The sequence below is a fragment of the Pelodiscus sinensis genome, chromosome 1 (assembly GCF_052426305.1).
Source record: "Pelodiscus sinensis isolate ZL-2025 chromosome 1, ASM5242630v1, whole genome shotgun sequence".
NCBI lineage: Eukaryota > Metazoa > Chordata > Testudines > Trionychidae > Pelodiscus > Pelodiscus sinensis.
In genome coordinates, this window is record NC_143052.1 from 77,162,511 (window position 1) to 77,234,599 (window position 72,089).

A 72,089-nucleotide genomic window follows, 5' to 3' on the forward strand; every position below is an offset into this window, starting at 1 on the left:
CCATTAAAGAAAGCTGAGGAGTAGTTACTTGCATGGAAGAGTCAAACAGACTGTGACCTTGACCCCCTATGGCCTGTGACAGAGAGAATATTTCTTTAAAAAAATGCTACTTAACTTTAATACATACTATACTTGCTCCGTGTCAGAGTTAACTAGACCAAAGAGAATAGGAAGGATCAAAAACCTACCCTTACTTGCTTTGGGTGAAATCCTGGCCTTACTAGAATCAATGAGAGTTTTGTCATTGACTTCAATGGGATTAGGATTACACCAGGGGTGGGCAATAAGCAGCCCACAAGCCAGATAGTTCACCATGGTTAGCTCTTGGAAGGTCTCCAGATGCTTTATTTTCCTACGCCTGGCCTGTGCCACTTCCTGCAACTCCCTTTGACAGGGAACTGCAAACCGCAGCCAATGGGAGCTGTGAGCACCTACACCTGTGGGGATATGCAGGTATATATAGCATCTGGTAGCCTGCCAGGGACTAATCCCATTGAACCAAGTCTGGCCTCCAGGCCGCTTATTGCTTACCCTTGGATTATGCCCTTTGAGCACGATTTTAACTTTACAGTTAGCCCTAAATAAGAGGTGACATGTACCTGCCCAGGCCCAAGTGTACCCCAGAGAACGATTACATTTTAGAGAGCCACAGTTAGTCGCCATGATTTGCTTTGGTGAGCAGGAATTTACATCAATTTATCCAAACCGGGGATTTGGGGTTAGCAGCTGAACACCAGATTTTACCTCTTCCTGTTCCTCTGGAACTCTGTCCCGCTCACTTGGAAGACTTGGGTACACTGGCTCTATTCAAGGAATAAGGTATGACTCAGCATGAGCATGGCTGGGAGAATCCATCCCAGAGTAAAGAAGGCTGGTTTAGAGAATAAGGATGCCCTTGTAGCTAAAATGATAGAATAGACTGCAGAAGATCTGGATCTGGCACAGATGTCTCAATGCCTCTGTTTATTCATAGGTTCCAAGGTCAGAAGGGACAATTCTGAGCATCTGGTCTGACTTCCTCATAACACAGGCCATTGGACATCTTCAAAATACATCCTAGAGTGTATCTTTTAGAAAAATATCCAATCTGGATTTTAAAAAAAATGTAATTGATGAAGAATCCTCCATGAACCTTGGTAAATAGATCTAATTGTCAGTTGTGCTCACTGTTAAAAGTCTATGCTCTCTTTCCAATATGAATTCATTTTACTTGAATTTCCAGCCACTGGCTCATGTTCTACCTTTTTATGCTTGATTGAAGAGACCATTATTAAATGTGTTCCCCACACAGTTACTCACAGACTATGATCAAATCACCTCTTAACCTTCTCTTTGTTAAGCTAAATAACTGCTCTTTGAGTCTATCACCATAAAATATGGTTTCTAATCTTTTAATCACTCTCAACTATCTACTCTGAACTACCTCTGATTTATCAACATCCTTCTTGAGTTGTGGGCCCCAGAACCAGGGATAGTATTCTGGCATCAGTAGCAAATAGAAAGGTAAAATAATCCCTCTCTTTCTAATTGAGATTACTCTGTTTATACATCCCTGCAGCTCATAGTCAAATGGGGAGCTCATGTTCAGCTGATTTATCTACCCTAAATGTTTTTCAGAGTGACAGCTTCCCAGGATAAATTCCACAATCCTGTTAAGTATGGTCTGCATTCTTTTTCCCCAGATTTACACATTTACATTGTGGTATATTAAAAATGTACATTCTTTGCCTGCAGCATGTGCATAAACAATTCAGATAATGCTGAACCAGTGACCTGGCCACTTCATTATTTTACTACTTCCCCAAATTTTGAGTCATCTGCAAACTTTATCAGTGATGATTTTACATTTTCTTCCATCTTGTTGATATAAATGATAAATAGCCAAGAACCAAGTGCAGAAAGACCTCTCTTGAAATACAACCCAGTGATAATGGTTAACATTTAGAGTCTGACTATTAGGCAGTTATCTGTTTAATAGTTGCCATTATAATGTTCTAATTGTTTTAATTAAAATATCATGTGGTATGAAGTCAAATGTCACAGCAGTCCAAGTATATTACTTTCACACTATTACCTTTATCAATCAAACTTGTAATCTCATTAAAAAAAATCCTCTCAAGCTAGTTTGGCAGGATTTATTTTCTATAGTCCTTCTTTAATTCTCTATTAATCAATTCTTGTATCAGTTGGTCCATTATTTTTTGTGGGACTGGTATCAGGCTGAGTGGCCTATAATTGCCTGGGTCACCCTGTTTACCCTTTTTCAAAACTGGCCCACCATTACTTTCTTCCCACCTGGCATACAGAGATGATATTTCCTTCAACTGATTAGATAGCCAGCTCATTATGGCAGAGAATGTATTTGTTTGTACAGCACCTAGCACAACAGAGCTTCACTCTTCTGTGGCACCTGAATGAAAGCATTCTTGGCTGAGCACTCTGAAATAAACCTGTCATCATCTCTGCAAGGACCAGATTGGTTGACTTACTTGTTGACTGACGAAGGGAAGGGGCAAAAGGGACAACTGCCTTGAAGCCTGGCGATTCAGAAGAGTCCACCATCACTGCTATAGCAGCAGTACCTGGAACCCCAGGCCCTTTAAATCATCGCCACATGACATGTTCCAGGTAGCGCCGAGGATGAAGGGGGCACAATGAGGTTCAGGTGGTGCTGAGGGCTGGCTGCCCCTGTCCCTATCACCTCTGGGAACACAGAACCAAGTTACTCCCACCTTGCCCTGAAAAAGTGGGAGCTCCCCTGGGAGCACATCATTCCTCCCTTCCATGTAAGTGAATACTAGCAAGCTCAAGAACACAATCAGTGCCATTATAAGGGTGCGTCTACACAGCAAAGTTATTTCCCGATAACAGCCGTTATTCCAAAATAACAATGCAAGTGTCTACACAGCAATTCCATTATTTCAAAATTATTTCGAAATAATGGGTGGCTCAGTCTGACTTCTGTAAACCTCATTCTACAAAGAATAATGCCTATTCCAAAATAGTTATTTTGAAATAAGGTGTGTGTAGATGCACCACTTCTGCTATTTCGAAATAGCCCTTCACCAGGGTTGTTCTAAGTTATTCCTCCTGTGGCTCTAAATTGAGATAGCACATCTCTATTAGGGAAGCCTGTCTCAGACTAATTTTGAGACTTCCCTGCAGTGTAGGTGTGCTATTTCGAAATAAGCTATTACAAAATAACTTATTGCGAAATAACTGCGCAGTGTAGATGTAGCTCAAGCAAAGATGATACTATCCCTTTATCTTGGCAAGCTGATGCAATAGAAGATTAACATCAATGTTATATAGTTGTGTCTGATTACAAATTGATTCAAAATAAATTTGGAAATACTGTGCTGATTGGGTGTGATCCCAAAACCTGAACCAACTTATGCTCAGGAAATGGGTCAAATTTTCAAGCTTTCTGCATTTCATTTGGGTTCTCTCTCTCTCTTTCCTGGAATGAAATTTATGGGGGGCCTGAACGTTAGCCCAATTAGCAACTTCAAACCACTATCCCGACAGCTATTTTTAGAGCCTTAGTATGAGCCCTGCTAGCCTGAATCTAACAGATGGGGGTAGAAGGCTTAATTCCTGGAGCTGTGTAGACACACACTTCAGGGCCAGGAGCAACATGGGTAGCTATCCCTTTAAGAGGCTCAGCTGGGTGGGTTCCAGTATTCCTTATAAAGCAGGGATGGGGAACCTAAGGCCTGGGGGGACAGATGTGGCCCTCAACTTGCATGGATCCAGCCCCTGAGTCTTGAGGCTTCCCCCTGGAGCTGGAGCACACAATCTAGTAGCCTCCAAGGCTACTGTGACTAGACCTATAAAAGAGACAGACATACAGAATCTAAATCTTCTGGGTCCTGCAATGGTCAATGGAACAGCTTTAGTTTGTTACTTTGCATTTTTTTTGTTTTGATTAATAAACTATTCTCTGAAGGAAGGACTGAAAGAAGCTTCTGTATGGTCAGGTGCTAGCTCATTCAGAGCTAGGAAGTGACTGAAATCAAAGGATGTTGCATGGAGCCTCAAACACGTGGCTGATAGATATTTGAAGTAAAAAAAGGAGAATTGGGATCAAATTAGATGGTGGGTGAACAGCTCACATGCAATTCATGTCCACATGATCTAGACACATTCAGACCATTGAAAAGTATAGGACATTGTAGATTCTATTCAGAAGAATTTGTCACTCACAACATCTAATATCTCCTCAGAAGAGTCCAGGCTTCTCCTGGGCTTGTATGACAAGATAATGTTGGTTTCATGAAGTAAAAAACTGAGATGTGTAACTAGAGTGCCAGATACAGAAGAACAAGGTTGGGGACCCTTAGGTCCAGGGGCCAGATGTGGTCCCCAACTTGCCTGGATCTGATCCCCAGAACTCAAGGTTCCTTCCACCCAGCATTGGGGAGCTTGTGCTGATGCTCCAGCCCCTGTTGTCCCCCGCCTAACTAATTTTTCAGCAGCCCCCAACCTGAAAAAGGTTCCCCACCCCCTGCTGTAGAACCTCAGAGTTATGAATACCTTGGGAATGGCGACTGTTTGCAACTCTGAAAAAAACATGTTGGGTGTTCTTTCAAAAGTTCACAACTGAGCCTTGCCTTAATATAGTTTTGAAACTTTGCTATGCAGGAGAACACTGCTTTTTAATAATTTAAATTTAACACAGTACTGCATTTGCTTTTCCCCACTCCCTGCTGCTGCCTGATTGTGTACTTCCAGGTCTAAGTTAGGTGTGTGGTTGACTGGTCAGAATGTGATTCTGGTGGTCATAGCTCTGAAGTTCTATCATATAGGGAGGCAGGGCGAACTATTTCTTCGGGCTTGTACCTGTCTTTTGACAGTTATGGTTAGAATCGTACATGGATAGAAATGTTCACCTTTTTCCATTGCGCCCAGGAGCCATCACTCCGTTCCAGCAGCTCCTCTTGGAAGCACGGCTGCACTGCCCTCAGCCACACCACAAGCAAGGCAGTACAATCCCAGACAGGAGATGCCAGGGGTGAGGTTGGGGGTGGTGCAGCTGTGCTTCTTGCAGGAGCTGCTGGTGCAGGGCACTGGCTCCTGGGTATGACAGGACCATACTCCTCTCCATTGTTTGCAGTGTTTTTTGGGAGTTGATCCATGTAGGGCTCTACGTATAGTCTAGAACTGAGCAGCAAACATTATGTGGTGTCTAAAATTCTACATTGTAGGGCAATTCAATTTTGTTTTTACAAAATTTTGCAACTCGACAACAAAAAGTGAATTTGTGATCCAAGTTGTCTTTGCATCTAATACTTCTGAATGAAAACAATCAGAATCAAAATGACACTGGACTTTTTAACTACGTAATGATCCAAGACTATTTTGCCCTAGAAAACGTAATTAATGGACTGGAGAGAAGCAAGTGACCATCAGGATTATTATTTTCTCGAAAAGGATTGTTTAATTTCCAAAAGACTAATTCTTCAGAAATTAGTCAGTGAAGGGGATAAACGTTATAAGCCAAATTTTCAAATGCACAAGGAAAATGTGAGTCAGGCCAAATGTGTATACACTGATTACACAAGCAAAAGCGTGCATTTACATGCAGAAAGACTACTTTTTCACACCCATATGTGGAATTCAGCAGACACAGCATATACATTCTGCATTTTGTGAAGCTCTTCAATTGCATATGCCTTTGGAAAATGGATTTGGAGTCAGTGTTGAGTGTCTTTGCGAAAATAAAAAAATCCAAGTAAATTTGAAGGTATAAAATATATATGAGTTCTAGTCAGGTTTTCTAGACCTTATTTTTATTCTGGTATATTAGCATCCCTTGTATACAATTCTGACTTTCATACTCATTTACTAAAGAGATGTAATATAAGATTTCTGTACAAAATCATCAGCTCATCAAAATATTTAGTGCCTACTTAAACTTAAGCATGTGCTTGCTATTACCTTAATTGGAATAGTTTGCAGGAACAGACATTTAAGTCTGTATAGCATTACAGACCAGATCCAATTTCCACTGAAATCAATAGCCAGTCTCACTGTTTCCAATGGGACAGGGATGAGACATATTAGGGTGATTTTTCAGAGATGCTGTGTACTCAGCAACTCAAATTGAAGACAAGTCAGCATATGAGGACTTAGTATCTAAATTCATGTGCTACATGAAAGTCAACTGTTAGAGTAACACAATACTCTCTTATTCCACATGGCTATATTCTACTCTTGACAAAACTCCCTAACAAGTCAAGGTAAACTTTCCTTGAGTAAGAGCTTCAAGATTTATTTCACTGTAGTGTATTCCTGGACAACTTTCCAATACTCCGTGGTGTGGTCCCATTGCCCAGGCCAGAATCCAACTCTCATGGAGGCAGTATTTTAAAGTAGAAAAAAAAGTATGTATTATAGAAAAAAGGATTTTTTTTCATTGATTCCACAGGAAAACTTGATTTTACAATAAAGACCCTGATAATGTAATCAGATTAGTCCTGTATTTCCCGACGGAGCCCAGGGACTATACTGGGTAGTCTGTTATTTTGTTATGTGCTAAAATGTCAAATAATGTGGTAGACTCTCAAATTTACCACCAAGGTACAGGCAGTCCCTGGGTTACGTACAAGATAGGGACTGTAGGTTTGTTCTTAAGTTGAACTTGTATGTAAGTCAGAACTGGTACATATTGTAGGGGAAATTCTAGCCAAACATTTCTCCAGAGCTCAGTTTTATTCTCCCACACCTCACTTGCCTCAGTCCTTTATTCTCAAGTTGAGGTGTCTGCTGAGAAAAGCCGCTCCGCGTCTCCCTGGTCTGCTGGAGGGGGCACTAGCTTCGCATCTCCCTGGTCTGCTGGGGGGAAGCAGCTAGTGCAGGGTTGCCTCACCCAGTTTGTAAGTAAGTCAGATCCATGTAACCCAGGGACTGCCTGTACTCAGAAAAATAAGCAACATGAGTGAAGGAAAAGAAAATATATATTGAATCATTATACAACTGCTATAACTTGAAGAGATCATATATTTTTGCGTAGATTAATTCAACCACAATTCAGGAAGAAAGGAATGGTCCAGTACAGTGGTTCTCAAATGTGTTTGATTGTGTCCACCTTCTTTGTGTTGGTAGTCATTTACGTGCTCCCCCATAAGCACATAAAAGTATAGAACTGCCCAGTTCTGAAGGCAGAGCAAAGAGCAGTGGCTGACAGCCAGCCACCCAGCTCTGAAGCAATTGTTGCACCAGCAGAAGTATGGGTGGCAACATGAAAAATCACAGTTGATCTAGTACCCTATTGCCACACTTACAATAGCCCTGCCATCTCCCAGTGAGGGATTGCTCTGAGATAGCACTCTGTGGCTGACAGCCAGAGCTCTGATAGGGGGGCATACAGCTCATGCCTTCCTTGATATATTCCTAGGGGAATCCTTCCCCACAATTTGAGAATTGCTGGCCTAATGCAACTTTAAAAGTAAAGCAATTAGCAGTCAATTAGAATTCTGCTCTTAACAGTATATTCAGTTTTTAAATTATTTCATGTGAAAAGTATTTGCACTGGCAACATCATTTAATTGAATAGAACAATAAAATATGTAAAGATTTGCTTAATTTAATGAATGGAAAAATTGAGATTTAATGTGATCAGCATATTTTTCTTAAGTATTGGATGAGAATGGGAGAGAAGAAAAACTAATTCTTGCTCTTTGCTTTCAAGGGAGTGCTAATATTCAGGTGTCCATTCATTCCTCCAAATTATCTATTTATGCAAAGAATGCCTACATCCTACAACAGCTGCTACTCAAAATATTTCATCCTTCCTAAATCAGTAAGTAAAATCACTGACATCATTCAGACTACTCTCTAAATGAGTGAATTAGTTAGAATGCTTTCTTTCCATTGTAGCTGGTCAATTTTTAAAAAATGGAATGATTTCCTTACAAACATTGATCTGTTTTGACAAAACACCCCAACACTAATTTTCCATCAGGGTCTCTGGCTGCCTTCCTAGAAGACTTTTAACTTTCCTAGTGAGCAGCCCGTTCCTGACCTCCTCACAAATTCCAAGAAGGGAAAGGTAGGAAGCTGGCAGAGCTGGAAGCAAGGGAGAGAGTCTAGAATAGCCTGTCTATGCTTCTCTGAACTGTAGCATAGGTAGGAAGATTTGGAGTCACAGCAGCCAGACTTCAGGCTCTTGTCAATGTTACTTGTAACTTTGACAAGATCTTCCCTTCAGGCAACTAGGAAGCCAAAAAAGAATCTGTTTCAGTGTACCTGAAACTGACATTTATCTTGAAGACCCTTCTTGAAAAATGTCATGTTCTTGACATTTTTTACTGGTTCAGCAACGAAATTATTTTTAAAAATGTGATTATTTTAAAGGGGGTGGGGGGAAGTCAGGGGTTTCCATTTTCCAGCTGTCTACTTTCCATATTAAGATGATGGTCCAATATAGACAAGATGACATACATTGAAGATAGATAATGTAGACTAAGTAAAGCTAATGAAATATTACTAAGTGTAGAATATGACTAGGCATTTTGCCATACCATATAACATTTGAATATCAATCATCCATGGAAGTGGATAGACAGACAGATAGGATTAATACAGAAGACAATTCCCCATTTCACTTATTTTATGCACTCAGATCAGAGAATCAAATTTGGCCCTTAGTTTTGAAGTGATAACATTTCTTGGGTTTTGCAAAATACAGACAATCATGCAATAATAGTGCAATTAATTAAACTGTAATTATTAACCATGTAAATGAATGGCAAATATTGTACACTTCTACATAATCAAGTGATAATTATGTATTTATTTGTCTTCTAAATGAAAGAGTCGTCAAGAACCTGAAACAAGTAATTACATTTTGACATATTTGATTTGAAAATCAAATCTGTAAAATTACACTTTAATCATGCAGAAACATGAAATTATATCCAATATACATTGGGAAAAGATTACAGTGGTTATTTTATATATGGAAGAATGAATTCTTCAGTGAAGCTCTTGACAGTTCCGGGACCAAATTCTCATCTGATATAAATTCTAGGTCTCTTCACTGACTTCCACTACATCATTTTATAACAACTGAGGGTCTTTCCCTGGGGTCATACATGGATCCAAAATTATTCCACCTCAAAGAGAAGTGGGCCAGCACCACTGCTATGCCCACTCACCTGCTTATTCTTCCCATTCTCAATAGATAACTATCTATCTGACATCAAACTAACACTTCTCCCTTCCTCTACCTGAACCAAATGCCCTGACTTTCCTTTTATTCAAATCTAACTCATATACTTTTATTTTCTGAATCAGATAATTTCCTCTGAGTCTAAACTGTTGCACTATTATGCAGCACTTTTTTATGTTTCTCTTATTCAGTAAGCAATGTTCATCCAATGGAATCCTGTGAGTCATTAAATCAGAGTTCAAGGGTGCCAGAGAAATATGACTTATGGAGAGGCAGTACATTCATAATGAACATATTTTGCAGTTCCCACGTGTCACATAATGAATGTGCAGGTGGATGAACCTCATATAAGCCACACCATCAGGAACTCATCCACCTGTCCATACACTGATGTGATCTATGCCATCAAGTGACAGCAATGCCACACCCACACCCATACACCATGTATATTGGCATAACCAGACCGTCTCTATTCCAAAGCATAAATGGACACAAATCAGGCACCAGGAATGGTAAAGCACATAAACCTGTGGGGAAACAACCTCCCTGGACATTCAGTAATGGATTTGAAAGTAGCCATCTACAAAATTATTTCAAAAACCGCTTACAAGAGGAGACAGCTGAACTGGAGTTCATTTGCAAATTCAACAATTTCAACTTAGGACTGAATAAGGATTTCAACTGGTTAATGAATTACAAAGGATCCCCTCTCTGAATATTCACATCTCCAGACTAAATGCTGTGAATGACCCACTTTCCCCTATGATTAGCTTCATTAACACAAGCAACTTCTTTTTATATACACACTCCTGTTTCTGTAACTTCCACTCCAATTCACTGGATGAAACAAGTTTTACCTCCAAAAGCTCATGTCCTAACAAATGTATTAAACTCTAAGGTGCCACAGGATTCCAAGTCTCCTAAAGACATTGCACGGGAGAGAATTTCAATGGGAATAGACAGGCTAGAAACTGTATTTATAAAAAAGGCTGACATATTAGACAATCTCTGACTGCACAAGAACTCAGGAAATGCATTAGCCTACTTTCAACATTCAAAGCTCTGAACTGAGAAGTGCATGCAATGTCTAATATCAGTACATGACATCCAGAGTACAAAAGATGCCAAATTGTGTTAATAAATTACGATAAAATAAAGACACTTTGTTTGCAATAGGTCTGAGTTTCCATCAAGAACTCATGTATGTGAGCTCCACATGTTACTCTTGAAGCAACCCAAGCATTCTATATAATGTTGAGTGATAAAATACATTAAGGCAGCCAAGACACATATCTGAAAACGCAAACTCTCTTCATGAAGTCCAGAGTTCAGAAGTCTTTAAAACAAACACTTTGTGGTGTTTAGGAAATATTGCTCTCCAAGTCATATTTACAAGGTTATTACCACAGTGTTGTAGTCATTTTGAGAACCAGATGACTGGCAGTCACTCAAGGGAGGTTGGGGGGGACCATCACGAACACCAAAATATAAGGAGAGTAAAAAATTGCATAAATCTAAAATAATTTCAATGACATCTAAATATCGTCTTTTCACCTCAAAAATTTAAAACTTGAAGTTCATAACCTGACTGAACTTTGTGTTGCTTAGCTTGCCCTATACATGGATCCCATTGAATGCATTTAGTCAGATTTCAGAGTAAATTTTCAACCATTTCAAAATGACTCAGGGATCCTTAAAGGAATTCCGTACTTTATTCTCACCAATTTCAGTGGAAGTTGGGTGCTAAATAATTGGTAATATCTGGGCCTTCAGAGCTTAATGGCTTGTTTACCACAAGACATTATTCCAAAACAGCAATTCCTAATTAATTATTCCTGATTAACTCCATCTGTGGATGTTTTCATTCTGGAATAAGAAACTTCAAACACGGTGTTAATTAGGAGCAATTGACTTTACATTTTCACCTACCTAATTCCAGATTAACTTTCAACCTTTCATCTTACTGAAAGTCAGTGGAATTTAGACTGCTAGAGTCTTTTTATGCTGCAATTAAACAAATTCAGCTAGCCAATGTCAGCTGACCTGGGATCATGGAGCATGAGCTAAGGAAGTGCTTAATTGTGGTGTAGATTATGGCTCAAGCCTGAGCCCAAACCAGAATGTCTACATTACAATTAAACAGCCCTTTAGCTGACATGGGCCAGACATTGTTTTTCAATTGCCATGTAAACATGCCCCTATGTGCTTACGTCACTTTTGAAAATGGCACTTAAGTTATTTAGAAAGTTTTACTCTTTGTGATCTATGGTAATGGAATTTAAATATATATCACAATAAGTATTTGCTTTTTTACCTGCTCCACAATATCATAAAAACTACATTTTAACAGAGTTTGTGCCTTGACCTACATCTTGTTACACCAGCTGAATACAGATAGCGTAATGGAGCAGAGAATCAAGCTCTTTGTCTAATTGGTCTTTCCCCTATATCCACATTTCAAAAAGGCTGGTCAGATGTAGAAATGGACCCAAAGATTAAGGGATTCCACATCAGGAATTTTCACATCTGGTTTGTGCCACTCGCATCAGAGCACTAGTCTCAATGAAGCTCTGTCTTACACAACACTGTGCACTCTGGTCCCGATCCAGCTAAGTGCTTTAGTATTGGTGTAACTCTAAGCATATGTGATTACTGATTTGCTATAGCATGTGTGTTAGTTTGAGCAAATATAGTCCTCCGTATTCATAGCCAGATACATGATAAAGTACTCTGTTGGATTGTGGCCAGAGTGGGCAATGTCTTCAGGACTGAGATGCTGTGGGCATGTCTATACAACCACTCAGCCTGAGTAGACTGCACTAGCATGTTAGCTTGGGCCCCACTACTAAACAATGAATGTTGTCATTTGGGCTGCAGCTCGGGTTATCAAGCCCAGGGGGTCAGACAGGCTTCAAAGTCTGGGCTATAGCCCAAGCCACAACATCCCACGCTTCTGGTTTGGCAAGCTAGCTCAAGCCCTACCTAGTGTAAGTCTTGTGTGCGCAGGCTGGGAGTCTCACTTCCAGCCACAGTGTACACATCCTTGATGATAGCTAAAGTTTTGAAATGATAAATATTCGCCCAAAGGTGGTTGTTTTTACATTGCTCTCTCATGGGCACGGTGGTCTCCAGCTAGGTTGACAACAGTACCATGTCTCCTAAAGCTGTTTCAGAGTCCTGACTATGAGTAGAGCTGATTCCAGTGTCAGAGTCTGTATCATTTATGTCTAAATTAGTCACTTTATGAACAAAGTCTGGCACCATGACACTCTTGCTGGTCCCCTCACTGTCCTTCATTTGTTCTTCACAAGCTGGATATCTGGATTCAGTTTTGTCTTTGATATGCAGAGAATTAAATTCTTCTGCCAGGAGATCATATTCTTTTTCCTTCTTCTGCAGCAGCAAGTCCCTGTAGGTAACCTCTTTCTGAATGCAGCTCAAGTGAGAATGAATTCTCAAGCCATCTTTCATACTATTTTCCAAATCTTGTTGGATACTTTCTAAATTTGAGGGTTCCATTTGGCCATTTAAAGCCTCTGGCATGAATTTGCCATCCTCATTTGTTTCAGTGCATAGACCTTTTACCTCTTTTTCTATTTCAGCAGAGAGCTTTTCAATTAGTAGTTTGTGATGTTTCAGTCCTTCTTCGAACTGTAGTATTCCATCACTTTTGCTCAAATATTCATACATCTGATGTTGACCATGTGGCACATTTGTTTGTTGCTCATCATCATTTGAAGTGGCCATTAAATAAGAATCCTGCACATAATTTTCTCCGTCATTTTCTATTTGAGCTAGATGGAATTTGGCTTCACATTTTTCAATTTCCATATCCAATTCCTTCATTCGGTTGACTTGCTGATGAATGGTATGATCTTGGGAAATGATCAGATGAATCAATGTTTCCATATTGTCTCTCTCTTGCAGAGCATTGTCCTGTTTAAGTTTGGCCAGTTTCCGGAAAGTCTTTCTAACAATCCTCTTTTGCTTATCCACTGGCAGCATCTTCATATAATTTGCTGGGCTGAGCTCCCATTGTCTTCCTATGTTTTGTATTATTTTTGCTTCAGCTGTTCTCCACAATGGAAATGAAAGGAAAGCATCTGACTTCACCAGAACAAAGTGCAAATTGGGCTGCTCTTCTCCCCAGGCTTTCCAAAGTCTCAGCATTTTTGTCAGCGGAGGAAGGACTCGTTCAGAGCCTCTCCATTTTTCTATGATACAATAATCACTAGGCTGTCCAAAAAGAAACCTTTTTTCTCCAAATGTAGCTTGATGTTCCTCTAGTAGAGCTTGGATCACTTCAGCACAGGTGGTATGCTTTGTCAGTCCACACACAATCTTCTCCTCCTGGCATACCCAAACCACTATCTCCCTTTCATCAGAAGCCATGTTCTTGGTTGGAAACCTAGAATAAGGAGACACCAGATATGAGTTATGTGTCAGTGGCATGCAGCATGAATCACAATGATGATCCATTTATACTTGATTTAAAACTTCCAAATGGTGGGCACATCTCCTATAATCTTAACCAAAATAAAATAAAATAAAATAAGATAAAGAGTCCTAAAATGTACATGGAGAGAACATGTTCCTGCCGGCCTCTTTCTCACTCAACCAAAAGGAAAAACAAATACAAACTTGAATGTCTGAATTGTAGCCCAAATTACAAATCTAAATCTCTTCTTTAGATTCATGTAAGTTAGTTTTAAAAGCTTGGTCAACCCTTCTCTCTGGACTCCTGCGTTCAATTCACTTAAAAAACAGAAGCGTAGATTCATATAAAGTGCTATTCCAATTGTATTATGCTCCCAGCTGAATCAAGGAATACTGGAAATCTCACAAGAAAGTCTTTTTTCACAACATAGCAATATAATGTAGATCAGGCAGGTTCAGAACCTTGGGATAAACATCCACATCCTTTTGAATGAATCCCTGACCCACCACAAATCAGGTAAACCTTACAGGAGACAAAACAGTCCAGCGTATTACTCACTAAGAAATACTGTGGTGCTGAGACAAATTTAGTACTGTTCAATCCCTTTGCCCCACACGTAGTTTTGAGAGCTCTCATGAATTTTATTGAAAGTCTCATGATCTACAGTATTTTCTTAAAGCCTCAGATTCTGTATGCAAATGATTACAGGAAAATCTCATTAAAACAATTCTAGCTCTTGTAGTTGTGGAGAAAAGAATGAAAATGAACATTAAAGGATCCAAAATGTAAAAGCAAATAAAATGAACCTCAAACTTATTTAAAAACAAAAAGGCAATCCCCATCCCTCCAAAAAAACAAAAAATTCACTCAAGATTTTATACCCATGTTGTGATTTTTGAGGACATGACATTTCAAGATACTCGAAGGTGGTAATAATGCCCACCACTTGCAGATTGCATCCATTAATTTGGTCCTCTCATAGAGACAGCTACAGCTGCATTCCTCCCTGCTGCCAGTGCAGGTGATGTAGTCAGGAGTGGCGGCCAGTACACCCCTATACTGAGCAGATGTCCAGGATTAGGTCCTTTAAACTGCTTAAATTTATGTGTCAGGAATGGCCCCAGAGTCTCAGAAAAGAGCCCCAATTCAGCCTGGCCAGACTTAAGGATCTGGCCTATTTTTTAGCTCTATACACCTGCTGAGCGCAATGCATTCCGTTGTTATTCTCTGTAGATTCAGGTGAATGAGCTTTAATCCACTTTCATGTAGAAAGCTTGAAAATTGCAGGGATCATGGAAACATGTTTGACATATAAAGTATTTGATTCTACAATAGTAAGCACCTGAGACCGATTCACAATATTTTTCTAGGCTCTTGTGCCATAGTGGGATTAGAGCCTAATCTGGATTCATTAGTATTACATCCTACTTATTAAAACATTTCTGCTAGTTTCATTTTTTTTAAATTATTATCCTGTTTGGGAGATTAAATGTAATCCAAAAATCTAAACTGTGATTGACTCAGCTCTGTATGGATGCAAGATTCCTCAAGAGACTGGGGTTAGTAACAGACTAATAAAACATATAATAAATAGTTTAATACTGTTATACAGTACAAGAGAACTGTATTCAAATATAGTGTTATTCTTCTTTTAGCACTTTGCTTTGTAAAATTCGTGCTTTGATAAACCAGGACTTGTCTAAACTACCTCACCAGATTGACAGGCATTGATTGATCAAGCGGGAATCAATTTATCATGCCTAATATAGAAACAATAAATAGACGGCCAAGCTCTCTCCCATTGACTGTCGTACTCCACCAGAAAGAGATGCATGGGTGGAATTGACAGGAGAGCATCAGTTGTCAATTTACCACAGTGAAGACATCATGGGAAGTAGGTCTAAGTATGTCGACATCACCTATAATATTTATGTAGTTGAAGTTGCTTAACTTTAAGGATGTGAAGGACTAGTAGACAGGATAGTCAACTAGTTGTTCCCCCCAACCCTTGCTGCCTCTGTCTGATAGAGGCAGCAAGGGGCAGGGAAGGAAGGAATACTTCAAAGCAGCAATGTGCTTGAAGCCTGGGGCTAGACCCCAAACTCGACATTGTGCTGCTGCTTTGAAAAACTGCATGCAGTCCGGGGTCAGCTGAGGTGTCCCCAGGCTGCACGCAGTGTTTCAACGCAGCAGCGCCTCATAGAGCCTGGAGTCAGTGGGAGAGTCCCCAGTTGACCCCGGGCTCCATGTGGCGCATTGCTTCAAAGGCAGAGGCGTCCTATTGACTTATCAAGTAGTCGATGCAAAATGCATCGACTATTCAATTAGTCAATTACCTGATACTTAACATTCTTACTTAAGTTAGATGGATGGCTCCCGATAGTAATAGACTGAATTTAAGCCTTTGTGGTAACATCAGAGGTTCTTATTTCAACAAGTCCCATTTAAAAGATTAGTAATTTACTGTAATTAATTTAATCCAATCAGAGTTTCCAACAGATAACTAGAGTATGTAATCAACATTAAAAATCTCAGACAGGAAAGATCAAGAAATCACTGGAGCATATATCTATACTACAAACCAAAAAACACAACACTATGAGAAAACATTAGCTCAGTTGACATTACTGTTCAATGTGTCACAGGCCACAAAGTCAATATCTGTCACCTTTTAGTGCATTTACACAGCACAGGATGTCATAAAAATGTTTTTACTTGTTGATAGATTGGTACTTAAATGAAACTAACAGAAATAGACCATTGCAACAGAGTTCAGCTACAACAGTCAATACACTATATTTGTTTTAAGCTATGGTATGTGCAAAGAAAAATCCAGAGTAGAATAGTAAGTTCCTGTAGCAGCTAAGTGTCTAGTAAAGATTATACAAATGAATATAATCGTTATCAAATGTACCTGATAGTTTCTCAAATAACTACACCAGCTGCTGATAAAAAAATAAGGGAAAGAGAAATCAAATGTAATTTATCAGTTTATGATTTTCCAAGTGAAGAAAAAGCTGCTAAAAAAACAAAACTGAAGTTAAGTGCAAACACATATAGGTGTAAGAAAGGAACAGATCCTCAGCTAATGCAATTGCTTTACAGGATCTGCCCCTCTGTTCCTTTATAATAAATAAGTCAGGTGTTAGTAATGCACAGTAGATTATCACCCTCAGAATTTAGTTGCACTTTAAAAAAAATCAGTGAGAAATAGAGGGCTGAAAGAGACCTCAAGAGGTCATGTAGTTCATCCCATTGCTGTGAGGCAGGACCAAGTAAACCTACAATATGTTTTACAGATATTGGTCTTAAAAACCACTGATAGTGATTAAAATTCTCTGTTGGAAGCCTAAAACAATTCTTAACTATCCTTAGAGCTAGAAAGTTTTTCCTCATATCTAACCCGAATCTCTTTTGTCACAGATTTTACTGATTAATTCTTGCCCTACCTCCAGTTGATCTGAGTCCTCTTTATAACATTCAATAACAAAGGGGTAGAGGAAGAGGAAGCTTCCTAACAGTAGAGGGGCTACCAGTACCCACACAGTGGACTCCCCCACCCCTAGTGCATCATCCCTTCTCCCTCTGAAGTCCCCACTCTTGCATTGCCCTTTCCTCCGGATCCCCCAGCTCCCACACTTCCCCATTCCCTGAGGTCCCGCTCCCATACAACCTTTTCCCAGTTCCCTTACCCCCAGTCACTTATCTTTAGGGCTGATGAAAAGCAAAAGGGCACAGCCCTCCTTCTTCCAAAAGGGGTATGGAATGGCCTTCTGTTCCAGTGCCCCTGAAAGAATACATGTGGAGACTTATCAGCTTCCCACTCAGCTTTCTTCTCACAAGACAACACGTCCTTTTTTTCCAACATCTCCTGAGACATCAGGTTTTCTAAGCATTTTATCCTTTTGATTGTTCTCCTCTGCACTCCCTCCAATTGTCCACAGCTTTAATAAAGTGTAGTCACCTAACTCTAGCTAAAACCTTCCCACTGCTGAGCAAAGACCTACAATGATCCTCTGACTACATCCCTGCAGAAGATTAGCCTTTTGTGTAACTGTGTCACATTGTTGGCTCATATTCATTTTGTGATCCACTGTAACTTCTCTTTCTCAACAACTGTTTGTAATTCTCCAAGCTTCTTTCCCCATTCTTTTTAGACTTTTATACACACTCTTTTTGACATGTACTTTCTTCATTCTTAATTTTTTGTTGCAGTAAAAGGTTATCTTGGTCCTTTACAGTACACTGGAAGTATATTCAGGATTACATAAATTAAGCAAATGCTCTCATCCTCCACTTTTCCCCACCCTCCAACTACTTTAAAGCCTAACAAGTTGTGGCAAGTGTGAATTTATGAGCTTAGAAAACCTTCAAGTGACCTTAAAATATCTGTAGATACTCTGCTACTGCACCAGTAGACACTCTGGGTGTGTCTACACTGCACCCTCAGCTTGAAACACGCTATGTAATTTGAGCTATGCAAATTGAGTACCTTATTTTGAGTTAATTTCAAAATAGCTTCTTTTGTAATTAGGTGCTGTCGACACAGCACCAATTTTGGAAATAAACGGCTATTCCGAAATGTCCCTTAATTCTCATGGAACGAGGTTTACAGGGACGTTGGAAAAGAGAGCTCGTTAAATTTAAGAAATAACAGGCTTGTTTCAAAGATGCAGAAAAGTTATTTTGGGATATTGGATGTATCCCGAAATAGTGCTGCAGTGTAGATGTACTCAAACACTATAGTTTACCACCAGTTTTTACACAGAACTCTTACTGGTTTCAGCAGAAGTTCAATACGTTGACTGATGGAAAGATACTACCAACTGTAGAAAATATGGACAGAGCCCTAGTGGGCAATGTAGACCATTGTGACTAGCTATTCTGAATGAGAAAATAAAACACTGAGAATGTAAAATAAGGTCATCTTAGATTATATGTTGTTTCCAGTAAGTATGGCATCCACCAACATTTTATTTGTGAACTCTCTGGGACCAGTAACTCTTTTTGTTCCATTTATTATATGCCTAACAGAGTGGGTCCCTACATCTATCTGAGGTCCCTATATACTACTGCAAGACAAATCTTACTATATATTTTAGAAATCTGTGTCTGTCTGTCTGTTCAAGAATTGCTCTTAAATAGTAAGTGCTACGGCCATTAAATTTGTTATGCAGCTTCCACTTATCATAACTTAAAGCAAGGTCAGGGTTTGGTTATGCCAGGACAATGGGATATGCTTGGAATTTGATTGTTTCCCATAAAATGGAAAGGGAGGGGTCTGGCAGGAGAGAGTTATAGTGCAGAATGACCACAGTGGGGGAGGAATGGGTCAGAGATTGGGACTGGGATAGCTATAACTCCACTGGGCCAGAGGGGCAGAGGTGAACACAGGGATAGCAATCTACTATATTTTTCATAAAGACTTTTCTGTTTGTGTGTTTGTCTGTCCCCCAACCAGGGGACATGCATCTCTGCCCCAGCTATGCCTGCTGCAGTTGCATTGGCCATGGACAGGTACTTCTCACCTGGTCTCAAGGGCTGTGGTGAAAGAAGGTTGGGGTTGTCCTCTCCCCATGAACAGTCTGCATTCTGAAATCCTCAGCCCCATCCTGGAACAGTGATTTAAATTACGAAAAACTAAATGTATTTGAGTTAAGGACCTGAGCAATGTCGGGTAAATCTTTGAGAATTTATATAAAACATTAACAGGAATAATAATAGCACCAACTTTTATATAGAAATGGGGGAAGGGGTGAGAAAGAAGAAAAATGCATAGGCTTGGATACAGTTCTTTCATCAAAACTACATTGTGTAAATTGCTCAAAGGTTTAATTATGCTATGATGGGTTTATAACTGGCAGACTTATCTGGCATTACCCAGGTCCCTCAGGGCAGGGGGTTGGTGGTGTGGGAGGTGTAGGAGTCAAAGCAGGGCTTTGTGGTTGTGGGGGGCAGTATAGGTGGTTAGGGAAGAAGGTGCAAGACTGAGGGTTGGGGAGTGAGGAGGGGCTCAGTCAGGGAAGGAGGTCCCATCTGACATAGGCCTTTTCTTCCCCCACTTCCTCTCCCTGGCCACCATGAGCATTTTCAATACTTCCAGCTTTCCCCAGCCACCAGGGGCATTTTCTCTCCTCTCTCCCCTCCCTCCCCCCATCTCCTCCCCCCACAGCTGCCAGGAGTGTTTTCTCTCCCTCCAGCTCCTCCCCCACCCTTTGCATGTTATGGAAAACTGCCCTTTTCCCATGGCTTCCAATTGTCTTGGCACAATCAAACCTTGATGTGTTGTTCTAAGTTAGGAGAAGAGGAAGCTGCATATCAAATTTGGTGGCTCTAGCTCTTAACATTTAGGAGGAATTCTTGAACAAATGGACTTGCAGACAGACACATAGATGCACTTGATAGATATAGAGATAGAGAGACAGATGTGTATTGGTATCATTTGGTTTTCCATAGTTTCACTGTATTATTTTGGCTTTCATATTTTAATCAAAGATAAATACACACATACACACACACCACTTTGTGGCAATTTTCATTTCTGTCAAGTGTGCTGTTATAGTCTACATACAAGTCTTTCAGGAACATTTGTATATAAAACTTTTAAATTGTAATTAATTATAAATAATACAGTTAAATGCTGACCAATAATGCTATGAATCTGGCTTCTGCAGATTAGTTACTCCATGACGTAATTATTACAGAACTCAATCAATTTCAGGATTACAAAAATGTATTTAATATCAACTGTAGCTTCTCATTACATCATGCTTTGCTTCCCAAGTGTGTTTCTTCTGTTCTAAATTTTTCCAGGTACTTTGTGCCACTCAGGAAGCTCAAGGGGGGCAGATTCTGGCTACAGCTGGTCATAACTGTAGCCTCATTTCCTCATGCTGCTCATTCTCCCCAGGGCCCTGCCCTCATGCCACCCTAACCCCCCTGTAAGGCTTCCCACTTAATCCTCCCCATCTCTTGTCACTAGTATTTACGGTTGGTAAGAAGTGGGAAGGCATATCCACATTGTTCCAACACCTCTGACCCTGCAATGTGTGGTTTACTATTATTGTTAGACTTGTTTTTCTACAATCATACTACTGTATTCAATAATTCCTTTGTATATATTGTGTCCTGAGGCTGGCTTATTTGAACTTCTGTATCTTCCTGGGTAAGTCTTATTTGATTCTCAAAGAGCAAACACCAGAAATTCCTGCAGAGACTGCCCACATAGTAAACCTAACACAGAATGAATCTCATAAAAGGTCAAATTTGTTGTTATTTTCCCCTCAAATCATCCTCATTCAATCTGGATACTTCAATTCAACTCACGGGCATTTGCTCTGAAGTGCTTTGAACCAAAACTTGTGACCAAAATGTAGCCTGTCTGAATTGTGAGGTGGGGGATGTCCTTTGGGCATAAGGGGGAAAAGGACTTGCACCCCATATCCTGGCTGGGAAACAATAACTGGAATTACTCTTTTACTACAAGCTATAGGAAACCCTCCTGTCCAACTCCATAGAAAAAAGATTATTAAATCTACACATCCTCAGAACCACTGGCTTTCCCCCTCTATGGAGTACAAGGGATGTAGACTCTGCAGAATGGGATCCCAAAATCCTGCCCCTTTGTCCCTCCTGTATCAAACTGCAGCCAGGGCCACCAAGAGGGGGTGGGGCATTATTTGTAAATTGGACCAGCAAACATGGGGGAGGGGGGGCAAAGGGGCAACTGCCCTGGATCCTGGTGATTCAAAGGGGTCCAGGGCTACTGCAGTAACATAAGGCAGCTGGAGATCCAAGCCTTTTAAATTGCCATGCAGAGTGTTCCAGGAAGCTATGTAGGCAGCCTTGGAGGGGGGGGGGGTGACTTGGCATGCTCAGGGTGGCACCAAGGGCTGGCTGCCCCAGACCCGCCCCTTCCATGCAAGGTGCCACCCCTCAGATTCCTTCTCCACACCTATTCCATGACCCCAGCAAATCTATTGGCCCCACAGCAGCTGGGGGAGCAGCCCCACAGGAGCTGGGGGAGCAGCCCCCCCCGCCCCACCAGGCTGCAGCAGCTCCCTGCTAAGACTGGAGAAGTGCGACCTGAAGCTACTCCAGAGCTGCTGTTGTTCAGGGACAGACATCCCCTTCCTTGGCCCTCACTCAGCCTTACTTGGGCTTGACCTGGCTGGGAGACAGGCACCCCTCTCCTGGCTGTGCCTGCTAGGGCCAACAAAATTGGCACTCTTTGTAGCCACCCTGGGTTTATTAGGCAGCTGTGAGTCCACCTGGTCACACCATTAGAGGGAATTTGGAGTATAACACCACCATTGCTTAAGTTTAGATAGGTTATTGAAAAGAAAAGAAAGCATTAGGTGACATGACTGGCCCTGTAATATTTTCATTAAGAAAGGGCTTTTAAATATCTAAAAACTTCAAGAATGTTGTTATAATCAGTTAAAATCAGACTATTTTAGTATGTTGTTCACAGCTAACAATAATGATCAGAAAAACTTTATACTGAAATATTGGTACCTTACAAACCTTGTATTTTAATATTCTTCCCATGTTCAAATATCTGGTCTCTTTACGTCCAATGTAGTTGTAAAGTGCATTCCCATACTCAGGCCATTGTAAGTAAAATGCATTTTTAATGAACAGATAAAAGATTACACCACAAAATATGTTATGACTACAAGAGCATGGGTAATCAATAAATGTGTCCTAGAGGGAAAAACGTATATTGCAGAAGTGTCCATCACTGCATCTGACTGGGTGTCTTACATTAATAGGATAACAGTGGCAAACCATGAACCCAATTCTTATATCCTCTTTTTCTCTCCTATTCCTGCACAGCATGGATAAGGGTGGCTGAATCTGGTCCCATATTTTCAGTAAAACTAAGAAAAGGAAACTGAAATTTCTTATGAAAACAAACAAGCTGAAAAGAAAAGGAAAAAGAAAGACACAGTCAGATGGAACTAAGGATGAGACCCTTGATAGGCAAGAGATGCTTTGCTAGGTTGCAGACACTATAGTAGGGAAAATAAAAACCATGGGAACTGCAAGTCAAAATGGATAATAGTTGTTGTAAGAGGAATGCTCCAGCCTAGAAATACTTTGAAAAGCGAGAGTGAGTGTGGAATGATGACACAGCAATTGCATGGTTGCCAGTGCTTCAATGGTGGCTATTACTTTACAAATCTCCATTGCTAATTCTTCACCTCTTTATCTGCCTTGACTGTGACATGATTTACAGTTTATGCTTTCCACCTCCCTCAGGGTACACACTCTCTCTAACTTCTCTCCACACCTTAAATCTGCCTCCTTGTCAGACAGAGCAACAAGGTGGGTGAGATAATATCTTTTATTGCACCTACTGTTGGTGAGAGAGACAAATATTCAAACTGCACAGAGTTCTTCTTCAGACCCACGCAGCAACAATTACCCCATCAGACAAAGCAAGTATTCTCCATGATATATTTAAAAGCTTCTGGCCACCCATCCAAAAATGTCTGGAAAGGAACTTCTGTGAGTAACCATGAGCAACAGTGCTGAGAAGGCACAATGCCAAGGCAGATAAGTTGCATCAGTGCTATGCTGCCAAGATCATTGTTTATAGAAGTGCTTTCCAAGACGAGTAAAAGTAAGATTAGCAACTTGATCCACTGGAAAAAAAATTCTTTGGTGCGGATTATGTGACTACTATTGCAGAACCAGTACTTGGAGCAACAGAGCAGCAGAAGCTCCCTTATTGAAACCAACCCTAATGCATCTAGTTACAGTAATTTGCAGCAGTGGGAGAGGTGTGGGAAGAGAAACATCTCCAAATTATCCAGTGCTAGTGCACAACACACAAGATTAGCCATCACAGTTTAGCAGACTGTCCCTCTCAGCATGGCAGCAGGTATGTTATGTAGCCTGTTTCCGCTTGTCAGCAAATGAAACCACCAAGTTTGTTTGTTTTTTTGCCACCAAAGCACCTTTGTAGAAATGTAGCCATGTAAAGGACCAGCACAAGACCTATGCAAAACCTGTCTTGTGCTGTTACAGGTTGCCTTCTTCCTTAGAGAGGAAAGAGAAGAGTGCATGTCTAATATGGGGCCTAAACACCTCAATATTGTGATCATACTATAAAGGGAGCTGATAATTCTCCCTATTTAGGTTGCCTAGCATTTTCCACTATAAAAGATTTTTGTGACAGCAGGCCTTTTATACTAAGCAGCAGGGATGCCCTCAGACTACATACATGCCTTTTCTGTGTCACATGAAATTCTGTTAATCTTTTGTTGAGATATAACATTAAAAACCACCACTTCCCTTCTCTGGCTTGTGCGCCTCTGGAAAAATCTTGATAGCATACCAAAAGAATAGCCAAACACAGAACATGTGATGGTTCAGCTCACTCCCCTGCCAAAGTAGCAAGAACAGCAGAGCACATTCTGTATGGGGAGCTGCTAGAACAGCAGCTGTGATGGAAGAAGAGATGAACTAAGTTCTCTCCTGCCTGGACATGGGATGTGGCCTATGGCCCCGACTTTGGATAACACATGGGGCAGTAGCTACAGTGGAGACAATAGGTTTCGTAGGCCTCTCGGGAGGGTACGGGGTGGCTCTGCGCCCTAGAAGAGGCAGGCCCTTGGGTAGAAGGAGTGGCTCCTAAGATGGATGAGGCAGAGCTGGGGATAGCTTCCTGTAGTCAGCCTCAAAGCGGTGCCTATCTCAGGCAACCCTCAGCACTGCCTGGAGCACCCTACATGGGGCTCCGGCAACAATTTAAAGCGCCTGTGGCTCTAGCCTTGGCCATTGCCACAGTAGCAGCAGCTGGGAGCCCCAGGTCTTTTTGAAATGCCATGCCCCAGGGAAGTTGCCCTTTTGCCCCTACCCCCGTTGGTGGGGCTGAGTAGCTATGCTGAGCTGGGCTCTTCCCATCCCCAATGAGCACTCTGGACTACAAGCACAGGACCCTAGCAACTGATTACCAACCACCAGATTAACAGAACATTGTTTAGTCTTCATGGTGAAGCACTGACAAGTTACGTTTTCCTGACAGTCACCTTCATAGTCCTGAATGTATCCCTAGTGCATATATATGTAGTTAGTTCTGCGCTATTTTTTCTGACTACACTACCACAAGGCAATTGGCTTATGATTGTTTTAGTAACCATAAAGATGGTGTTTCCTAACCTCCAAATTATTGATTTTTTATCTTTAATGTTCTTTTGACCTAATTCTGTGGTTGGTATGCACATCTAGCTCAATCATGCAGTACTTACGAGCATGAGCTGAGTAAGAACAGCAGAGCAAGGTTTCTGTGGGGCTCACTTTTTCTCCATATTACATTATTTTAACAAATTTTCCAGCCAGTGAACCACCTCGTATTGAAATTATGCGAACTAATCTCCTCTATCTTGCTTACTTTCATTAGAGTGTATTGAAAATGTGATCTCCAAAAGGAATTTTTATCAAGGCCTCATTTGCAATCAAATTCTTTTCCTTTTCAAATCTATTTGATTTGTCTTTGCAACTTTCTGAATGAAATGTGTTCCGTTACTTACAACTGGTATTTGAAGAGCCAGAAGGGGATAAAAAGAAACAAAGATGGAGTGCACGCTCATGAATATCTTTAGACTTAATAGCTGCACTGAGTATTAGATACACAAAAGAAATCTGAACCAATTTATATCACAAACTTTGAATGGAATGCAGAAGTATACATACACAAATACACAAATGCAGCCATTTTAAATGCTAGCATGTCTGCTCCAGCTGTGTAATGGTAGTGCATCTGTAGCACCTTGTAGTTAACTGTTTTGTAGCTTTAGAAAGGCTGAGTACTGAGATAAAGAACCATGAGAATTAAATAATTAGGTCACAAATTTTAAATATTTGACATTAATTTTGAGTAGAAATGTTGTCTGTATTCAGTGACATCCATTAGCATTGTGTCTGAGCACCTCACAGTCATTAATGTGTTTCTCCTCACCTCACCCTTCTAGCTAAGGACATGCTATTGTCTTGATTTTACAAGTGGGGAATTGAGATGCAGGGAGGCTAAGGAAGTTGTCCCAGATTCTAAATGACCACCCTAATCCCTTCTATTTCCCCAATTTATCCTAGGAGACAATGGCTAGGAAAAAAATACATATTTTGGTTAAATTTGATACTCTATGAACATCGTGTATCCCTTCATCGTAAAGAGTGTATATTAGTTAATTAAGAGAGAGAGAGAGAGAGTTAAAAGAAACACTACTTGCTAGGTATACATTTTATAAATCACAGCCAATTTCCTTATATCACCTTAAGCAGATTGAAATCTAGTTGTTGTGATTTATTTAGTTCACAGTTAAGTCTGATTGACTTAATAGTTAAAACATGTATTTGATGTCTCAGGGTTTTTTGGAATATACAAATGTCTTTGAACCATAGCAGTTAAAGATCCTTTTAATCAAGGCAGTTAGGCACCTAAGTGTCAAACTAACAATGAAAGAATACCAAAAAAAGTTTACTTTACCAGGACACTTTAGCAGCTGAATGACTACAGTAGCAGAGGCTAAATGATCACATTTACCTCCTGTCTCTCTCTGTGATATTTGCAGGAATACATAAATTTAGACTCCTTTTGTGAAGTATTTTCCCATTCTAGCTGTCACTACCGTAGCTCTGACCTATGATTTTAAAAGTACAATTACATATACACAGCTTATGTGAGTTACTCCTCTGCCCTGTCCCCTCATGGGCTGGAAGTGAGAGGAATGCATGCAAGCATTGTACTTTCTCCTCACTCCCTGATAGTGAGGGGATGAGAAGAAAATAAGCACTGTCTCAATACGCACGGCTGCAGCCCCTCCCCCTGCCGTGCCCAAAATGGCACCTTTCCTGAGGATGGTAGGCAGAGGACCAGGGGCGGGGGATAGCAGGACCAGGGTCTGTCTGTCAGAGCCAGAAAAATGGCTACTTTTATATCCATTAATGAATGCCCAGGTAGGTTAAAATGTTCCCCTGCAGGTTTCTGTGTATTGACAAGTCTGATCTGACTTGTGTCCATTTATCCTGTCATAAAGATTGTCCAGTTTGGCCAATATACATGGCAGAGGGGCATTGCTGGCACTTGATGACATCTATATCACATTTTTCCAATGGATTTCAAATATATATTTGGTAACAGGAAAGGAATGGTGAAATTCAAGAATCTTGAGTTTCATTCTAAGCTCTGGTCAGAAGTGTTCATTAAGGGGTACCAACTTTTTTGGTCCATTCTCTCCATTCCCAACAGACTTCTGTCTCAGATTTATCTATTCTCCTCCCCAGGATCTTTATCCCAGGCCACTTTCAATTCCTCAGGTTTTTCCTTTCCCATCCACTCTGAGGCTATGTCTACACATAGACTTGGGAGTGTGACATATTTGTGCTCACTCTCCTTGAGTGAGCATGCTCAAAATGCTCATCAATAATTTAGATATTGGCATAATGAGTACACCTACTAAGCGTGCAGATGATACCAAGCTGGGAGGGGCTGCAACTGCTGTGAAGGATAGACTCATAATTCAACATGATCTGGACAAATTGGAGAAATGGTCGGAGGTAAACAGGATGAAGTTTAATAAGGACAAATGTAAAGTGCTCCACTTAGGAAGGAACAATCAGTTTCACACATACAGAATGGGAAGTGACTGTCTAGGAAGGAGTACGGCAGAAAGGGATCTAGGGGTCATAGTAGACCACAAGCTAAATATGAGTGTGATGCTGTTGCAAAAAAAGCAAACATGAGTCTAGGATGCATTAACAGGTGTGTTGTGAGCAAGACAAGAGAAGTCATTCTTCCGCTCTACTCTGCGCTGATTAGGTCTTAGTTGGAGTATTGTGTCCAGTTCTTGGGACCACATTTCAAGAAAGATGTGGAGCAGGTCCAGAGAAGAGCAACAGAATGATTAAAGATCTAGAGAATATGACCTACGAAGGAAGACTGAAAGAATTGGGCTTGTTTAGTTTGAAAAGAAGAAGATTGAGAGGGGACATGATAGCAGTTTTCAGGTATGTAAAAGGGTGTCACAAGGAGGAGGGAGAAACATTGTTCTTCTTGGCCTCTGAGGATAGAAAAAGAAGCAATGAGCTCAAACTGCAACAAGGGAGGTTTAAGTTAGGACATTTTTCCTAATGTCCATCTGTTAGGGTGGTTAAACCTCCCTGGAATAAGTTGCCCAGGGAGGTTGTGGAATCTCTATCTCTGGAGATATTTAAGAGCAGGTTAGATAAATGTCTATCAGGGATGGTCTAGACAGTACTGGGTCCTGCTATGAGGGCAGTGGACTGGACTCAATGACCTCTCGAGGTCCCTTCCAGTCCTAGTATTCTATGATTTTATTCTATGAAAATAATAGTGTAACCACAGTAGCAAGGATTGTAGTGATCTATGGTATAGACTAGTCAACCCAAGTACAACCCAGCCTGATCCTAAGAGTGTACTCAGGGCAGCTAGCTCATGCTGCTGTGGCTACACTACAACTTTTACCACACTAATTTGATGAGAGCTTATACATACATATATCACATCCCCAGCTCCAAGTGTAGACATAGCCAAAGTCTTCTGGAGCAGCCTTGCTGTTCATAACCCAGAACTCAGACACCCAGTGCCTCTCCCTCCCCACACGATGGTAGCCTTTTTAACCTCTAGCTAACCTTAATGGTCCCCTCCCAACTACTCATCTGATCTGTCTCTTCCCCCACACTGGATCCTAATATTAGTCTTCCATCACAAGATCCCTTTCAAATCTCAGTTTCTTCTCCACCTTTTCCTTTGCTCCTTTCCCAGTTTCCCGCCTCCATGGTTCCTTGTCTCAGACCTCCACATCATGTCCCACTGTATCACTGCAATCTTATTCACTCGCACATTGGTTCCTAGGTATAGGCTTCATATCAATCAGTCCCAGTCTCCAATCACTCCCAGATAGCTGCTCATTTGATCTCAGTGTCCCTGGCTTCCAGTCCCGGCCTCTCTATACAACCAAACCTAGCCCCCTGCTTTCCTATCTCCCAGTCTCAATCTTCTTGCCTAGCCAGTCCCAGATTCAATCTATTCCCACTTCCAGCTTCAATGACTCTTCATTCCCCAGATTTTATCCCTTCTACACTTGAGTCAAACAGCTTCCTTCCCCACACTGGCTCTGCGGCAGGAGCGTATATGTGGGAAGTCTGGCTTTTTCCTTTAGCAATGGGCTAGAGCAGAAGCACTGATGGGGAGGAGGGGCAAAGAGAGTAGCTGCCCCAGGACCTGGTGATTCAAAAGGGCTCAAGACTTCTGGCCACCACCACTGCTACTACATTGTAGTAGCAGTGGCGGCCAGAGCACTGAACTCTTTTGAATTGCTGCTGGAGTGCTGTGCCACATGCTCCGGGCAGCTCTTAGGGCCGGGTTAGGAGCATGCACCATGCTCTGGGTGGAAGAGAGGGCTGGCTGTCATAGCCCCAAGCCTTACACCCAAAGCTCAGCCATTTCCTGGAGCACGGAGCTGCCGCACACCCTCCTCCCCATCTTGCCGAGGAGCCTGCACAGGGTGTCATCTCCCCTGGACTTCAAGGTACATGCTCAGTTACTCTGTGAGGATAACACATGGTAGTCTGGTCACATATAGGAGCCATGATGAAATGGATCATGCTCTGTTGTTCTGAGAGGATGGAACATGCACAACCTTGTCAGCACTAGGAGTTTTGAGGGGATGGAGCAAACTTAACGAGGACAGAATTTTCAGAAATTTTAGTTGTCTTAAAAAAAAAATCAATACATCTCTACTGAGTATGTGTAAACTACAATTTTCCAATGTCTTATAACTTGGTCAGATTTGGGTATATTGTCACAAGGATGGCAAATGGACCATCCCTGATACACACCATCCTGGACCAAATTTATTTCTCTATTCTAAAGGATGGGGAAGCTAGAGCTATACAGAGGAAAGGTCATCAGAACAATTCTGCAGGGACAAAACAATGCATTTTTCTTAGCCTCAGAAGTGGCTGAACTATTTTGGTTGTCATTTAAAAAAAAGGGGGAGGAGGAGGGAGGAAGAAAAATAAAAAGTTCCAGCCTGAGGTGAGTGCTCAACATGGAAAATTTCAATCCAAGTGATGAAAGTTGGCAAAGTTATAAACCTAGCAACCTTAATAGACAGTGTTCCACACCCCATTTACAGTGAATACATACAAACATGTACATAATCTGGTTCTCATATATTGAAATATTTTCCACAAGTATAAATCATAACTTCATTGTGCGTTGGCAGTTTGAATTACACACAGGCACATATACAACACTATGTGAAATACCATTTTAGAAACTCTCCCCAGCAGCAATGTTGATATTTTCCATTTTCTCATTAATGTGGATGTTTTGGTTTACCTGTAACAGCTGTTATCTAGATAGCACCTTATCATGATGTTTCACACAACCATTCTTATGACGATATCAGTCCAACACTAGTTATATATTGCTGATCTCAACAGACCAGAGTAGTTGTCCACAAACATTTTACATCATGCTTCTCCTTGACCCGTCTGTGTTCCTCTCACCCCAGACCACTGTTAGAGCTGAGGCTGGCGCTATAGTGGGGAGCAAGGCCATGACTGGGACTAGTAGTCAAGGCTGGGGCCAGAGCCAGAGCCATGGCTGGAACAGGAAACAGGGGGCAATGCTAGGGCTGCAGCTGAGGGCTGGTTGAAGCAGGGACTAGGAGTGGATCCATGGTTGGGTTGGAGCAGAGTGGGACTGGATGGCTCTCTCTTCCTGCCCTCCCATGTGGACTAGCCTAGGCCACACCAAACCCCCCTGAATGTTGTTCTGCACCCTCACAGTTTAGGGACCACTGCACCAGAAGGAGCTCCCAATTTTTTGTCATTAGTTTGTCAATTTAAAAAAATGTATTTAGGATGTGATTATTATTAAGTTACACTTTTGCCCTCAAGTATTGATGGTAGCCCTTTAAATAACAATCAGCTCCAACTTTAACAGCAGAATCCCTAATAAAAGAGTTAGATTAAAAAGACCACATAACTATTATATTAGAAATGGCAAGAAGGCAACATAGATAACATGTTTCTATAGCCGTTGACTAAAATTCAGGTGATTGATTTTTCTTATTGAACACTTTTCCTATTGAACACCCATTGAACAAAAAGATCAGCCAGCTTAATAAACTACATACCAGAACCAAATGTTACAGTACAGATGTGAGTCTGAATTATATTATTTGAGGTACTAGTAAGTAAGCAGTGTAATATTATAACAAATTCCTTTACTCATAAGGTAAGTCCTGATTCAAAATCCATTGACATCCCTGAGAACTTTATATTGCCTTCTACAGGCTTTGATTAAGGTCCTGAAAAATTAGCTCCTTACTAAACATGCCAGGAGCCATGCTCTCTAAGTAATACATTTTCAAAGAAAGTCTATTTAAAGGAACATTGCAGTGATCTACTCTGGATGAACTGGATGCATGAATGAGTAGTGAAATCAGCTTCTGATAAAATTAAGCATAACTTTTGCATTATTTGGAGATAAACGTCTATTCTGAAATGGCAACCAAATTCCACAACAGTCCCTCAAGTAGCAGCAGTATTCCCTGAATAGTAGGCAGGCACAAACTGCCAATAAGCCATTCAAAACACTTTTCTGGCAACAGGAACATCATTTCAATCTTGCAGAGCATTATCCATCATCCAAAAAGAAATGCTGTCTAAACATTCAAATAGCAAAGAAATAATCTATGTTGGATTGATTGGAAAGGGAACAGCACTAAATATCTTCAGTATATTGAGGATAACACACATTATGTTTCCCTCAGCAGCCTCAAAGGCACTTGGCTGATTCAGTGACTCAAAAATGTCTAATGCCTGACTAAGAGTTGTTATAAATCCAATTCTGGTTCAAGAACTCCCTCTAAAAGGGACACTGGTAAGGAGCTAGCTGCTCCATCCACATTATGAGAAGTTATAGAAGTTCTGTGTACACAGAAGCTGGGAGTGTCCTACCTTCCAAAAATAAGGCATTAGCTATCTCCAGCAAGAGTTGACTTAGGACCTGCCCAAAGGTCTACACCAAACAGGACTTAAATGAGTGATCCCAAATATAGCTGAACTCAGCTAGGATCTCCTGGAACTTAGATAAAGAAAGCATCTCATTTATCTAAGAGTAGCTTGGAGTTTGCTTCATTCTTCTCAGATATTTTTTGTAACAGTATAGTCATCCATCTTCTCATCTATGAAGAATTCACACTAAAGATTGCTAGAGTATAATTATTCTCATCAATATCAACTAGATAATGGAGAGCTTGAGACAATTTTCTTTGGTTAGATCTTTCCCCTTGGTATATAGGAGGCCAGAGAAGACTCTGGGTATAAATGGATTCTGAGCAGCGTGGTTATAAGCCAATTTTCCTTCATCAAGGACAGTCGTCTGCCTGCTTCTTGTAAGCTTACCAGTAAACTAATAAGTTATAGAATAATGTCACTGAAACATCATCTCATCAATAAAGGTGGAACAAAAATAAATCTATATAGTAAGGCTATCGCTATCTATATATAAAATCATAAGACTGACAACACAGAAAGTGTGGCATGTCTGACAATTTCCTACAATATCTTTTGGATATTAAGTTTATGTATCATTTTGGGCCAGTGATTGTATGTAATTCCGTGGAGATGGTATCCATAGCCCTTCCTACAACTACGAAGAGTGGAAGGTAATTAGATAAATGTACTCATGTTGTACTATCTCTATAGAGGTACCATTTTATGGAGACGCTTGTGTGCAGTTGTTTAATCTGGATTCTCTAGAGACCAGCAGACATAGAAAGGACCTTTAGAGAAACACTCTGAACTTAAATTGACCAAGGGCCTTCATTCTGATCCAGCAGGGAGTGTTACAGCCCCTAGGGAAGGGTTGAGGACTGATATTCAAAGCCACTGTGGAGATAGGCTTATTAGCGTGAATGTAGGCTCCTTTATTGTTCTGAATACATTCTCTCTGTATGTTCACTTAAAAGACTTTAAGAATATATGTTCACTTTGAAAGAGCTATGTGGTAAATTAACTATGGCAATTGTGCTGTTTATAGATTCTGAGGAAAAAAGGCAAAGTAGACTCACTGAGGCAACCTGCCTCCCTTGGAAATTCACAGTTTAGGCAGTAGGCCACCTGCAACCTGGAAATGTCCCTGTCAGAAAAGGGAAAGAAATACATGTCTCTGCCCAAGAGAAGTGATGGCTAGAAACTTGAAAGTGTGAGCTTTTGCTGGATTGAAGAGGGGAAATACACATGCCGTTCCCCTGGACTATGGCAATGCGTACAGAAATGTTGCCAATCTTTTTCTTTGACTGGTAAGTAAGTACCTAGGCTGGATAAAAGTTTCCCCTTCAAAAAGTATTTTGCTGCTTCAATATTCGTCTGTTTAAGATGATAGGTTGGCTGTGGAAAAAAATAAAGGTCTAAACTGCTAGTTCTAGATCCAAAGCATGGTCAAACATGCAACTACTCTTTGTCTGCTCTTCCTACTAACTTAGGAAACATGCACGGTAACTCTAACTTCCGTGAACTCACAAGTAAATGAAGAAGACTTCTGCTGTGTAAGACCATAGAAGCCTCCTAGTACTAAATCCTGGGAGACATCACCAATGTTAGTAGGTTTCAAATTTCTGTTAAGAATGTGAGGTTGTAGTGAGGTGACTGATCTGACAGGATTCTAATAGCGAAAATGTCCTGGCAGCTGCAGGAGGAAACTACTTTAAGCTACAAGTTAAACAGTTATATGTAACTATTAAATTAGTCGTCAGCATGCAGACATCCTGTTGACACATTTCCCAAAGAATGAATTCTACTCCTTTGAAACGGCAAAGCAACATTTCAGCACATCAGCCTACCAATAATAAAGCCAACAAAAATAAGAACAACCCAAAACCAATATGGCATGACACTTTATGTTCACATATTACTAAGCCACTCTTTAATCAGTAAACAGAATCTGATCACTTCCTTTGGTAAATGAGGCATGAAATGAACGGCCAAATCAGTGTGTCGCCCAGAGTTTTGAACTTTCAAGTGCTTGCACAGGTGGAAACTAATCACTAAACCAAAATATTTGTATGTTGGACTTGTATGAGGCTGGCTAAAAGCAAATTAAGGCCCCAGTTCTGCAATTTGTTCTACATGGATGAAAACATCTTTCTGTACAGGTTCAGGAGCAGGCCCAACAAAACTTTACTCACTTGCTTAGTTCATGCACAATTCTGCTGAGCGCATTGAAGGTTTAAAGCTTAAAATAGAGTCAACATATTTATAGACCAAATTTTCACATAATTGTCTCATAGCTAACTTATTATTACATTTTTCAAACCTCAATTTTATGCCTAAGAGATGTTATATTTTCCATTATTTAATGCAATCCTTTTGCCAATTTTCTTAAAAAGGAGCAAAATAATTCTACCATACCTATCAAAGGAAATGATTATATTTTCCTATGTCTGGGACATCCAAATCTCATTTATTAAAAATATGAATAAAGTGAGGGTATACAGGTTTAGAAAACAGGGACCTCAAGCAAAGCAGGTTCCAGACTTTGAACCCCAAAACAGATCTGAAGCACTTTAATAAGTTACTTAGCTCATCAGAAAAAAATCCCATCCCTGTAAAAATTCATCTTGCTTCTAACTTTATTCTATTTTTAATAATGTAGCGGACTACTGCAAGTGTGACAAATCCATGCCAACATGCTTTATCAAGCCTACCCTAAGGTTACAAGTGCAAACGTAAGTTGGTAGTCTGATCTTACTACCTAACAGAAGTAAGCTCCAAAGATAATGCCTCTCATCAATCCAGAGTCTATGTATGTGACAAAGGGTATGTTTACACTACAGCTAGAGGTACAATTTCCAGAGCAGCTAGATGTAGCTATGACTGAGATAGCTTACTAACAGCAGCAAGGTAGCCAGGGTGGCACTGTTGGCACATTGGCCTATATCCTGAAAACAGTGCTGTTGGACACCTTCTGTAAGTAGCTCTGGAAGCTAGCCTGTACCACCCTCTGCACTTCCCAGGTTGCACTGCTATTTTTAGCATGATAAACCAGTCACAGCTACTACATATATGTCACCTTGAGCTGGGAATTACACTTCCAGCTGCTATACAGACATACCCATAGAGTTCAAATGAGGGACACAAAAATGTATTCATACAGTCACCTTAAAATGCAATGTGCTCATCCCTTGAGTATAAATAATGCTATCTGTAATCCCAGCTAAATGACTGACTTCCAGCAATAAAATAAGTTGACCATGAATGTGTACAGTGCATGGATAACTAGGAATAAAATGAGAGTCATCTCTGGAAATGAGGGGTATTAGAAAAACACCTATCAGTCTAACAGCTGAGGTGCTTTCTCTATGGTCCCATAGTATAAGGGTTTTAGTTCTATTACTAGAAGACTTACCTGGCATTGTTCCATTCCTTCAGAGTAGGGGTCTAGTGGTGTGGGAGATGCAGGTGTCAGGGTAGGGGCTTTGGGATGTGGGGGGCTCAAGGCAGGAGGCTGGGAGCATGGGGTGTGGAGGAGTCAGGGTTGGGTTGGGAGTTGAGGAGAGGGTCAGATTAGGGGACTGGCAACGTGGAGGGCTGCAGGAGTCAAGGTTGAAGGATTAAGAGGGGATTCGGGGCAGGGGATGGAGGTGCAGGAGTCAAGTCAGGGAGTTGGGAGAAAGGGGAGTTCAGGGCAGAGAGTGGGGGTGGCTGCCGGCTTCACCCCCGGGTCGGACCCAGGCAGCAGAGGCCAGGCACCCCACCCTCCCTGACTGCCGGCTTCAGGCTGCCAGTGGAGGTGGGAAGGCATGGTCCACCACTGGCACTGCCCAGGACTAGCCTGAGGCAGCAGGGGGCTACCTGGTGATTAGTACTGCCAGCCAACAGCAGTTCGCTGGGACACTTGCTGTCCCCCGTCGTCATTCCTGTATCTGTGCTTCCTGTCCCCCGTGGTCATGCATAAGTATAACTGAGGATAATGTTCCAAATTGTGGAAGAAAACATTGTCCTCATAACTGTCCCTGCTCTCACTCCTCTCTTTCTGTTTGATATGAAACAATCACATTCCAGGAACATCCCATTATCCTGACACAACCAAACCATGACCTTGCTTTAAGTTAGGAGAAGAGGAAGCTGCATACCGAATTTGGTGGTCCTAGCTCTTACCATTTAGAAGGAGTTCTTGAACAAATACTCAAATGGATGGACAGACAGAAAGATGCACATTTTTAAAATATATAGTAAGATGTCAGGAAATCTTCACTGCAGACATTTGTGATTGCACATTCAGGTCTTACATGATTATTTGAACACATCTGGCCTTGAGCTCATCTTTTCCTCCATACATTCCTCCCAGGCTACTGCCACCCAATCTATTTGAGTCATGTGGAAATTTCAGTGATTTCCTTTTGAGTGATTTCATAGCCCTTTTCCTCTCCCTGGGTTCCAATATTGTGTGGAACTTAAGAAGGCTGAAAGCTTCTCAGTGAGGCAGATAAAAAAAATCAAAACAGTCGGCTGTGAATTCTCCTGTGTGCTTTTTGGGATGTGCAGCATGGTGCAGTGGACTGAGCATGTAGCTCAGAACAAGGAACCCTGGGATTCTAGATTCCCCCTCTTCCATGGGGTGGCTTTTAACTCTTTTCATTTCTGTAGACTACACATGGTCTAGTCATGTCACTTTGAGGCAGGTCTGTGGAACCACCTCAAGTTTACAGGGAGGGACAGTAAAGCTCAGGGAGATTACTAGATACAGAAGGACACACAGCAAGTGTGTGACGTTATCAGGAGTACAACTCGACTCTCCTGGCTCCAGGTCCCATTATCTGGGTAGCAGTGTTCTGGAGACAAGTCCAACCAAGATATTAAAAAAGTGGCTGATGATTGTGGGTACCCAACTGGAGACACACTTTTGGGGCCTCGTTTTCAGAAGTGGTGCAGCATTTTATGAAACTCAGTCCCATGTAAACAGTCTCAGATTGGGCACCCCAACCACTGAGCTGCCAAAATCACCAATCACTTCTGAATATTTCTTGGCCTTTTCTATTACATCACATGCATACAAAGGTACTGTGACAATTCCTCAGTACTTTACAAGTGCAGGAATTCCGCAGTATTCCAAAAAGTGAAAGGCAAATGTCATCAACTTCATTTTTGTGACAAGCGTTTTGCCCAGCATGTGATAGTCTTAGGTCATTGGAGGTACAGGATTGGGATAACAGGGACAAACAAGATCAGGAAGGAGGTGAGCTGACAGGGATTCAGTAAGAATACTGTACAGCATTTGTCTGTAATGACACTGCTTATCCATCTGACACTTGTGTGGTGGTGTTTTTTTAAAACTATATGTACTGCAGTACAAGACATGTCTTATTTTGTCCATCTGCTGCATTCTGTCTGATGCTGGTTGACTTTATTAAAAGCTCTAAACTATAAATTTTCTGTGGTGAGACTAGTCTTCTTTATTATGTATCTGCTCAGTACCTAACACAATGGGGCCCTGAACATTGATTGATTGCTAGGAACTACCTTAATAACAACAACAATTGAGACAAGAGTCCAGCCATTGGAATGTGGCAATACAGATATTAACTTGCTGTGTGGTTTAGGGTAAATCACTTAACTATTTGCCTCTGTTTCCTCATCAGTGAGGTGCCAACATGAATTATTACTTACTACTTTCTATTCAAGGATGTTGTACAGGTTGGACCTTACTGATCCAGCACCCTTGGGACCTGGCCAGTTCCAAACGAGAGAATTTGCCGCACCAGGGGAGATCTCCTGCCACCAGCCTATCACCTGCTGCTGGCAGGCTGCCCCATCAGGCTCCCTGCCTCTCCCTCTATTACCCCAAATCTGGCTGGGCTTCTTGTCCACATACTGCTGGCTCCCTGGGCAGCACAGGCTCCAGCTCTTGCCATGAGGTCTCTGGCCCCATGCATCCAGGGTCAGTTGTGGGGCTCCGGCCCCAGCCCTGCACTCCAGAGGCTGCTGTGGGACTCCAGTTCCGTGCAGCCTCTGGGCTCCAACTCCACACCCATGCTCCCTGGAGATGCCACAGTGCCCTGGTCCCGTGCTCCTGGGGGGGTACTAGGACACCCATTTCTGTGATGATCCATGCTGCCGGGCACTCCGGCCCCGGTCTCACACTGTCCCCAGCCAAGTTGCTGACCCTGTTACCTTACACCAGCTGGCCCTCCTGCCCTTAAGCTCTCAGTCTCTCTGGTCCAGGAGCACCCGTGGTCCTGCCAGATGTTGCCAGACAAGAGAGTGACGGTTTTTGGAGGTACAACCTATAGCAATTAATAAATGTTTGCACAGCATTTATTATTTTAATGTTTGCAGATTTTTGTAAGATACAGTTTACAAAGTACTTCCATTTTCTTTGTATATTTTATAATTATTACTCAACATGTAAATTCAAAACAAACCAACCTAGGAATTTCTGAGGCAGTGCAAAAGGACCCAAAGACACATTTTCAGACCATCCTATGAGATTTAGTCCTGCCGCTAGTGTGACTTTTATGGAAGATAAATCCATCCTGCCCCTGAAAATCTATTTTTCTACACTAAAGTCATTGCACATTCAGCAGCATAGTTGATCCCCTTTTCCCATTCTTACACAAAAAAATCTTTGATTTCTCATTACCCTGGTGAGAAAGTTTTATCAATAAGATTTGTCTTTTGTTCCACTAAAAACATTTTTCTTCATCTACAGTGTGTTTTCTTTGCAACACCGAACATTATGTTTCATATTAGCTTCAACTTTGCCTAAGTGTTGCTTTTTCTCCAGATGGTGTAGTGTTATACACAAATCTATTAGTCATTCCATTTACTCCACTGCATTGAAATAGCAGTCTACCCTCCTAGAACAGTAGATAATTAACTCTTTAGAAATAAAGCTAGTATTTTGCCAGACATAGAGCTCTTTCTGAATGCAAAGCAAGCAGACATGTATGGGGATTACTATAAAATATTGTCAACAAGATCGGTTCTTGTAACAAAGACGACATGTTGGGTCAGAAAACTAATTCTAATATATAATATTTCTCTGATGGCATAACAACATCATTAATAGTAATTTGTATTACCATAATGCATAAGTGCCCTAGTCATGGATCAGAGCCCCATTGTGTTAGGCACTATACAAACACAAAACAAATAGACAGGCCCTGCTCCAAAGAGCTTGCATGTAGATATGGGCAAAATATTGTGGAAAACATACTCTGACCATCCTGAATATTTTCCCATTTTTAAAACTGAACCTCCATTCAATCCCAGGCTCTGAATACAACTTCCCCTACCTCTGTACACTCCCCAGATTCCAGAAGGGACTGAAACAAGAAGTGCCATAATGGAACAAGATAGTCTGCTCTCATGGTAACTCCATCTGAAAAGGGAAGTGTAAGGCATTGTGTATATGTGCTTATGAGACTTTCAGTCCAGTTTACATGAGGTTAAGGTACTTTAGATAAGCACTGGAACTGAGTGCTTATATAATCCAAACCCAAACACTGAGCATTTCAAGTATCCCTTCATCAAGGTTTAATATGTACTCATAGACTTCAAGGTCAGAAGGGACCATTTTGATCATCTAGTCTGACCCCCTGCACAATGCAGGCCACAGAATCTCACCCACCCACTGCTAGAATAATCCTTTCACCTATATCTCAGATATTGAAGTCCTTGAAATGATGGTTCAAAGACCCCAAGATGCAGAGAATCCTCCCGCTAGTGACCCGTGCCCCATGCTACAGAGGAAGGCGAAAAACCTCCAGGGCCTCTGCCAATCTACCTCAATCACTGTATCACATTGACCTATACACCTGCAGAAAATATATACAGTTGCTATCAGGATCTGAGCAGGTTCAGAGGGGATCCAGTGGAACTAGAAGAGCTGTGAATCTAGGACCTTGTCTATTCCTACCTGGAGATTGATCTTCCAGGGTTTGATTTAGTGGGTCTAGTAAGGACCTGCTAAATCGAACACCGATGGCACTCTCATCAACCCAGGTAGTCCACGGGGTTGAGGGGAGTAAGGGAAGTTGACAGGAGAGTTTCTCCCATTGACCTCCCGCAGGGGGGCCACTGGAGATATTTGATTTAAATTATATTACTCTCACAGTGTAGACCTGGCCTAGGTTCAGTGACAAAGGGATATTGTTAAACCAAATCCATGACCTAACTGGCTATCCTTCCCCTCAGTGAGCCCTAAGGGGATAGTTGGATATTAATGAGAGAGGAACTTGCCTCCAATCCCACATCAGAGCCTAATACTGAGCATCCAGTCATTGCTCAGGGCAAAGAGAACAGGCTAAGTCTGATCAGCAGATAGCTACTAGTGCACAGCTTAGAAATGGCAATAGAAGTGGACATGCTAAAGAAGGAAGAGTAAAAGCAATAAATACAAATGACAGATTTGTAATTGTAATGCCCAATCCTCAAGCAACATTGTGTCCACATGAATTGTATGTAAATAAAACACACAAAACGGTTGAAGCAAACTTAAGCCCATTATGGTAGAGAGAGTGCTCTGGTTGCTTGTGCCTTGCCGTTATAGATTTGGCACTTGCAGGAGATCTGCATGAGGGTAAGGGACCCATGACCGCCACCTCCCCTCATTGCCTTGCCTGGTCTAAAAATAAACAATGTGTAAAGTTAGAAAATATGCTAGAGCTATGAGGTAATTGAGGTTCTTTCTGAAAAATAAAGAACACTGGCCTCAACAAATGAGAAAATGTGATTGAATCTTTCTTGGCATGATGTTAGCAAGGAATTCTGGAATGATGAACATGGTACAGGTTGCACCTCCCAAAACTGGAATTCTCTGGTACAGGAACGTTCATGGTCCAGCCAGACCATGGATGTTCCTGGATTTGAGAACCCCAGTAGCTTAGTGGCAGGAGGATAATCCAGGAGTGTCCAGGCTGAAGCAATGGGATGGGGCAAGGGCCAGAGCTGGCAGCAGCCCCCAGCAAACTATGGCACTAGGACCAGGTTGGGGCAGCCTCTAGCAATGCAGGACTGGTCTGGCAACAGTCCGTGGCAGCACAAGGCCAGAGTCAAAGCCCACGGGCTGCCTTGAGGCAGAAGCCTAAGCCCTCAGCAGTCCAAGAAGAGCCAGAGCCAGCCCCATGGCAGCCCATGATAGCGCGGGACTGAAGCCTGTGGTGGCAGCAGTGGGGCCAGCAACCCAGCAGGCAGCCTGGCTGGGAATGGAGGTAGTGGAGGGGTCTGGCCCCTGGAGCTGGCAGAGTTGGCAGCTAGGGACTGTGGCAAGAAACCTTCTCTAGTCAGTCCAATTTCCTGGTTTGGGATCGGTCAGGCCTTGACGATGCCAGATCAGGGAGGTCCAACTTGTAGTGACAGAGTCATGACCTAAGTGATTTACAAGCCTAAGACTCATTTTCAAAAGTCATTTTAGGCCATTTTTAAGGTATGTAGGCACCTAATGATTTCATGGTGACATATCTAGATGCTTTTGAAAATCCCCCCACTCACCGAACTTTTAAAATCAGGCCCTTAGGAGCTGTAGTCTCACTGAAAGAATTGGGCAAAGATTCTAAAGGACTAGAGGTGCTTTGGGAAATTTACAAAATAAATACCTTGTTTAGTATTTAGGAATGCTAAATAAAAGTGGCAACAATAATAATCATAGAGGTGTAGTCCTGTGTCTGAATCTGGTACTTGTCCTGACTGCCTTCCTGGCCTTGGGTAAGTCATTAACATCTCTGCTTCACTTCCTCCATCTGGAAAATTTGGATGATACTCCTCAATTTGGATGATACTGCTCATCTCTGGGAAACATATGAAACTTAATTAGATACTTTGAAGATGAAAAAAGGAAAATGGAGAGGAAAAGTGGGTGAGGTGATATCTTTTATTGGCCCAACTTTCAAAAGCTTGTCTCTCACCATCAGAAGTTGAGCCAATAAAAGATATCACCTTTCCCACCTTGTCTCCCTAATACCCTGGGGCTGACACATTTATAACCACACTGCACACAACAATGGGAAAATGTTCATTTGTACTGTATTAATTATTTGCACATATAACACCTTTGATCTGAGCTTCTGCAAGAGACATGCAAGCATCGCAAAATTGACGTGAGGAAGGAAAATACAACATAGCCTTGTAGTAGATAGGCAAACTCAGACACAGCTGGATGCTGTCCCAGAAGTTTTGATACAGCTTGCTGCTTTAATCTAACCACCAGATGACACTGCCTCCCAATGTCCAGCTTGAATGGCACTTTCTGCTCAGTGCAAGATTTGAAATAAGCTCACAAAGATGGCAACTGCAGCAAGAAAGTAATTCTTTTCAGGATGGTCTCCACAATCACATTGTGCTTACAAAACCCATTTGCACCTCTGAATGCAAATTTTGAATTCTCAAGTATTATTATGTTCTAAGAGACGTCTCCGCTATTTGAAAATGCAGCCAAAAGTTTGTTTAAATAACTGTTCCCCCCCCCACACACACACACACGTATTATACTGCACAGGACTTCTATATCTCTCGCACCCCCACTAAAACACCACCGCTGTGCCAGTCAGAATTAATATGAGATTTTCAGAAAGAAACTGGAACAAGAAAAAAAGTTTACCTCAATATTTTTGAAGATCTCTCCCCTTGCCCCCCCGCTCATCATTTTAATCCACATTAAAAAGCTTCCTGGCTTCTGCAAAGAATGGAAGTTCTTATCAACAGCCTTTGTGAAACTGATACAATTAGCAGGAGGGATGTATTTTAAATCAGAAAGAGATCACAGCTGAATGGAAGGGAAGCATACTTTTGGATGTATATATTTATTCAGCCAATTGATGTCAATTTAATACAACACCTTTTTAATAACAGGAAAACACAGTTCTATGTACATTTAGTCAGGTCTAAAATAATATATCAGCCTTCCCAAAATGTCTAAAAGGAGACTCCCCTTATGAAAAAGAAATGTAATGTATTTTACAGTCCTGTTCCCACATACTTTTGTAGACAGTATTCCATGCTGTTAGAGATACTAAAATAATATAGGATTGTTAAGGAAGGTCATAGCTGATGGAATGATTTGCTTTCATTTATTAGTTGCATTAATAATTCACTAAAGTGTATGCACATCCTCAGTATATATCTTTGGAATAACTTGTGCATGGAAACAATAAAAAAAAATCCATAAACTGGCTTCAGATAAAGTTAGGTCTCCACAAAGGCCGTCACGTTTTGGGCCCAATTTTTCCCACTAGGATGGGACTAGAATCACTCTGAGTGAAATTCCAAATGCAAGGTAACATGCAGTACAAATGCAAACCTGAGACTTTTACAGTCAACGTTTTAGTGGCCAATTTACCCAGAGCATTAACTAGGCTTGTTGAATCATTAGACCCTCCAGAGTGAAATTGCATGTTCTCTCCATGAAAACATAAACTTAACTTTAGTGCCATATTAGCTCTTAATAATAAGTCCATAATTCCATACCGTGCCACTTCTGTTTCCCTGTGCAGATGACATCTAGAAACAAGCGTGATGGGGGGAAAGCCCCCCCAAATCAACCGCCTGCATGATTAGAACTTAGATCAAAGAAGCGGAGCTATCACAACTTGCCAGCAACCCGTTTTTCTTGGCAAAAAGAGAGTCCCCACATTCAGAGCGCAAGCTAAGGCTCATGCTTAAAAACATACATCTCTCAATTCTGCACATAACAGATTAGATTCGCCATGGGACTCCGCCACCCCCACCCTATATTCCTCCCCAAACTTACAATTGGAGGGATGCGTTAAGAAACGGGTGGGAGTCCTGCAAGTTTTCAGGACCCAGTTCCTACATCCAGGCAAACTTCGGGAAAAGTTGTTGCTGGCAGAAAGAAGCAGATTCCCAGAGTACAGTCTGAAAGTCGACGCAGCAACACACCCCTCAGCCAACTCAACTGCCCCTCTGGCTCGGAAGTTCTAGCAGTAAGAAATCCTGGTCAGAGAGTCCCTGGATGCTTCTCCTCTCCCCCCCCGCCCTTGAATATGGGGCTCTATAGCTCTCACTTCAATTAGTTACCACCACGCATGGCAACATAGACATCCGGATTTTGATCGTTCCTTTGCACTCCCATTACTCTGCAGCAGGTTGCTACAAACGAGGTGCCAGAGACTTTAAATAACGTGGCTGGGCTGGGTGCACTGAGGCACACAAGGTTAGGGAACGTGTTAAACTAGATCTTGTCCTTCCTATTGAAAGTGCCACTCTGGATTTAAAGGAGGCACCAGAGAGGGGGTGAAACATGTCCGTAGTACTAAAGGGTCTTATCACTTGCACCCAGTCTTGATCAATATCCCTCCACCTTCCACTGACTCATACGCCTAGGTAGATTTCAAAGTCACAGTTTAGGGGGGGAGAGGGGGCGTCAACATTCGCCCTGAGAAGTTACCTGGCTGCAAAAGCACCCCGCCAGCGCGCTCCCACGTTACCTGCTTTTGTGCCGGGTCTTTAGCAGGTTCCTGCCAAAGGGGGCCATGGCCCGAGCCGGGGTGTTCCTTTCTCCCCCTCTTGTCCCTCGCCTCCTTCCAGCTTGTGTGTTGTCCCAGCGCGTAGGTGGAAGTTGTGCAACGAGCTGCTAAGTTTGAACGACTGGTTTGCTGTTGCGGCTGCACCTTTGGAGTCCTGCCCAGCGTCGATCCTCAAGGAGGCGTTTATGAGCAGGAAAAGGGGGGCAAACTCACTTTCTATTGTGATGTGAAGTTATTTGCAGAACTTGATAAACTTCCAGCCTTGCCAATCCCCAAGGCACCGATCAGCACAGGGAATGGGGAGGGAGGGATTTGCGCGAGGCAAGAACACACAGCAGCAGGAGTCCAACTTTCTCCGCCAGGTTCCAGCCACTTAAGGTCAAGTTGAGCAACGACACAAAAGCCATAATGAAGGGCAGGCAGCAGCTATTCCACCAGGTCTAGGGCATAACAACGATCGCCTTACAGATCAGCCTTAGGAACAACCGGGTGAGGAAGGTGCCACATTAGGTTACCTCTCTGCCCCTTTCTGTACTTTCAGGCACACACGAAACTTTGCTAGGTGCAGCTAAAGCTGTAGCGACTTTGGTCTGCAAATCCTTACTCCGCCTGTGGCTTCAGAATCCTTTCCAAGGGCCTGGTGTTCAAAGCTGCTGATCACTCCAAATCTAGCTGACCCCAGTGAGAACTGGGGGTTGTCAGCACCTTGGCAAAGCAAACGCTAAAGGAAGGCGGTTAGAAAGGGAGCAAGTCTAGGAGACTAGCCAGGGACAATGAAACACAGCATTGCACGCTCTTGCAGGGTGTCCTTTTTTGGCTGGCTTTGTTAAAAGGGAAGTGAAGCAGTTCATGTTTGTTCCAAAAGCCCCGGCATTAGCGCACAAAGCGGATTAGTAATCAAGCGTTGAAAGGGAAAACATGAGTCCCGTTGACTTCAGAGGGCTCAGGATTACAGAGCAGAAAGGCAGCCCCAAAGCAGAGAGGAGAATAGGGAACTGCTGCTGGAAGTTATTGGAGGCAGGGGAGAATGAACTTTTGCCCTGTAACTTGAACAGTTATTTGCACCTTTTTAGAATAGCGAAAAATGTTTCCATTCTGATTTCGTTGCATTTTATATTCACTTGTTTACTCCAGTAAACAAGCTGCCGATGCAGCAGCATCCTGAATTTAGCTCTGTTCCACCTCTGTGGGTGTCTGTATTAAACCGCAGGGTAACGAGGACCAGGCGAGGGGGCTTTATATAAAAGGGACTTTGTTATTTTGGACATTAGAATAGAATACCGCCTTTCCCTCAGCCTGCAGTGAACAAAGCTAGAGCCCATTCCATGGGTTACCTATTACTGGCAGCTCTGGGAATGCCCCCACATACTTTCAGTTCAATCCCACGTCTGTAATCTCCCTGAGCTGTGACTACAAAGAGAGGAACTGGAGTGGAGCCACAGCTTGTTTGGGTGGGTTAGCACATACACCGGGGGAAAAAAATCCCTCAGATTCCTGTGGCTGCTGCCAAGGGATGTTTCATGAAGCAGGATCTACTTTGAGTGATATGTGCCTGATCTGAAATCAACGGGAGTCTTTCCACTGACTTTGGGTCAGGATTTATGTACCCTGGGTGGGGATTTCCTCACCTTTAAACGGGGGCAAAACATTTTCAACACCCTGAAATGTCTACAAGGCAATTTTGGCACAGAATTGCTATTCCACTCTGGAGAATTTCTCAGAGTAAAGTAAGTATTAAAATAAAGTGGTGAGGTTTCCCCCTTTGCCTTTCCCTTGTTGGCAAATCTAAAATTTAGAAGCTTTATTGGCTGCATACTACAATGTTAAGAATTCTAATATAGCTCACTTACTTTTCTCCTCATTACAAAGATAAATGGGAATTGGGCAACATATACAGATGTTCTTACACTTCCCAATTAATAGCTGTCACCTCACAGTATTAATTGGTTGTAACTATGTAAAGTACAGCATGATGTATAGTGGCTTACTTGTCCCTTTTTTTACCTGCAGTTACCAGGTAAATTTAATCATCTGGATGGGCCTCAGGAAACTTAATGCTGTTATGCAAACAAATGACAAAGCAGTTTAAAAAAATAAATCTTCAGACTAAATTTTTACACACATATACACACCTTATTGTTCAAACCTCTAAAGTTTCCATTTTCATTTTAATAGTATGAGTTCTAGGAAAGACTCCTTCAATAACAACTGTACAATTCCATCCAAGTTTGAAACAATATACATTACCCTCTGCACACTTTCAGAAATGAGATTGAAAACATTTGTCTAGTTTACTTTAGAGAAGAGACAAATAAGAAGGGTCATGGTACGTATACAAAGCAAGTTTCAATTGACTATTTCTATAATGCACAAAGAGGGAACATACAATGAATCTGAAAGGAAACAAATTTCAAACTGATAAAAGGACATCGTTTTTTCACACAAAACACAATTAACCCAGAGAACTCATTGTCACAAGATAACACTGAATCCAAAAAGCATAACAGGATAATTTAAAAAAAAATAGACCTTTATATCAATAACATAGCTGTAATGTAGTGCTTTTCTTCATTAGGTCTCAAAATAGTTTACAAAGAAGAGAAATATTGTTCCCATTTCACAGAAGAATATCTAAAATGATAATATTTGAAGAGTGTTCTGAAAGGGACTTAAAAATCTCATGTGCAAGAGCATAACCAACCTGTGGACAGGCAAGAGAGACTGGTCTTTTGGAGGATGGGGTGCAGGGAGGTTAGCATGTGGGGGTACCCGATTTAGCAATTAAAATATTGGTGAGTACAGAGAGGGGCAATGCACCTCCCCCATGCTACTACAAGTCCATATGCCAATGGGGTTAGGGAGACCTGGCCAATTTAAAGGGTCCTGAGGCAGGCTCCCTGCCCATCCTCATTCCTCACCACTTTCAGAAGTGGCCAGCACATCCCTGTAGCCCATGGGAGATGCAAGGGATCTCCATACACTGCCCCCACCCTCAGCACTGACTCCGCAGTTCCTATTGGCTGGGATCTGCAGCCAATGGAAGCTGTGGGGGTGATACCTGTGGGCAGTGTCCTGAGGAGACACCATCACCCACTCCCTGCTCAGGATCCACTGCCAGAAGAGTGTGCCAGTCACCTTGGGGAGCTGCCTGAGGGAAGTACTGACCTCCAACCTCCTCCTGCACCCTAACTGCCTGCCCCAGCCAAAAGCCCCAATCTCTGCTGAAGCCCATACCAACCTCTCTCCCGGAGGCCACACTACCTGCCACACCCAATTTTCTTCATAGAGCCTGATTCCTCACTCCCTCCTGCACCCAAACCTCTTTTCAAAGCATGCGACCCCAACAACCTGCCCCATCCTGGTGAAATGAGGGTGAGGGCAAGCAAGTGATGAAGGGAGTGGGGAGGAAGTGAGCAGGGGCAGGGCCTCATGGAAGGGGCAGAAGATAGGTCGATTGTGTTTGGGTTTGCATGATTAGATAGTTGGCAACCGTATCAGGCAGGCATATGGAAGCCTGGCCAAAAAGCGCACCCAGCAACAAAGCTGACAGTCTGATGGACACCCAGCAGTGAGAATCACTACAGGCCATGCAGGCAACATGGAGCACCCTTTGACTATTCTGTCCTGGGGCCCAGAACTGTTGTCAGTGGACCTGAACACCGAGCACTGTTAAGAGTCAGTGTACTGAACTAGATGGTCTGGAATATTTGTTGCAGAGGGGTAGCTGAGTTAGTCTGTAACTGGAAAAACTTAAAATACAATGAATAGTCTAGCAGCACCTTAAAGACTAACAAAACATGTAGATGGTATGATGAGCTTTCGTGGATAGAACCCACTTCTTCGGTGTCCCTCATGAGCAGGGCTCGCCAAACTGCGGCAAGCCCCGCTCACCAGCCGCACTGTCCAGTGGATCTTACCCACTCCTGGAAAATGATGTGCCCTGAAAGGAAGCCTTAATTAAAAACACTGAGGAGCGTTCTTCAAAGACCAGGTATTGAAGAAAAGGAGTTAGGAGATCTGGGTTTTATTTCCATCTCTGCTAGAATGCTTTGGGACCCTGTTCCAGCGGTAGTTTGGGAAGATCAACCAGCATCTTATCAAGTGCAGAGCTTGCCAATTGTATGTGCAAATTAACTAAATAACTGCTGCACCTATCTACAATTAGTTGAAGACTAAACATTTAGGAAAGAAAGCAATAGAGTGAGGAGCATTTTAATGACATTAAGAGAAGGAGAATTTAGGATGATTATCAGGAATACTTTCCTGACTTTAAGCTCCTGTTGATTCTAATAGGCCTATCCATGGTAATAAGCACAGCATCCAGAAATAAGAGCCAGATCCTAAAGGTGGTGCATACCCAGAATCCACTGAAATCAAAGTGAGCTAAGTGTCCATAACACTTTCAGGGATCTGGCCCAGATCATCTGGGCCTAGGTTTTAGGAGATTTATAAACTTTTAACTTTTCAAAAGCAGTGGCGGAGCAATATCGCTTAGGATATTAAAGGTAAACATTTCGAAAGCACCCAAATCATGGAGGAGTCTGACTCTTATGGCAAGTTAATGTCAGTTAGGTCAGGCTTATACTGCAAACCTACATCTGCATAACTATGTAGCTCAGAGTATGAAAACTCCACAACCCTGAGTAATTCAGTCTTAACTCCCAGGGTAACTAGAAAGGGCTGTGCCGATGGAGGAGCTTCTCCTATGACACCTCTCGCAGAGGTGGATCAATTACACCTAGGCTGTGTCTACACTGGCAAGGTTTTTCCAGAAAATCATCTGATTTTCCAGGAAAACTTATCAGCTACCTACACTGGCCGCTTGAATTTCCGGAAAAGCACGGACGATCTAATGTAAAATCATCAGTGCTTTTCCGGAAAAACTATGCTGCTCCCGTTTGGGCAAAAGTCTTTTTCCGAAAGACTTTTACCCAAAAGGGCCAGTGTAGACAGCACGGTAGTGTTTTCCGCAAAAAGCCCCGATCGCAAAAATGGCGATCAGAGCTTTTTTGCAGAAAAGCGCGTCTAGATTGGCCACGGACACTTTTCCGCAAAAAGTGCTTTTCCAGAAAAGCGTCCTGCCAATCTAGACGCGCTTTTCTGAAAATGCTTTTAACAGAAAACTTTTCCGTTAAAAGCATTTTGGAAAATCATGCCAATGTAGACGTAGCCCTACAGAAGAAGCTCCCCTGTTGGTATGGTGATATCTTCATTGAAGTTATATAGGGGTACAGCTGCACTGGTGTAGACCCCCCTTAATTTTGGGATAATCTTTTGAAAAGTGACTAAGGGCTTGTCTACATTACCACTTTACTGTGCTGTAACTTTCTCCCTCGGCGGTGTGAAAAAACACGCCGCTTAAGCACAGCAAGTTACAGCACTGAAAAGCGCCTCTGTAAACAGGCTCCCAGCACTGTTAGCTACTCCTCTTGTGGAGGTGGCTCACCTAGAGCACTAGGAGAGTGCTCTTCCCGCATTGGTGCAGGGAACACGCTGCCACATTAAAGTGCTGCTACAGCTGCACTTTAAACTAAGAAGTGTAGACAAAGTGTAAGTCACCAGCACCTAACTAGAGTAGGCAAATCACTAGAAAATATGCTGTAGGGATCAATTCTTCACTGATATGGAGATGGACTAGAGATGACCTTTTCAGTCTTGTCAGTCTCCAGCTTCTGTGTCTTCAGTTGTATGTGGTGCTACATACTTTGCTTTATCCTCTTCTGAAAGTCAGATGTTCAATAGAAGAAATCTATTTTTCGGGTATTATGAGAGACAGAAATGCCCTTGGCTGTGCTGTTTTCTACTGACCTCGAAACTTTTAGAACAGCGGAGTCAAAACACTACTGGCTCACACACTGGAGGTCAGACTTGCTAACTTATTTACAGTCATTTATTAAGTCCTTCTTCAAGGAAAGCCCCCATTAGCTTCAATGGAAAGGACACTGGAGTACACTCTACAGGTGAATTTATTTCTGTCCAGATGATATATCATATGGAGACTCATGACCCGTTGAGGAAGCTCTTCTAAGTTTATGTAAAGTGTAGGGAGAGAAGGATGTAATAACTGTTTCAGCATGGGAAGTTCTTGCTTTGCACTTATAAAAAGGGTTAGGATTTAATTTTTTTGATGCTGCATTAGGTTCCTGTTTGTAGAAAATTCTATTTGTGAGATGGTATTGACCAAATTGAGGGCTAAAGACAACCCTAAAATCAGTGGCACCCTATGCAAATTAATTGGAAGTTACAGTTCTTGAAGAAAACAACACAATGAAAACATGAGCCCCTGCCTGAGATACTTTTAGCTGTACTCCAATACCCAGTTAATTTAACACAATGTCAGTTCAGGCTTCATCTGACTCCAGAAGCATCCTTGTTCAATCAACAGTCACAACTCAGCCTAATTGTTTCATTCAGCAGAACACTTTATAAGGCTTTTCTAGTTTGTGGACAGAACTGTCAATTTCCTCAAGATGCATTAATAATTGTATGCAATTTTCATCTGGTCTGTAGTTGATCTAGTAGCACAAAGTCATGTAAATATTTTCACAAGCAAGACAAATGTTAATCCTGCTGTTTGGTGCAGCACTGGAAAGAACTCAGATGTTACTGTGACTATTATGGTATAAGAACCCAAGCAGCATAGAACTGGGTATCATCCATGTTGCTGTTATTCATTGGATAATATTATTAATATTATTCATTCAACTAGAACTGGATGAAGAGATTTGAAAACATTTTTATTTTTTCTTTTGACTAAAAAACAACAAGAAAAAACAAAGTGACTGTTAAAAAGTATGTAGACAACCACCAGTGTATTTCAGAAAATATTTGCAAATCACATTTTCACAGATTCAGCAAGAGTTGTCTTGCCTGAAACTTCATACCAGTAGGGTCTTATTCATTACTGACAATTAGTTATTTTCATGTGTTAAAATACAACAACAATCAGGAAACTTATATCTTAGCCAGGAATGAAAAATAATACATATATTAGATGACTAATCACCTATCATGAATATTGAAGGTTAATAGTGTGTGGACCATTGTTCATAGAAGTGATTTGGTTAATACTTATAAATAACAAAGAGACAATGTGGGTGATGCAATCTTTTATTGGACTAATTTCTGTGAATGACAAACACAAGGTCTTCTTCAGGCTGTGTAGAAGCTCAAAAACTTATTTTTCTCTCCAACCGATGTTGGTCAAATAAAAGCTATTACCTCACCCACTTTGCTGCTTTAATATCATGGGACCCCCATGGTTATAACACTGCATAAATGAATAGCACATTCAGTGAAATCAAGATCAGTTTGTGAATGGGTCAGAGCCAGAAGGCCAAAAATCTTCATATAAAGTGCTCATAATGATTAATTCAGCTAATGCTTATCTGCACAACAGCATCAACATCATAACACATAAATATCATTCACTTGAATAGTGTCATTTTGTCATTTAAAGTTTGCTCCAGTCATGCAAATACATATCTCCACTCTTGATTTTAAGCATGTGAGTACTCCTATTCAACTGCATGGGACTAGTCCTGTGTTTAGAATTAAGCCTGTGTGCAAGTATTTGCAGAACTGGGACAATATTGCACAGAGATTAGAGATCTAGGAGCCAGGATGGCTCCTTCACTTTGTTTCAGACTTTGCCATTGGCTTTCCAAATTACTTTGGGCAATTTACTTTGAGTCCGATTCTGCACCAGCCATGGCCAATGAAAACACTCAGTGGCTGTTGGGCTAATCTTTGAATCCCTCCATATCTCAGTTTAAAATGGCTCTAATAACACAAACCAATACCACAGAGCTACATCTAGACTGGCATGATTTTTCGCAAAAGCTTTTAATGGAAAAGTTTTCCGTTAAAAGCATTTGCGGAAAAGAGCGTCTAGATTGGCACGGACGCTTTTCCGCAAAAGCACGTTTTGCGGAAAAGCGTCCGTGACAATCTAGACACGCTTTTGCGCAAAAAAGCCCCGATCACCATTTTCGCCATTGGGGCTTTTTTGCACAAAACAAATCTGAGCTGTCTACACTGGCCCTTTTGCGCAAAAGGACTTTTGCCCGAATGGGAGCAGCATTGTATTTCCGCAAGAAGCACTGAGATAGTCAGTGTTCTTGTGGAAATTCAAGCAGCCAGTGTAGACAGCTGGCAAGTTTTTCCGCAAAAGCAGCTGCCAGTCTAGACACAGCCCAGAAGTGTGGATTATTCCTCAGGCCATATCTGCACTGTAGGTTAGGCCTTCCTGGTCCAGCACCTGACCAATCCTGAACAAAAGATTTTGATGGATCATGGGAGGTCATTTCTTGCTCTCCTTGCCACCGACCCAACTCCACTCCTGGCCTGGTCACCGGCCTCATTAGGCTTGCAGCTGCGGCAGAACTACTGGCCTCCTTACCAGCTCCCTCCTGCCACCGGCCTTGCTGCCCTGCCGGACTTGTCTCCTGCACTGCTGGAGCCTGCTGGATCTCCAGTTCCCCTGCAGCCAGCTCAGGCAGACTTCTATGGCAGAGCTCCTGGCTGCTGGGACCCCTTGCAACCAGCCCACCTGGGCTCCTGGTCCCCACAGTGCTCCTTCTGCTGGCCCACCACTGGGAGACTCTGGTCCAGGAATATCCATGATCTGGCAGGACCATGGATGTTCCCAGATGAAGGAATCCCAGTTTAGAGAGGTTTAACCAGTACTGATTACTTCTGGCATAACTGTTGGGCAGGGTTGGGATGGAGTGTTTGTTATTTCTTACTAATGCAGCTTTTCCAGGTACAGTTATTCTGGCAACATTACTGGTGCAGCTTATTTCACTCAGGTGGATGGGGTGGAATAAATGATCCAAATAAAAAGTTTGCTGGTACAGATTGGACCTCACTGGTCTGGCACCCTTGGGAATTGACTGGTCCTGAACGAGGGGATTTGCTGGACGCAGGAAAGTCCCTCCCATCCTGGCTTGTGCTGCCACTGGGTTAGGGTTCAAGCCTGCCCCCGCTGCTGCTCCAAATTCCATGGCTCTCTAAATGCTGGTAGCCCTGCTTCTGCCAGGGCAGAGTACCATGGCTGGAGTTCTGCAGCCAGGGCAGAGCAGATCAGCAGCCAACTGGCTCCACAACCGGGAATTACACAGACAGGGCTGGGGAGGAAGGCTGAGGCTGAAACTCTGCAGCCAGGGGCAGAGCTCACAGGCCACTGCTGGGGCCAGAACTCCCTGATGTGCCACTCGTTTCCACCCCTCCCCCCCCCACACACACACTGGGTTGCTGGTGCCTCCTAACACGCTCCATCCCTGCCACCAGATCTTCCTGTTCCTGGGCTGTGTGGTCCAGGAACATCCATGGTCCATGCTGGACCACTGATGTTGCCAGACCAGGGAATCCCAGTTAAGGGAGGTACCACCTGTATAAACTTTGTCCACAGTAGGAATACTTTGCCAGTATCATATACTGGTGTTCCTATGCTGGCAACCTGCTTATATATATGTGACCTTGATTAAAGCCTTTCATTGAAGGCTATATCAATGCAAAATATGATTGTTATTACGCAAAGTATTATTCTATTTTCAAGAATGATGCTTTCATTTCTTTGTCCATTGTGTTTTAAATTAAGTTATCTATTATTGGTTTCCTGTGTTTGCTGTTGTGACAGATCTTCCGATTACCGCATGGTCTGTATTATAATATTTTCTTATTAATCCCTTAGACTATGTCAACACTAAGAGATTATTTCAAGTTTACAGAATTCAACTTCTGAGCACCCAATTTTATAAATTCAAACTTCTGTGTCCACACTATGTGGAAGAATCAAATGTAGTCTGAGGCAGGCTCCATTAATGTGGATACACTACCTCGGACTCAGAGCCCCAGGAAGCACTCAGGGGAGATGCAGGAGGCCTCCTGGAGGCCAGTTAGTTCAAATTAGTGGCACCAAAGTGTCTACGCTAACGTTATTTTGACTTCTAAGTTTGGAATTAGAATTAGTATGAAAAACAGGACTACCGAGTTTGAATTCCATGGCCCTTTATTCCGCAATAATGGGCTTGGTAATGTGGATGCATCACTTACAAATTAAGCCTTGGGGGGTTATTTCAGATTAAGATCCTTGTGTAAACCAATTCTTAGGGTTTTCTTGAATACTTTATATTTGTGCATGACTTACCATACAGAAGTGTAGTGCACATAAGTTTTAAATTTCCCTTCCATCCCTTTTAGGCAAAAGGTTTGGAAGTGTTTGGATGGACACATAACCAGTATGGAATGTTATGGTATGTTCACACAATGGTGGAGATATAATTCTGTTAATTCTTACTTTACATTCAAAAATAACTCCTTAGTGTACAGCAGGATGCATATCTAGCCATTAGGGTCCACAATTTTCAGATGTAGTATTGCCAACTCTAAATGTTCCAAAATAATGAGTCAGGCTCACCAAAAATCACAACATTAGCTTGCTATCATGAGATTATATAAAAACAAGGAACAGTAAAACTTCTATAGTCTGGCATTCAACTTTTCGGCTCTCCCGGACTCTCAGTATTCTGGCATCAAAATGCCAAGCGCTCCTGACCAGCTGATTAAAAAGCCTGCTGCTCAGCATATGTGCTGGCTGTAACCAGATGGAGCATAAAGTTGGGGGAGGGTGGGGGCAGTGGGATCCTGTTACAGTATGGAGAAGAGTGTTTTGCTTCAGCGAAGGGAAAGGGGAGGGGAGGGAGAGGAGGATCAGGTAACAGCAGGGAGGAGACAAGAAGGGGAAAGGGGTGGGGAGAGGGAGGGAGATTGTATCCTGGCCAGTTGTTAAGCCATGCAGCTGTACCGGACCCCCCGATTCTCCGGCAAATCTGATAATCCGGCATCACCTAGGTCTAAAAAGTGCCGGATTATCGGAAGTCTACTGTATTTGGGATTCTTTTTTAGTCGCCATCTGCTTTTTTAGCCTTTATAATGCACTGGTGTCACATTTTAGGCTCTCTTTACAGCCATAAGGGCTGCAAACATATATTTTCTTTAAGAATTAAGTCTGAAATCATCACATATCGGCTTAAATTCAGGAGCTATGACTGTAAGAAAAAGAACAATTAGCATGAATCTCAAGACAACATCACAAGAGTTTTGTCAACACTGCAAATGGTATACCTGTACATGTCTAACCCAAGCTTATGGTTTAGTCAACATGAATTTAAATAAAACCAATACTTCTGTCTGCTACAGCAAATTAGCATACAGAAAAATGAACATGAAAAAAACAGCTAGTAAATTAAATGAAGGAAAAAGCTTTGCTAAATTAAATCAGTATTTCCAAATTTATCTGTATTGTGACCACAAGTTACAATCAAAATTTTGGGGGATCCTTCCTATATTTCTGGGACTATCCATCCATCTAGCTGTAAAGAATGGACAGGGCATGATCAAGGCCCCCTGTAATGTGATGACTAGCCTGGTTTAAGAACATATTATTAGTCTGTCCAAGATGAAGATCTCAGCATAATCTTACTGATCTGAAAATATTTATTTCTAGCAACAGAGACATGCTACACTGCTATTGTGCACAGTGAAATATTCCCTAGTATTTTAGCTCAAAAATCTTTCCCCCACTCTCTGAGGTTTAAATAACTATCTGAAGTGAAATCGTCTCTTGAAAATAACAGCACTGTTATTTCTGAGGCTTATGAAGGTAGCAGGAGAGACAAAGTACAGTGTGGTGCAAAAATTTTACAATATGCCCTCCAGTTCCTTCTGAAGTGACACAATGTAACCAATACCATATGAGACAGTGCATGTTACTTACAATTATCATATGTGGCACTGAAAACCGTGGCACAACTACATGCCTGTATGAACACAACAGATGAGAGTGAAATTCACAGGTCTGAATTCAGGCAGATTTCATTTCTTTCTCTCAAGAACTGTAGATGATCATTCTCATCTGTTCAGTCCAACAACGATTTAATCATTCTATTCAATCAGCAGTTTCTCACTCTGGAACTGTTTCACTTAAGCGAAACAATATCAAAATGTGACCTTGGGGGAGAGGGCAGGAGAATGCTAATATAGCTGAATATGGCAAAGAGAGATTACTCTCCCCCATTCCCCTCCACACATACACATCTAGTCTCAACTGGTATCACTAAAACTACATTTACATTTTAAAAATCCATTTAATATTTTAGTGACTGCATCATGGATACTGGAGGCAACTGAAAGCTTATTTTGGAAAATATGTAATTATGGGGTGAGGGGTGGGATGTGTGTGGAAGAAATTTAGTACTGAAAGAGCACTGATTAAGGAAATTCTGAGATTGAAGCTAAAGAAAATGTGTGAATTTGTCCAACCAAGGATGACAACTGTTTTCCGTGCTATCCTCCCCTCCCCCCAACAACTCCCAAAATAACCCATACAACAGTTAATTGTCCTTTAATGACCGTCTACCATTTTAAATTTTACAATGTTTATTTTATCTTGGAGTGAAGGGTACCTCCACACGGGGATCTCACCCCTTCTATCCACAAAGGGACTCAGCTGCCTTGGTGATACCATCTTCTTTTATTCCATACCTGAGCTTTTTCAGTTCAGTACAAGGTCCACAATGGAGAAAGTGAGCAGAACAGTGTAGGGAGGGGAACACACATCATCTTCTCTTCAGACCCATAGACCATAACCAGAAAAAGTTACACAGATGTGATTCCATAGAAGTCACAATGGCAGGAGGCAGGAACTGAGGGGAAAGGTGTCCTGCTATGAAATTCAGTGTTCCACATTTTCCTTGTGGCATCAGCAGAGTTTGGTTCCACAACAATGTCACAGGACACTGTCAAACAAAGCAGATAATTTAAAAGTAAGCCTGCTATAATGAAACAAATGCATCTGGTTGCATTTGTTCCCCTGGCTTTGCATCTATGCTATTTATTTCTGCTCCCTGGGTGGAAGACATTACCAATTATTTGATAGTTATTCTTCTCTTGAAAGAAAGAAAGAAAGAAAGAAAGAAAGAAAGAAAGAAAGAAAGAAAGAAAGAAAGAAAGAAAGAAAGAAAGAAAGAAAGAAAGAAAGAAAGAAAGAAAGAAAGAAAGAAAGAAAGAAAGAAAGAAAGAAAGAAAGAAAAAGAAATTCTGGGATTAGCCCTACTATGTGATATTTTAAGGTAACAGAGGGGAAAGCTGTAGACTTAGAAGAAGCTGCAGGAAGGAAAATAAATGAGCAATGGGAAAAGAACAGACAGCTCGTTCTCATCAAGAACAAAATAAAACTACTCCACTGTGCTGAGTCAATGGTTTCTGACCCCAGTTCATTTGAACTTAAATCAAGAAGGAACAGATGCATATTGAAGGGTGCACTTGGAAGCAAGAGATTTTGTGTCCATGGCTGATTGTTTGCTAGCAGTGGGATAGAAACAGAGGTAGGACTCCCAAAAATTATTACATAGTAGAACCTAAATTATTATTTGGGGATTGAAAATCAAGAGATAACAAGGATAAAAATTAGATAATCGCATATTTTATGGCAGTAAATTGACAATCGCTGACACACTGGGGGGGAAATCCATCATCAAAGTACATTTCAGTTATGTAAAAATATGGGAACTATACTATTGGAGAAATCCATGTCAGAGAAGGAAGACACTATATATGATTCCCATTCACAAAACTTTCTGAAAAGAAACAGCAGGCCCTGGAAGTGAAATTAGCTAACGATTGGTCTTTATGCAGTGTGTATTTGTGATCTTCTGTAACAATAATAGTAATGAATAGCACTGACTGCAAAATAGGAAAGCTTTATTTTAAAAATCCATCCACTCTCAGTAAACTAGAATTACAGGAAAGAAAAACAAGTTTTCAATAATATTCAAGCATTTGGGTTATTATTAAACAAACAACAATAATCCAAGAATAAACACAGGGTGTGTTCCTTCATTTTTATCCATTTATCTCTAAAGTGCTTCCAAATGTAAAACGTTAGAATGGTACAAAACACGAATCCATCCAGACGTCTGACCTAAGGCTTCCTTGGTTGGCATGTGTATTTTAATCTCCTTGCGATAGATTTCAACAGTATGGGGAAAAGCGGGTAGCGCGTGGGAAAGCCTATATGTGATCAATTGTTTTTGCTTTTAAAGGAAACTATTTCCTCTTCAGTCTTACGCAAAGCACCCATCGTTGGCGAAGCAATCATCCAGCGAACTCGTGGCTGGCATGTAGGCTACCCGTATCGGTCCTTAAACAAAGCCTCGCAGATCAAAATGTGCGGCGCTGTAACATAAGCATTCTCTGCCTGCGGCAGATGCGAACATTGGTCTCTGAGAAAAGTCTCATTGTCAAGAAATAACGTGATTCAGACTCATATGTTTCTTTAGCGTTTCTCCTCCACACTCGCGCCACTACACTCCGGTCATTTGAAGAAGTGGACTGTGCCCACCAAAGCTCATGAAACCATCTACACGCTTTGTTAGTCTTTAAAGTGCTACCAGACCATTTGTCGTTTTTCAGGTTTTTCCTGTTACAGACTAATTCGGCTACCCCTCCGAATTAGTCTGTAATAGGAAATTAGTCTGAAGCAACATAGTAGCCCCTCTAACCTGTCCACTGCTTCGAATATTCTTTACCTCTATAAGTGACGCAGAGCGGGGGATAAACGTGACAGGGAACGAATGTAAACGCAAATGAGATCTATTTCACCAACCTAGTTTAAATGTGGCAAGCCAGGGGAGCGCTGAGGTTTTTACAAGGATCTGAAAAGCTTAAGCGGGAGAAGAATTTTTCTCATATTTCCACGGCGCCCCCTAATGGAGGCAAAAGTCTCCGGACAAAATGAAATACTTCCGCTCCCGTTTCAAGAAAGCAGCTACCGAAAGTATTGCATCCCCTGAACCGCATGCACTCGGATTTTCTGTAGGTCGTGTATTTCAATGCATTAATCTCACATTCTACTCCTCTAGAATCTCTTTTCGTTATGTCTCAGAGAGTGGGATATGGGGAAATCCCTATCAATATTGTACACGAGGGAAATGTAATTCCTATACCAGGGGGATGTTTTTCATTACCCTATAGCACCCTTAAAGTTTCAAAGATTATATACGGATAATATATGCTTCAGGGCACACGAAACAGCCTAAAATCTAGCTATTTTGTGTGTCCTAAATTAAATGTTTAATATATATATATATATATATTGTGCATAGATTTATTTTAAAAAGCCAGCCTTGGTGGCACAAAATATGGGTTCCATATAAATCACATCCATTTTACTCCCCCTCATTGTTTTGTCTAGCAGTTGGTAAAATTCGGCCCCACATTTAGGGAGGGGAGGTCTGTAACTGACGACAGCGTGCTCTCTATGGGACGCTTTGCACTGACTGCTGTGAGATGTTCGCAGCTTTAACATAGCTCCTATTTCCCAGAGCATCTTTCTTGCATCCTGTGCAGCGGGCGTGCCTCTCCTTGCCAGGCGATCTCTCCTTTTTAATGCCCCTCACGCATCTTAGTCTCCTGAAGGAACTAAGAGCTGCCCTGTCTCTCGGGGGGTTGTGTGCGTGAGCCAGAGGCCAGGTGAGCCGATCCCTCGGGATTGCTCTGTATTCTAGGACCCTTTCATATCGGATCGCTGCGCGCTTCCAGGAGTGTGGGGCGGCGAAGCGCAATTAGTGAATCGCGTCAGTTTCCTTCAGCCCCGAGCGGCTGGGGGCGGGGGCTGAGGAGGAGGAGGGGAAGGAGAAGGGAGGGTAATTCATTAAGAGACAATCACTCTACTTTTGTGACATCACCCCACTGCTTATATACTTAGGGAATGGTCCAGGGTTCCCCTTATGGGTTCAGACGGTCACAAAGTCCTCTCAAGGCAGCGAGGGAAGGAAGCAGCTGTACTTTCTCTCTCTTTCTGTCCGTGTCTGTGTCTGTCTCTCTCATCTCTTCTTCTTAGTATTGATGGACTTTACTTTCTAGAGGGCTGAAGATGGCAAGAATGAGAATTCAACTGGTGTGTGTGATCCTGCTGGCTTGCACCTCCTGGAGCCTCTGCTCAGGTAAGCTGGGCTTTGCGACTTCTTTGGGATTCCCTTCTAAGCAGTGTATTGATGTGGGGGTGTCTGTTCCTCTCCCCAAACCTACCTCTGTGGTTAGTTATAAGACTGATTTGCATTTAAGCCAGGGAAAGTGGAAGGGTTTTGTGTGGGTTTTTTAAAAAGTTTTTACATCCGTTTAGTCATTTTGAGATGGGATAGTAGTATAGTAGTCCTTCCTATCAGATCAAAAGAAATAAAGTGAATTAACTTGCACACACCTGGAGCCACCCCTGATAATGTGTTGAAGGACAGTTTCTCTGTCATTCCCATGAATTTGTCCCATCACTTTCACCTGCTCTCTCACAGCATCAATATCAGATGTTTTTTAAAAGTTATAAAATAGCCTTTGAGGATGTGGCCATTCACTTTGTAACAAATATTGGAAGGCATTTGTGATCTATGGGCTATTATGGTGTTCTCTCAAATATCTTAGGCAATATCTTTTCTATCACTCATATGAAGCCTTGAAAAATCCTCACCAAAATAATTATATGTGTACTTAAATATACACTACATGTGTCATATCCATCAATGATATGGATACAAAAACTGAAGCTGGAGTGTTAAAAGAATCCTTACCAAATTACCGAAGGGGGAGGAAAGCTAAAAGCTTGCCCAAATCACATCATAGAAGAATAAACTACAGTGACTTTCTACTCCAAGTGTAATTGCTTGAAATAGCCAGAGGATAACAGATGATCTGTAACACATATTCATAATTTCTTGGGGAAAATAACATAGCTAAATGTATACATAAACATGTAAAATGCTATGCAATGACTTGTACAGCTATACAATCACACACACAAGCATATGCAGCAGACGTCAAAACAGACTTGCTAACTTATAAAATAGATTAGTACATGATTAACATGATTTATGATACTATGAAATATACTGAAAGTGATACACATATTGAGGGAGGGTCTAGGACTTAATATACTTACCCCATTTTAGCATGGAGGGGAAGGAACAGATGAGATAATCTCGAGGGCCTACCTTTCTAAAGGTCAATGAAATGCTAGGAAAATGGAAATATAATATGTGGAAATTATAACCCTTAACATTCAATTTTCAGAATTCTGTTTCATGGTGTATTCAGGAGTATCGGGCTCCTCCCTTTAGACTAAAATGTCTTACCTTGTAAACGTCTATATCAGGTAGTATATTAGCATTGTTCAAGAAGATAAATGGTTATGCCTTAACAAGATGTTAAAGGCATACTCACAAAATATTTTGAAGAGAATAACGAGTAAAATAGGTGTTAGTATTGGATGGTGTGAGAAGCGTAAGCAAAATCTAACACACAATGGATCTTTGGATCTGATACTGCTTCTGCTCAAAGAGATGGAGTTTTGTAATGACTTGTTCTCAGCAGGATCTGTTTCCCAGAATAATAAAGCAGTGAGAATAACGACCATTCTTAGTTTTTAGGTAGCGAAGCAGGTTCGTATCCTAACGGCCATAGTAGCACCTGATTTAATTTGCCAGTAAAGTCAATGGAAAGTCTCCCATTGATTTCACTAGACATTGGACTGGATCTGTATTGAAGACAGTAGGACATACCATAATTAAAATGATTTATTTTGCTTAAAATTATAAAAAGGTGTACCTTGGACAGAATGACTTGCTCCTAGTGGAAAACTCTGCACTCTTTTTTTCTAAGTCCCAGAACATGTATTTTGCTTTTCTTTTGAAAATAAGGTTTCTACCAAAGGGAAAAGATAGCATGTACAATTTAAATATATAACAAAGTGCAGAATTTCAATTCAGTTAAGGTATGAGTCAGAAAGAGAAGAGCAAACTTTGTATTCGGAGCTCTCTCTAATTCTGCCCCCATGGCATCCCTGCCTTCAACTCTTCCTTCACTGCTTCCCGTGACTGGTGCTTATCTGCCCATCTCTCTTTTGCCTTCTCCTATGTCTTTTTTTTTAAGCTGACTCCTGAATCCATGCTTCTCTCCCTCCTACCCTTCTAACTTGGAACAGTCTCCCTGCTTAGGTATTCAAGCTTTTTTGCTCTCTTCTTTCAAAATATTGCTTAGCACCTCCACATTCCATACAACATTACACATATCATGGCCATTCTACATGCTCTATTTTTAGTTTGGATTTTGTAGTGTAAACTCCTTAGGACAGAGTCCCGTTCACAGGACTTTTCAAAGGTACTACGATGCTGTATTGATAACTGGTGCAGAGGAGGTCTGCTGCAGTTGTTAGGGGGTATGAAGAACCTATCTTTCAAGAGGAGGCTAAAAAAGTTTGGTTTGTTTAGCCTAGCAAAATGTAGGCTGGGATATGATTACACACTACAAATACATCAAGATGAAAATGCCAGGAGGGAGAAGAGATATTTAAGCTAAAGAACAATGTAGAATAATAATAGGTAAAAGAAGGTTTCTGACCAGAGGAATCGGGTTCTGGAACAGCTTCCCAATATGAGTAGTAGGGACAAACAGAATAACTACTTTTAAGATGAAGCTAGATAATCTTTTTATAGGAATATATATCCTAAGGTTGCAGTTGCAGGGAACTGGACTGGATGATCCAAAAAGCCTTCCCAGTCTTACTTTCTATATTCCTATGACTGCCAAGGTAGTAGTAGTAGTAACATAAAATAAAATAATAATAATAATAATAATAATAATAAACCCAACTCTTGTATAGCACTTTTCATCCATAGATCTCAACCCTGAATGGAACTGGCCAACAGATTCTACTGTGTAGACCACCTACATAATAGCAATCACAACACTGACCACGCTAATGCAGCTGAGATTTACCATACATTGTTATGATTGTTAGGATGCCTAGAGCCTCACACAGGTTTATCTTTTTAATTATTTTTTAAAATCTAAGTATATGTATATTTCAAATTCTAAGTATTTTTTTTTAAATCTAAGCACTGCAAGAGGGAACCTGAAATTCCTGAGAGTTCCCACGTTTTCTAGATTTTTAATGTGATTTACTGATTGGCTTGGATTTAGTGTTGATTTTAGAAAGTTACAAAACAATTAATGAATTAAAATTTGCTTCAAGAGCGGTCTTTAATGATTTCTGGACATTCACCATAATTTTTGAGTTATGTTTGCTTAATTTTTGAAGTAATTAACCTCTTTCACATAATTCAGTGCAAAGCAGAATAAAGTTCTTTCTGCATGATCCTTCTAAAATAATGTTCCCCTATCAAATAAGTCATCAGATGTGGTAAAATATTGTGCTATGTAGGGCCAACTAAATCAGTAGAAAGGAATTATTCCACTACAATAAATCTCAGACACACTCACACTCTTAAAAAGTCAATAAGCCAAATTCCAATCAGTCTGAAATCCTGGTATGGGTAAAATTTACGCTGATGTACCGTAGATGAGAGTTTTGCCCATTAACTATAACTGCTATTAATATTTATTCTTTAAAAACTTAATTCCATCTCTATTGTGAATAAATGTATTTTTAAAATAAAGAATTAGAAAGTCAGCTTCTAAAAGTTTGCAAAGGTGACAGACAAGCTTGTTAAGATGATAATGGCATCATACTGACAATTGATGAGACGATTGGGCAAAATTTTTATTTACAGAAATGGCTACAAATTATGAGCCTGAGATCAGTCCATTAAAGTGAATGGAAATCTTTCAGTTGAATTCAGTGACTTTCGACCAGGCCCCAGAACAATGGCGAATGATTGCTTATAGATGCATCATTAACTTATGTTGTATGTCCGTTAAAAGACCCTTGCAGTCTGGATCATAGTCTAAAAAAACAAGACACTCGCATTATTGTTTATCCAGTATTGAAGTAAAAGAGCTCTTTTTGAGATATGCCTACATCCTATATGCTGAAATCAAATTACTCCGATTTGTGATGAAATAGTACACACATGTTTCTGATTTATTCCTAGATTCAGAAGAGGAAATGAAAGCGTTAGAAGCAGATTTATTGACCAATATGTATACATCAAAGGTAATTCCTTTTTTAAACCTTTAGCTGACTTGGAGGGAGCACATGAATTCTCATTACAAGACTGGAAGACTTTGCACAAAGTAATAACCTACAGTCTAGACATAAAAGTTCAGTACAAGGCATTACTTTGGTGCAACATTTTCTTCTAGTTCAAAGGAAGACTAGAGGTGTTGATGTGACAGAAAAATTAAAGTGTTTCTCACTTGTGGTGCTGGTACTTTCATTAAACTGTTCAGGTTGTATTTGGGGTAGAAATGTAGATTTATTGGAGAAAAGTGTTTCCAATAGGATTATGTCTGAACTGATCTTGAATTAATGCATAAATGAGGTTTTATTGTACTTTTTCCACATATGCATAAATTATCATATTCAGAAGACAAAAACTGTTGCCCACACGTGCTGCTTTTGGATTAGGAATAATATAGCTGTTTTAGTGATCATGGAGAACACCTGAAAAATAGTAAAAAATATCAGCAAATAGTTTCCTTTCTGAGTGACCAAAGAACCAGCCATAGATTTATCTTCTAAATGCTCAGAGTTCAGTGATTTAAAAAAAGCTTTCAATGGGTAAAATATCAAAAACTGAACATATATCCCTCTCCATGAATGAAATTGAAATTAATAGGCAGTAGGTTTAAAAACAAACAGAAGGAAGTTTTTCTTCACTTGGCACACAGTCAATCTGTGGAACTCCTTGCCACAGGATGTGGTTAAGGCTAGGACTTTACCAGGGTTCAAAAAAGAGCTAGATTGATTCATGGAAGTTAGGTCCATCAATAGCTATTAGTGAGGATGGGTAGGAGTGATGTCCCTAGTCTCTGTTTCTCTGGAGCTGGGTGACAGGAGAGGGATCACGTGAGGATTACCTGTTGTGTTCCCTCCCTCTGGGGCATCTGGTATTGGCCACTGTTGGCAGACAGGATACTGGGCTGGATGGACCATTGGTCTGACCCAGTATGGCTATTCTAATGTTCTTATGTTCTAAAGTTTTTGGCTGCTACCTGTCAAATGTGAATGTTTTGTTTTTGATACTTCACCTATGGGAAGCTTTTACGTAACACCATGATGTATCATGAAAGCATGAAAGGAAGAAATGTGTGTGTGTGTGTGTGTGTGTGTGTGTATATACACATGCGCACACACATTTCAAGCTTTAATGATACATGATTTATTTATTTACATAGATTTTAAACAGGATGTTTTAGCCCTTTTCACAAGAGTGGTCAAAACATTTTGCATTTTAATGGAAACTCAGGAGAAAATTGTCATACATTTTAATTCCACAAATGAATGTCTAATTACTGGGTTAAAGAAGAAAATTACCTTTGGGCTGTTATTCCACATTTTCTCACCTCAAAGTTCCTCCCTTATGCTTTCTGATACCACATGATATCAGGTGCCAATGGAAACAAGAGAATGGATTAACTGGATATATCGTTTGATCTAGTATGGTAATTCCTAGATTTCTGTGTTCCAAATCAGTAAGGTAACATGGCCCAAATATCAAACAAACCTACTTTCTGACTCCTGATGGTCCAGGAAAAACTCCTGCAGTTAGGCCCAGACTTAGGGCCAGGTGAGCAAGGCAGTTGCCTTGGGCCCCTCACCTTCAGGGCTCTGCGCTGCTCAGCACCCGCCTGCCCATCGACTTGCTCGCTGCCCTGGCTGGGAGCCGTCCTGCCACGCGGTGCAGCTAGGGTTGCCAGATGGTTTAACCAAAATTACCTAACACCTGCCCCCAGAACAAAACAAAAACAAAAACAAAACCACTGTGGAAAAAAATCTGTTAAAAAAAAGGGGGAGGGATACCAAAGTTTTGAGCTATTAAAAAAATTATTTGAAAAAAAAAAAAAAAGCATGTCCCCTTTAAGAAATGCTTTTGAGGCTTTTTGGCCCTAACAGGCTGCAAGCGGCTGTCCACCATCTTGTCTTCCTGCTCCGGGCCAGACAGCTCCCCTGTAGAACCAGGTAAGCACCCAGTATTTTTGTCTCCTGGCCAGGAAAAAAAAATCAGAAAATACTGGACATTTTAGGTGTCCGGTATTTTCTGGATTTTTTTATCGGACAGGAGGCGAAAATACTGGACTGTCCAGGTGCAGCTAACCACAACATGCCACTTGGGCCCCATAAACTCTTTGGCCTGCTTGTAGTAGGGAAAAGATCAATGGGGATTCTTTTCCTGGGACCAATTTAGGGTTAGGATTCTGCAAAAGCATTCTTCTGCTGAACCCCACAGGGCTAAAATGCTCTTGATGGAGTCCTAGCACCAATGAAGCTAGAGGGAGTTTTCTTATTGACATCAGTGGAGCCAGGATCTCACAACTGATTGCTCCCTTCCCACATGACAAACAAGAAACACTAAAAAAAAAAAGTGTGTGGTGATTGATTAAGAATATGCTAAAATTGAATCAGAGTTGATTTTTGTTATGTGTAGTGTTGGGAGAGGCAACTTGCTGTTAAGGCCTCCCTCAGTCCAGAAGGCTTTATAGTCCATTAACACAGTTCAAGTGACTTAATAATAAATACATCTGTCTTAACAAAATGGACTTGTGATAAGAACTTAGCTTGTGGTGACACAGCTGTGAATCTCAGACTCCATGATATACTGTGCGTATTCTCTTCAAATTCAAGTAAAGTATAGTGAAGTCCCTCAAAAGTCACCTTTTGTTTGGATGAGATAACACCATTCCAGCAACGGCATCTTCAATTATGTCACCAATTTACAGGGATAGTAAATTATGAACTTTGTGCTGGTATGCCGCCTTCATCAGATCAAAACTTCATTTCTAGTGACTATTTTAATTGTGTAAAACAACATGAGGCACATTTTGGGATGGAACATGTGGTAGTTGACCAGAGCTTCCTGAATTAATGTCTGTTGACTGCCACTTCATATTTAATTTAAATGGGGAATAACTACTTTTATTTTTCACTAATTGTCTGAGATATGGAGTTTCTAGTCCAATCAATCTCTAATAATTTTGTTGGCCTTCACGTCGAAGAGAAAAAAGTAAACCTGTTTTAGTAAGTCAGAATTAAGAAATGTGGCAAGTTGTCAGCCATATTCATACTGCTTAGCATTCCTTGTACATCCATAAGATATTTTCAGCAAGTGTGTTCTGACTGCATAGTATGTCCTAGTGCTCAAATTATTTAAAATGATTCACAGCTCAAGTGACCTCTGACCTATCCTTCCTCAATAGTAAGAGAGTGAAGGACTCTTCTTTGACTAAGTGAATCTACAACTTACCATAAAACATGCCATAACCTACAGTCGATGGTACTGACTTCACAAACTATTGCCCAGTGTCCATTCCCTCCTTTTCTAAGTAAGCATTTGGGTGCCAGGTCTTTCTCAGTCAAGCTTTAGATCAGGGCATGGCAGTCTGGTAGACGTCTTCTTCCTGGGCACAGAAAAGGGAAGCACATCCATACTCATTACTCATTCCGACCATCTACATCATTTGACTCTACTGATCACCAAATACTTTTGTCACATCCCTGATGGATGGAGAAGTTCCTGGGGCAAATGGGAGCCCCCCAAAATGGTTTAGGTCTTTTTCTCTACAACAGTTCCTCTATCTCCAGGGTTCTCACCTATGGAATCCCACAAGACTTACTTTTCTCTCTCATTTTACTCAACATTTACTCAGCAATTTGGAGACCTAGAAAGACAACACAGCCTGAAGTGTCATCTGTATACACTCACTTTGCATAAAACAAACAGCACTGGTGCCCAGATTTCTGTGCCTAGCTAAAATTGGCACCTGGGTGAAGAACAACTTGCTAAAGAAGAACTGAAATGATGCTGGTAGAATGTGGAGTCACTTTAAAGACCATGCCTCTTCTATAATATTCTATGCTTTTTAGGCATCTGTTCTCAGACTATTAAACTTGTCAACAACCAGGGTCATTTTCAGCACCTCATTGCTATAGAATGACACAAAAGCAATATCCAGTATTTGTGGGTGTAAAATCTGCCCACTACTGTGTCTGGTCAGATGATATAGCACTCTCCTATCAGATGTAGCCCTGGCTTCAGTCATCCATGCATTCATGAGCTCTAACTTGGGGTATGTCTACACTGCCAACCTAGTTCGAACTAGGGTGGCTAATGTAGGCATTCAGACTTGCAAATGAAGCCCAGGATTTAAATATCCCAGGATTTATTTGCATGTTCCCGGACGCCACCATTTTTAAATGCCCCGTAGTTCGAACTCCTTGCCTGCGGCTACACGTGGCACGGACTAGGTGGTTCGAATTAAAGTTCCTAATTTGAACTACTGTTACTCCTCCTGCAATGGGGGAGGCAGTGTAGACATACCCTTGGATAACTGCTACTCATATGTGCAAGGACATCAATGTACCTTGGAAAAAATGCAACTTGGTTCAAACTCAGCTTGTCTGCTTAGCAACAGAAAAAAGGAAGGAGGTTTTTTACATTATTATTTCTATTTTTAAATATCTTGGAGGCACTCCAATACTACACTATTGGTGGCAGATGAACAACTAAAAAATATATTTCCTATATACATGACATGTCTTGTTCTGCCAATATACCAGGCTACACTGATGTCCTGTTGAATTCACCTGAATATCTATTTGCAGAACACACTGAATTATTCTATTGTGGAAAAAGGATGAAACATCTAAGCAATAAAAATCATACTACCTGGAAGAATAAAGTGCTCTCTCATGAAAAAAAAACAACAAGCACACACTCACTGCAGAGCAGCAATCAAATACTGTACTATGTGACTTCCATGCACTGTGGCATATTCAAGGTCCAAGCATAATTTTTTGGTTCCAGTACAAACTTGTACCATGGACCTTCTCTCATCCATATATTACAATTTGCAGTCTGGGTCAGCCTCCCACAGGACCTACAGGCCCAGATAAACTGTACGCTCCCCCCTCTTTCTGGGGGCCCTGAGTATACCTTCAGAACTCCATAGCCAGTGTCCTCACTGGTTGAGCTATTTCTGGCATAAAATTATCTGAATTGGTTTGATGTTCTATTTTTTAAAATCTCTTTTGCGGAGGATGAATTAGAGGATAGAGAGAGCAAGAGCTGAAATGAATTTGTTTGTATAAACTTTGTAACATTCAAGATTGATCTGTGTTCTAGCAGCTAATACTATGCACACAGGACACTATAATTTACGACTACATCAAAAGAGTCTCCATAGGCACTATCTGACCACAATCAGAGGTAAGCCAGCTACCGTGTGACCAATTCCATTTGGTGGAATTCAGAATCAATTTATACCACCCGGCTATTTCTTGAGGGTAAACAATTAGAACTGGTTGGAAACTGTGATGTCACAGAGTTTGGCTGGAAAAATGCTGATTTGTTGAACATGAAATGTTTTGCAAAAGCAGTTTGAGTTTGACATTGTTGCATCCCAGTCAGGGTTCTGAAAACACCCTGTCCATCATGCAGATTTATGCTTAATACAGATCTTCCATGTGAAAGCTAACAGGCTTCCTGACATGAAACTGGGAGTCTGAAAAATGTGGGAATTCTGGTTCTAACCTAACCTAGCCTCTAACTCAGGCTTGGCTCCCAGATCCACAGGAAGGAACCTGAAAGCCCCAGGAGATCGAGCTTCAGGCTTTTGGCTCCACTGGGGAAAAAAAACCCTAGAAAACCTGGGAGCTCTCTGGAATTTCAGGTTCCATCTTGCAGTGCCTGGAAATCCTGGGACAGGCTTCCAGGATCCACAGCAGCCCTACTATGCAGACTTCCCTGGGACCCCAAAGCTTCCCGACAAATAAGCCAGCTGGATCCCTGTGTTCCCTGGCTTCTCACTGGACAGTTCTGGGGTCAGTTGGCCCAGGAGTTTGAAAGCTCTGAATTCCCTGCGCTGTTAGTCTGTATTGGGAGTCTGCCTCAGAATTGCAGGGAGTTCAAGCAGCATCTAACTGAAAAGGACATTTTTGACAGTTTCATGGCTGCCATTGGAATAGCAGCTGTGAAACTAACACAAATGTCCATTTCAACTAGCTGCTCCCAAGGAGCAAATTTAATTTCAGAAGTACCATGTAAATTCAATATTAATTTTTTATTATTTTCTGGTTTGGGGGAAGTTTCTGTGTCTAAAAAAAAAAATCAGAATATCAACATATATCATGAGCTAGAAAGTATCAGTGCTGGCTAACTCTATTAACAAGTGGGACACAAACTTTCAGAAATACATAAAAAAGAAATAGAAAAGGCCGACTGTATTTCTGAGTCCAAAAAACTCTCAACATTCTATTTCATAAGAAGAGCTATCAATGCAAAACCATATATCATATTCACTGTATGAATTCTTCAGTGCCTATAAATCTCAAAGCCAGATTCATACTACAAACAACCTCTGCTGTTTTATGAAATCACTGCCAGATTCTTTTTTGAACTAACCTTTAGTATATTAGCGGCATCCCGTGAGACTGTGGTACTTTGATCTCCTTCATGGCTGTTTTCTAAACCATAGCATAATCATTTGTAGTCACTTATGTGAATGATAGTCAAGAACTGTGTGGAAAATTCACCATTCATTGAATGTGACCCAGGATTCTTGAGCTCCATGAGTGTGAGGTTATGCATTATCATATCACCAGACAGTTCGCACAACTTATAGACACATACTCAGTGTCTGTTGTTACAGTGAAGTAACAATCTTCTTCTCTTCACTCCATCAGGGGAGGTTTCTAAGGATCAGAGTTTTATAATAACAATACCTAGCTCTTACATGGTGCTTTTCTGCTGTAAAGTTCAAAGTGCTTAAGAAATCAGCACCCATTTTTTAAAGATGGGGAGTTGTGGCTTTGGAAGTTGACGTGAGTTGCTCAAGATAACTCAACAAGCCAGTGGGCAGAGCCAGGTACACAGAGTCCTGGTCTGGTGCTGTAACTAGGAAGTCATAGTCCTCTGTAAATAACCCTCATATATGCAGTCTTTTGCCTGACAATTAACCTAGTCAGTCAGTTCTTAAGGGCATAAGATCACATTCTGATCCAATATTGCTGCAATCAGAAGAAATTACCCTAAAGTTAGAGGAGTTACATTGACATAAATGTGGCATAAATGGGAATTTGGGTCCATTATACCTAAGATAAATTGGAACATCTTACAAACAATGCTACAAAGACCAATAACTACCACACATTATCCAAAGGGGACTCTTCTCCTGGTCCACCTAGTAAAAACTGTACTAAATTTGACTTAGCTCGGGGTTGCTACTTGCATATGCCACCCATGTCTTACAAAAATTGTTCTTTGACATGTCAACACCTTCAAAACCTAAAGGATACTGCAGCACTACTGAAAGCCACAGAATCTTCCTTCACATACTGAAAACATCCTTCCTAGTGCATAGGCATGGAAAGCTTCATCTTTTGTGTGAAAAAATTCTGTCCTTTTTATGCCACAAATAATTTAAAGTAAACCAAAGGGAGTTTTGAAATTGAAATGGGCACTTTGTTAATTTTTCTAAATTCATCTCCTGCTAATGAAATCAGGCATTCCATGAAGAGGTTAATTGTTATGAACCTGTCACATCCTTCCAATTTATTCAAAACTCTAATTACTCACCTGAGTGGGAGACCAGATGAGCCCTAAGTAAACAAAATAAAACACAAAGTTTTAAGCAGCCAAGGATGTGTTTCCTTTTCAGCTACAAAACAAAATACACTTTTCTGAACAGTGAAAGCAAATATTGCTGGGAAAGCCAAGCTTGTCTAACAAATAGCTAAATTTTGCCCACTTCGCAGTACACTTCTGTCTGAGGGAAGACTATGGTCTAAAGGGAATTTATTTTAAAAGTGCAAACATTAATTCAAATTTCTGTTGCGTTCTTAGTCTGTTTTTATGACATTTGTCTCCATCTCTCCCCAAAACAAATCAAAAAGCCCGAAACAAAAAAACCTCAACCCCAGAACCCCAACCCTAAAACC

General features: G+C 41.3%; 2 protein-coding genes across 10 annotated transcripts in view; one reads left to right on the forward strand and one right to left on the reverse strand.

Annotated features, from left to right (window-relative positions):
• Positions 1 to 8,777: 8,777 nt before the first annotated feature.
• RASSF9 (Ras association domain family member 9) lies at positions 8,778 to 45,097 on the reverse strand. Of its 9 annotated transcripts, none has more exons than XM_075932690.2 (5): positions 44,105 to 45,097; positions 43,408 to 43,499; positions 19,142 to 19,225; positions 17,306 to 17,400; positions 8,778 to 13,583 (listed from the first exon to the last, which is right to left on the reverse strand). In XM_075932690.2, the coding sequence occupies exon 5, from the start codon at positions 13,565 to 13,567 to the stop codon at positions 12,308 to 12,310; it is 1,260 nt and encodes a 419-aa protein (XP_075788805.1). In that variant the 5' UTR covers positions 13,568 to 13,583; positions 17,306 to 17,400; positions 19,142 to 19,225; positions 43,408 to 43,499; positions 44,105 to 45,097; the 3' UTR covers positions 8,778 to 12,307. The 9 variants fall into 9 exon arrangements, with proteins under 9 accessions (XP_075788805.1, XP_025035944.2, XP_075788809.1 ...); XM_025180159.3 differs by having other exon boundaries at positions 43,408 to 43,594; XM_075932694.2 differs by lacking the exon at positions 43,408 to 43,499.
• A 14,423-nt stretch (positions 45,098 to 59,520) lies between these two features.
• NTS (neurotensin) overlaps positions 59,521 to 72,089 on the forward strand; it is an 18,228-nt gene continuing 5,659 nt past the window's right edge. The window contains exons 1-3 of the mRNA XM_006114010.5: positions 59,521 to 59,677; positions 60,071 to 60,150; positions 64,087 to 64,148. Coding sequence (XP_006114072.3) covers positions 60,081 to 60,150; positions 64,087 to 64,148 — 132 coding nt within the window. The 5' untranslated portion in view covers positions 59,521 to 59,677; positions 60,071 to 60,080. The remainder of the gene's footprint in view (positions 59,678 to 60,070; positions 60,151 to 64,086; positions 64,149 to 72,089) is intronic.

What these genes read in the sequence shown, in the direction of transcription:
- RASSF9 (XM_006114011.5), bottom strand. Translation starts at nt 44,151, where the DNA reads ATGGCCCCCTTTGGCAGGAACCTGCTAAAGACCCGGCACAAAAGCAG. An exon ending in AAGACCCGGCACAAAAGCAG is followed by an intron (nt 13,584 to 44,104) that starts GTAACGTGGGAG and finishes TCCTTATTCTAG; the next exon opens with GTTTCCAACCAAGAACATGG.